The sequence below is a fragment of the Myotis daubentonii genome, chromosome 4, assembly GCF_963259705.1.
Source record: "Myotis daubentonii chromosome 4, mMyoDau2.1, whole genome shotgun sequence".
Classification (NCBI taxonomy): domain Eukaryota; kingdom Metazoa; phylum Chordata; class Mammalia; order Chiroptera; family Vespertilionidae; genus Myotis; species Myotis daubentonii.
The window spans coordinates 108,130,466-108,197,663 of record NC_081843.1 but is presented as its reverse complement, the minus strand read 5'-3'; the positions used below and the strand labels follow the sequence as shown (position 1 = coordinate 108,197,663).

The 67,198-nt window shown below is 44.2% G+C and overlaps 1 protein-coding gene and 1 non-coding gene across 2 annotated transcripts; one reads left to right on the top strand and one right to left on the bottom strand.

Annotated features, from left to right (window-relative positions):
- Positions 1–6,802: 6,802 nt before the first annotated feature.
- MROH2B (maestro heat like repeat family member 2B) lies at positions 6,803–57,684 on the bottom strand. The gene is made up of 42 exons (XM_059691880.1): positions 57,657–57,684; positions 55,799–55,860; positions 54,298–54,408; positions 52,951–53,110; positions 52,197–52,295; positions 48,663–48,817; positions 45,375–45,515; positions 44,904–44,996; positions 44,743–44,812; positions 42,544–42,657; positions 41,590–41,663; positions 40,046–40,168; positions 38,825–38,938; positions 37,398–37,554; positions 36,942–36,982; positions 36,276–36,417; positions 35,647–35,690; positions 32,986–33,093; positions 31,635–31,751; positions 30,556–30,663; positions 29,899–30,051; positions 27,642–27,668; positions 26,817–26,936; positions 26,512–26,591; positions 24,886–25,021; positions 24,696–24,791; positions 24,317–24,406; positions 23,870–23,990; positions 21,905–22,002; positions 19,399–19,551; positions 18,693–18,850; positions 18,072–18,198; positions 17,143–17,330; positions 14,898–15,038; positions 14,411–14,525; positions 13,694–13,840; positions 13,269–13,451; positions 9,371–9,526; positions 8,909–9,043; positions 8,413–8,515; positions 7,365–7,430; positions 6,803–6,939 (listed from the first exon to the last, which is right to left on the bottom strand). Exons 1-42 carry the CDS (start codon positions 57,682–57,684, stop codon positions 6,833–6,835), a joined length of 4,761 nt encoding a protein of 1,586 aa, XP_059547863.1. The 3' UTR covers positions 6,803–6,832.
- Positions 25,654–25,784, top strand: LOC132233983 (small nucleolar RNA SNORA38). Its single transcript, XR_009452820.1, has one exon. It is a non-coding gene; the product is annotated as a small nucleolar RNA SNORA38 (small nucleolar RNA).
- Positions 57,685–67,198: the final 9,514 nt, after the last annotated feature.

Genomic DNA, 67,198 nt, shown 5'->3' with positions numbered 1-67,198 from the left:
TGGGTACCAGATGAACTGTGTGTTCAGGTGTATCTACCTCTCTCTCTGAAGTAGGAGAGGGAAGGGAGGAGAGGCAAGAGAAGAGAAGACAATGAAGAAATGAGAAGAAGAGGAGAGGGTGGGGGGAGATTGGGCCATTCTTAGAATAGTATTAGCAGAACCCAGCACCATAGTTCACTATCTACCAGTCTACTGAGAATTTTCTCCTTGATGGACTAGTTACAGTGTATTCAATACTGTGCCAGGAATAAAATGACCTGTTTCTCTTTCAGAACACCGAGCCAGAAAGCAACCACAGTAGGAGGCAATTTCCGTTAACATCTGAGCAACCAGAGGTACATGCACCACTTTCAATTACCTCGGTCTTTCAGGCATTCTGCACATTTGGGGACAAGAGAGATGATGGCATGATAGGAGTCCCTGCCGCGACGACCGAAGCACCTACAATTTGTCTTTTATTTGTTCTTGTCAGGCAAAGCTCTAGATCTACAGTCAAACCGTCAATCATGTAGGAAGACTGGCTTTTTCAGCCAAGGGTCAAGCAGACCAGATGGAGAGACTCTGGTTTCACAAGGAATGGGCTGAAGGTGAGAGGGTGGGCAGGAGGAGAAAAACAATAAAATGTTCCCTGTGATGGACAGGCTGTGTGCATGGACAAATAGAAAGGGCTGCACTGTTGTCACTGTTATTCCCATGCATCCCTGGGAGAGGAGGTTTGTTCTGAATCTATGGGAGGGGCTTAGGGGCATAACAGACCAATGAGGTTCGAGACAGAGGGGAACGGCTGGAAGAGTAAAGCTTGGGTGATACTGAATGAGTGTCCACTATGTAGCAATCAGCTGGCCAGGTGGGCTGGGAGCAGAAAGGTCAAAGGAATTTTCTGTAATAGTGAAGTGGAGCCTGGCAGGCGTGGTTGATCGTTGACCTATGAACCAGGGGGTCACGGTTTGATTCCCAGTCAGGGCTCCGGGCTTAATCTCCAGTGGGGGGCATGCAAGAAGCAGCCAGTCAATGATTATCTCATCATTTATGTTTCTATCTCTCTCCCCCCTTCCTTCCTCTCTGAAATCAATAATAATATATTTAAAAAAATAATAGTGAGGTGGAATTTTCTCATCAAAGGAAAGTTTTATCAGACATCCTCCAAAGAAAGTGATTAATATGAAAGACTCCGTACTGGTGCAGTGTTAGACCATGTGCAACCCAAATGTGCAAGAGGACAGTATTTAATCAAGAGCCCTAACTGAGCACCAAGAGGAACTCCTGAAATCAGTGTGATGGAAAACTGTGGACAGGCCCATTAACTGGATGACTGCAGCCCTATAGGATTAAATACTTTGCTGTAATGATAAGGCTTGCAAAGGATCTTGAGTCTCTTAAAAGGGCTATGATTGGCCCTGGCCGTTGTGGCTCAGTTGGTTGGGCATCATCCTGTGAACTGAAATGTTGCCTGTTCGATTCCAGGTCAGGGCACATGCCCGGGGTTGTGGGCTCGATCCCCAGTAGGGGGCGTGCAAGAGGCAGCTGATGGGTATTTCACTCACACACTGATGTCTCTCTCACCCTCCTCTCTCTCTAAAAAAAAAACAATAAAAAAAAATCTTAGTGCAGTGATTGGCTGTTTACTATGGACATGGTGCACAGATTCATTGAATGTGAGAGGAAGGCACCTTTGTGGCGATCTGGACGCAAACCTCCTCTAGACTGGCGAGGGTCTCTTGCTCAGTATGCTGCCTGTATATACCCAATAAAATGCCCATGCCCATAGTCACTCGGCTGGGTAGCAGAAGACCTAACCTGAAGATGGCTCTGGTGCCTGCCAGGGGAGTGCTGCCCGCTTCACGATAGTGCCGGCCTCACTCCTTCCCTGTGGATGTCACGTTTGAGCTCTGCCTTCCTGGACAGGGCAGAGTTAATGTGCTGCTAATGAGACAGTCTTTAAATGTTTGGTAGCATTCACCAGTGAAGCCATCTGGTCCTGGACTTTTGTTTGTTGGGAGGTTTTTGATTACCGTTTCAATCTCCTTACTAGTAATCGGTCCTGCCATTTCTTCTTATAATATTTTCTTAGTCCAAAAGCCCATCACCTACTCTCTGATGTACCAGTTTATCTACTCTGTTAGTCACATGCTAACGCACTGATTTGATAATTCCACTACCTTGGTCAAGAACTTCTTTTGGCTTCCCACTGTCTTCTAGATACAGCATAACTCGATGTGTCATTCCATATTTGTGCCCTGCTAGTTAGCCATCTGTATCGCTTAAAAAAACCTTTCTGTGATAGTCATACGGGGCTTCATTCTATCTTCTATAGAATGTTACAGACGGGAAAATGGCCATCCCACGAGTCCTGCCCACAGGCCTGTCCACCTCTGCCGACAGGCCTGGCACAGTCTCATGATCCCAACTCTGAGCAGAGCTCTGAGGGTTGGATGTGGGGTAATTAATGATTTTCTGATGTTCCACTGGGGTCAAGGTAAAGGTAAACTCCAGCTCCCCACTCCTCTCTCTGAAAGTAAAGTCCTGGTTGACCTGTTCTGCAGGCTGATGAGCAATTCCCCAGTCTCTCCATCTCCAAGACAGAGCCTCTTTCTGACCACTGTGCAGGTAAGAAGGTGTTAGAGCACTGGCCAACTTAACCCTCCAGATTTACCGCTGAGAATATTGGGAGGAAGTGGTAGGTAATGCAGAGGGATGGATTTCTTATCTTGTGTTTTTTTTTCTGGGTTTTTTTTTTTTTTTTTTTTTTTTTTTTTGGTGACTCTCAAATGGAAAAAGGAGCTATGAGTCATGGATGTTCATAAAATTGTGTTTTCAAATTTATCTTGCTTTCAGGATAACCACATAATTCAATAAATAAAATCCAGGAAAGTTTGTTCAAAAGGAGCGCAAATACTAAGGATGTTTTGTTGAATAAATAGTTTGACAAAGTAGAGGTAAGAAGCAAATACCATTTCTCAGGCTATGACTTGGTGATTTTACACACACACACACACACACACACACACACACACATTTTGGTAATAAAACCCACTATCGTTTCCTCATGTTGCTCTTGACTCCCCTCCTTGTTTTGTACCGTCCCAGTTTAAGGATACCTGCAATAAATGAGTAAAACAGAGAAATTGCAGGAAGTGCTCACTCCCAGCTGCAGCTGCATAACACTGCTTGACAGAAAGGTGCTCTCTGTCAGGGACCTAGATCAAAGCTCCTGCTTAGCTCCCAGGATGCCCCATACCTGACCGACTATGTGCTGTCCACTCTATACTTAGGTAATATGAAGGATAATGGCGGGATTGAGGACTAAACCAAGTCATAATAAAACGCTATTAGAAAATCGTTGCTGTAATCTCAGAGTATCTTGAGGGCTTCAGAAGAAGTGGCTGGTCTAGTATTTTATCCTTTAAAACTATGGTCACGCAGCGACAGTTCCCATTAAGCAATTCCCCTGGCTTCCGTCTCTGGGAGCCTGTTCTTTCTTCCCATCCGTGATCTTTGCTCTCCTCTTTTCTGGTGAAACTGCCTTCTTGGCAGGGTCAGCCAAGCTCAACGGCCCCGATTTACCAGCAAAACACTGGCTCTCACTGTTGGGTTAAAGGGCAGAGCACTGAGTTGCAAAACAACGTGATTCAGCGCCCTGCCAAGCAGCGCTGGCCCGTTAAGCGGCCTGTGAACATCGCAGTCTCTCAGCCTCTAGTAAACACGAGCTGAGAAATGATTACACGCGCTAACAATAGCGAGGCCGGCCGCAGGAGCGAGGCCGAACAGATTCGGTAATTTCTTCTACAGCACTTGAGCACGTGCTTGCTCTGGAATTCCATTTCCCCGAGACCCTCCAGAAGTCTCTCTCACGTGGGGAATAGGCCTGTTTGGTCCCCGGAGAGGAAGTGCAGAGGCCGAGGGAGGCCCCACAGGGAAGGCAGGCGGTGGGGAGAGGGCTTGTGGCAGTGAAGAGTAGTCGTTGAATTAATAGACATAATTGTTGGGGAGAGCAAATAGATCTAAATTTCTCCTGTCACACAGCCTGACTGTGGCTCCCTCTGTCGGCTGTGAGAGCGAGTTATAAGGCTTTGATGGGGTATTGCGGAGGCTAAGGGGCAGCCAGAGAAAGGAGTGCCTGCTGCTCGGCTGGACTGAATGGAGGGAGGGGCTGCTTCATCGTCAGCCTCCCAAGGTCAGGAACATGGCCCCCTGGGGGTTGCATAATCAGCTGGCTTTCTATACCAGTCACTGAGCTTATGTTGATGTCTGTGATTCTAATGATACGTTCGTTAATATTTTTAATATTTATATTGCATAGTTAACATTTGCTTAACAATGACTCTGGGCCATGTTTCTAACTGCTCTACCTGTACATTAATGCATTTAATCCTCACAATAGCTCCTTGATGAAGATAATTATTACCCTAATTTTACAAATGTTGCAACGGGAGTACAGAGAGGTCACATGATTTCCCCGGGTAACATGGCTCTAAGAGGTGGAGCTGGGATGTGATTTAAAAAAAAAGTCTTGGAAATTTTTGTCAGGGTGAATTTTTCTAAGATTCAGGTTTAGACAGATAAAGGCTCAGTGGCGATGTGTACTTCATGCGGCCATTCTCCTGAATTCCCAGAAATCGATGATGAGGAAGACTCTGCTGGGTGCTAAGAGGGGTGGAGAGGAATCATGGGGATTTATAAAGAGGATTGGTCAGGGTCCCATGTCAGTGAATTTATACATCTGTTCAGGTGGTGCTTAGGTGGCTCGGCCTAAATTCTATTACAACTCTTGGTCCCATGTTCTGAAACTGTCCTGTGCAATATTGTACCTACTAGCTACATATGACCACTTACATTTAATTAAACTTAAAAATGAAAATTCAAAAAGAAAATTCAATTCCTCAGCTGGACAAACCGCATCTCAAGAGCTCAGTTGCCACATGTGGCTCGTGGCCACCACACTGGTCAGTGCAGCACAGAGATCTGTACCTGCAGAAAGCTCGGGGCAGAGCTGCTTCACAAAGCCACTTGACTTGAACTGCCCAAAGAGGTCAACTCAACCCATGTTCCTTGCCTTCTTTCCTTGCTCCGTTTCACATGTTAGGGTTGGGAACAACTTCCGGCTCCATTAAAAACTTAATGAAAGCCATTAGCCAGAAAATGCACCTGTGCAATTATACTCAGACATTTGCATACAACTTCGGTGGGATCATGAGCCCTCCGTGTGACAGTTGCCCACTGGTGCGTAGCAAATCACCTCAAAACCCAGTGGCTCAAGCAACAGAGATTTATTATCTCGTACAGTTTTGTGGTTCAGGAATTCAGGAGGAGGTTAGCTTAGTGATTTTGGCTTGGGGCTGTCATTAGGTTGCAGTAGGGTTGTCAGATTTAGCAAATAAAATACAAGATGCTCAGTTAAATTTGAATTTTAGATAAACCATAAATAATTCTTTAAGTAGGTTCCATGCAATAATTGGGACATACTTTCACTAAAAAAAAAAAATATTGTTTACCTGAAATTCAGATTTAACTGGGCATTCTGTATTTTAGTGCATCATCCCGGCCATGTGTCAGCTGAGGCTTCAATCATCTGAAGACTTTCACTGGGGCTCGGATTTATTCCCAAGATGGAGCGTTGAAATGTCTAGGAAGCTAGCCCTGGGTGTTGGTGGGAGGCGTCCGTACTTTGCTCTGGAACTCTTTCTGGGCTGCTTGGGGGTCCTCATGACATGGCAGCTGGCTTCCCCCAAAGCGAGTGACTCCGGAGAGTGCAACGCCATTGATGGCCTTGCCTAGGAAGTCACACGGCGTCGTTTCTGAACTATTGTATTGATTGCACAGACCATTTTTATTTTTCTACTCCTCGCGGGGGGAGACCACTGAGACCCCAGGAGGCAGGAATCACACTGCCTTGGAGGCTGGCTCCTGTCTTTAGAATTGATACACAGATTTCATAGAATATGCTCCACAAGGGTAGAATTTTTAAATATGTTTTCTTCATAGTTGTAGCCCCCGTGGCTACAAAAACGCCTTAAACATTGTAGGCACTCAATAAATATTGGCTAACTGATTGAATAACTGAACTCTGGCCTAAAATCTCTGACCTAGAAGATTTCTTCGGTCTTTAGAAAGTTTTACAAGAACAAACTTCCTCAAAGCGTCTGCGGATGAAGAGATCAGAATGGAAGTAACAGGAGTGTGTAAAGGGATACTTCCATTGGATAATGTTGCTGATAAATAATCAGGATGGTGGTGGTGCTAAATGAGTACACATGCACACACATACACGTGCATACACACACACACACACACGCACGCACATGCGCACACACACACACAATTTAAGGGGAGGAATGCTCTGGGATGAAAATGGAGAGGAGACCATGAGATTTAACATAATGTCAGAAAGGGTCTTTTGTAGAGAGGTACCGTCAGAGTCCTGACACAGCAATTATTACCCAGAAAGAACAGACAGATTAGAGTTTACTGTCAAGTTGGCTATTAGAAAGAGAAGAGTGTGGGTAGCAATTCACAGGTGGCTAAGACAGAAGGAAAAAGGGTTGTGTGCGGAAATAGCAGGGGCCCTCTTCTTAATGGCGGCGGAATGGTTTCCAGTTGTGTCGTGTTTTGGTATCTGCTGGGATTTGAGTTTCCTGAGAGAGGGCTAACCTGTGGCAAAGCCGTGTGGCTGTGGATTTGCGAGAGTGACTTTTCCCTGGTGGCTTTTCCCTGGTGACCCCGGCAGGAGACCCCACCTGGGCACCGGGTCTTTCCGTAGGATGCTGCAGGCCTGTGAGTTACCAGGAGGAAGACAGCAGTCAGTTATGGGAACAGCAGTTTATTTCCTGATGGTTTATGGAAGGATGTTCATCTCTTTACACCTTCTCAGGAGGGTCTGCAAGGTAGCCTCGGCTGCTCTCTGGACACTGATACAGGGGTCTTGCCGAAGTGCTTGGAGCCCTGAGATGGAGAGAATAGCAGAGTCCAGTGGGGAAGGAAAGTCAAGGCCCAGGATGTGGGGCACTGCGGGCCCCCCACTGAGGGTCAGGCCTAGGTGGGCTCTAGCTCCCAGCTCTCAGTTTACCCTAAAAGGTAGGATTTGGAACCACAAGCTGAGAATGAGTTTTAACACTGAAATGAGGTAAGGGAAGATCCTGACCTTACGATCAATAGCCAACTGGAAAACTATTGGCTAGGATGCCTGGAAAGGGTGGGACTGGGCTTGGCTTATACCCCAGAGATATTCCAGCATCCGGGGAGCAACGGAGACAACAATGGGGCACGAGGGTTTTCAGTGTCTGGGCTGGCATGCAACTTGGAGCAGCATTCGTTACTCTCTCTCTGAGAATACAATACCCTGGGCGGAAACCGGGGCTGGTACTCACGTGTGACCAGTTGTTCTTTGTCTAATAACTCCACATATTGGTTGGTCAGATTGAGAACAATGGCATCTAAAATCAACGGGAGAAAAACATGCTGCTTCATTAGAGAGGAAGAGGCCATGTGAGGGGTCAGGCCAGACTCTGCACCTGGTCAGAGGTTAAATGGTCTGGCTAGTGAATGAACAAACTATACAGCACTCCACGCACCCCAGGATGGTGCGAGGATCATGACTCTTGGGTCTGGAGTGCCGTCACACACTTGATGTGCATTTGAGAAAGCTCGTACTGTGTCCTCCCCGGGGCTGGGCCAGTGGTTGTCAGGGTTTCAAATGTGTGCAAGACATGGTCCCTGTCCTCAAAAAGTTTACAGTGTAGATGTGGGATCATATGCATGATCGAATAAAGAATCCTTACTCTTCAAAGTGGCCACGCTAGTGGGTCTGTTCACTGTGGGCTTGATCAGTTGGAACAGACTTAGAATTACATAATAGAAGGGTTCTCAGAGATTCACCTACATCCTCTTTTATTTTATAGACCAGACAAAGAGGCAACACAGAGAAGTTAAGTGTATTGTCCAGAGTCACACAGCAGAGCCAAGGTCTGCTGGCCCCACACCAACACACTTTGCACTCGCATCCAGCGGCTGTTAAAGCTCTCAGCTTGACTGAGCTTAGGTGTGCTATGGTTTATGTTAAGAAGTGATGCAAAGGAAAACATTTAGGCAGGGGCAGCAGGCTTGAAGCAAAATCTTGGGGAAAAGAAGGAGCAATGACTTGGAACCAAAAGAAGCACAAAGGGCCCAGAATGCAGACTGAGTGTTGGAAAGTCAGGAGATGTAAGTTTTCATTCCCCAAAGAGAACAGGCTCCTTTGAAGGGAGATGTTGCAAGATATAGCACTTTTCTTCCTCCCTCCCTCCCTCCCTCCCTCCCTCCCTCCCTTCCTTCCTTCCTTCCTTCCTTCCTTCCTTCCTTCCTTCCATCCTCCTTCCTAAGCACAACTAGGTGCAAAGAGCAGACACACCTGAGGGGGGAATGTGGAGGTGCCCTCACCTGTGAGTTTGACGGCTGTACTCCTGATCATCTCCCAGTTACTGCTGAAGAAGGTGAATGAATGTGTGTGGAGGATCCACAGGATTTCCTGATTTTTCTTGGCCTAGAAGAGATACGTATTGCAAAGTGGGCAACCAGAAAGAGATCTTTTTCTCAAAATCAGCAACCGAGAGGTCATAAGAAGGAAAAAAATAAAGGCCAGCGAAACTCACACAGCCATTACTTATTCTATTGGAAGATGTCTTATGGCTATTCCAACCTAAATTTAATCGGAAAGGTACTGGGCTTATGGGTCTAATCGACAGGCGTGTTGCAGGAATCTAGAACAGATTCTAGCCAGGACTTGGGAAATAGGGCAGAATACCAAGAATCACTGCCGTCTTTCCAAGACAGTTCTGCGTCTGGCCAGAGATCCCTTGCCCTGTTGTTTGTCTTTCTGGGATTTGCTGGGACTCTTGCCTGTGATTTTTCCAGGCAACATTGACTGCACACTTACCAGTTTCACACAGAATTGCCTATAGAAATCCCTGGCCCTTGGTGGATCCTGACTGTCAAGGAGACGGTCTAATACCCCATAGAGATCCTGGAGGCCCAGGAAAGGAATGGAGACCACCAGGACATCACGGCAAGCCTGAAAGACAAGAGTTTTCTGCGTCACAGTCCATAGTGCTGCACCCCCTCCCAGGAGGAAGACATGTCAACTAGTGTTGGGCAAGGAGCAGTAGAAGTCAGTGACGTGAAGGGCTTCCTAGTCGGTGTTGGCACCTTCCCAGTTTCAAGGATGGAAGAGCAAGCTTGGGAAGAGGTGGCACGAGAGAAGCCAGGGTTGGAGAAGTGGTTTTCAGGTTCAGTTGCAAGTGGGGACTTCAGTTCTGACTCCAGCCCAGCCACTGGGTGTGCGGGCACTTTCAGCCGCAGGAGAGGAGAAGGTCCAGGGGTCTGTGCAGGAGCCACTTACAGCTCCAACCTTGGGATTGGGGTCCCAGAGGTGGAGAAGGAATGAAATCATGCTCTTTTTAATTTCTTCTGCAAAAAAAATCTTCCACCTTCTTCCTGTTAGGGATGCCAGATTCTCAAATAAGGCAATGGCAGTCAGTCTCACATCGTCCTGCTCCTGTGGCGACAGATGCAAGTCATCGGTGAGCCCCCTTTCTGGCCATTTCCAGCCAGAACCCCCTCCTCACCCCCACCCTGCCCGGCCCTATTTCACAAAGGAAGGCTGGAACCCATGCATGGCCACCGACCGGTCACAGCCCCCAGATGTTCCCTTCCCAGCAGCTCGCTAACCCACATGACCAAAGTTTAAATGACTCTGGGTCAAGGGCTTAAGGGACACCACAGAACCGGAGACTTGGTTGCTGCCTCTGAGTGGTTGATGGGGAAATGTGACCACAGGAATGAGAAGCAGGGAGCAGAAGGCCAGGGAGAGTTCCTGTTTATTTTGTATTTACACAGATCAGCCTGACTGCATCAGGAGCCTAGGGTTATGGTGTTTCTAATCTAAACTGTCCAAGGCCCAGGACCCTTCTCCAAGTTCCCAAATACTTTTTCAAGAAAATATTTTTATTGACTTCAGAGAGGAAGGGAGAGGGAGTGAGAGATAGAAACATCAATGATGAGAGACAGTCATTGATTGGCTGCCTCCTGCACACCCCACACTGGGGATTGAGCCCACAACCTGGGCATGTGCCCTGACCAGAAATCGAACCAGTGACCTCCCGGCTCATAGGTCGATGCTCAATCACTGAGCCATGCCGACTGGGTGCAAATACTTTCTAATGAAATTACAGGCAGCTTAGAAATTTGAGCTTTGGGTCTCAAAGAGAGAGGACAAACAAAGAAGTGCTTAGCTCTATTCTTGCATATGTGAGATTCTGGAACTTCTTTGCTTGTTGTCCTGAATGGTAGGCAATGATTTTTTAACTATCATAGGGTGTAGTGGTGGAGAAAGATGCCTTCTATTACCTCAGATACTTTGCCGATATGGTTCAGAGTTCTAACAAACCTGGAGGAATTTTTCAGAGTGCTTTTCTCCAAACCCCAGGTCTAGAAAATTAGATTAAAATACTCATGTAGGGGCAGAGGAATGAAAGAAAAAGTCGTCCTGAGTAGTAGAATAATATTTAGATTAGAAATAAACAAGGGCCAACAAAAAGCATTCCCATGAATACGAGAAAGAAAGAGAAGGTAGAGGAGTTAATTCTGAAGGCAAATTGAATGCATAAGTGGACACACAAACAAAATGCCATGAAAAGGGAACTTAATAAAGATCGTCCAGAAAACATAAAGCTGGTCTGTGTGAAAGGGCTGGCAAAGTTAAGTGAATATACAAGATGTAACTTTGTGTAATAGAAATATTCCTTAAATGTCCTAGGAATGTGGTCAGGATATATTTTCAAAAGGTATTCTTTTAAAAAAGAAAGAAGATTAATTAATAACAGAGTGCCTCAAAAGTAGAGAGATATTTACTTAAAGAAATCTTTTGAATTTTCCAAAATTGATGACCTCATGATAGTTTAAGGAAGGATCAGCTAATTGGGATGATGAAAAAGCATAAAAGAGAAGTAGCACAAGGGTTTTGGGTGCTGGGAGAGACATTGAAGTTTACTGTCCTTGTTCTGAACGGAGAAGACGAGTCACAGAGAGTGAGGTGATTGCTCAGGGTGACAGTGTGGGCAATAGCAGCAAGCTGGGCCTGGAGCTGGGACCACAGCCTTATTTCCTGTTCTACCATTTCATCAAAGTGTCTCCATGTTCTTCAAAGTCCTGTAAAATACTTAAATATTGAAGAAAAGGTGGGGGGGATTTGGAGATCACAAAATTGTATGTTTAATCTGTAGAAACTACAGGGGCAAAGTATCATAAAATACAGCTGAATATGTTTGCAGAAAGAGAGCATTACGGGAGAATAATTTGCATGTCATTGCTATGACCCAAGTTTTACCAAACTTTCATGCAAATGCAATGGAATTGACCCATAGTAGAAATGAGAAAGGTCCAACTTAACCAGCAAGATTTTCGATTGTTTTTCTTCTGCAATAAGATGGAAAAAGATGATCTGGACCACTAATGTCGCAGGTGAATGTGTGACTTTTGGAGGCTCAGATCTAAGAGAATTATGATTGCTGGGTCAACAAACACCCCAGGAAACCTAAGAAACAGATGGGGCTCTGCAGGAGGGAGTTCAGACCTTTGTTGTTAAAGATGGTCAACTGTCTGTGTAATGGAAAAAAGGGCACATTTGTTATTTTACAGAAGATACTGACCTGAGTGGGAGCCAAGTAAACATTTTTGAGAACCAGATGGGAATTAAGAGTAATCCTGACACATTGGAGAAAGTAGTTGGAAATGAACAGAAAGATCCTTGCAAAGGTCAGGCTGAGGCTAGCAGGTAAGTAAACAAGGGACACTGACAAATACGAAACTGGAGAATTACTGACTCGGGCATATATTGCAAGCTAAAACCTGGAGGTCTGTACGGTTAATATCTTGCCAAAGAGTCATGAAGAAAGGGCAAGATTTTTAAAAAAGGAGTGAATGACTAGGACAAGAGGAGATCTGAGGTACTTTTTCTTTAGATAACATTTGATATTTCTCTGGCCTCATTGAAGTACAACACAGTCACTGGCTCGTAAAATACTGCAGGAGCTGAAAAATTAGGTTAAGATGAATAATGAAGGAAACAAAGACTTTCCAGTCTGGAGACTGGAGGTAAATAGGTAATTGAATAAAGCCTTAATGTTTCAGAAGGAGGCAACGAGCAGTCTTCCATCTTCTCTGACAACACAACATGGAAAAAACAGTTTTAGATCATAAAAAAATATCAATTTAAGTTCGATGTGAAATAGATTTTTACACTGATGACAGTGAATACACCAAAAACAAATCATAAAATCAAACTTCCCAGAAGTTATGAAGGAAAACGTCCGTCCCCCTGCCCAGGATGGCTGCCTGGCGTTTTTCCGAGATTCGGGTTATAAGATCAGGGGTTTGAGAAACTTTGCCCTGAACGACCAGACGGTAAATCATTTGAATGTTGCGGGGCATCTGGTTTCTGTAACAACGAATCAACTCGGCAAACGAAGTGGGAAAGCTGCCACAGACATTATGCAACCAGTGAGCGCGCTCCACACAGCCAGTGTGGCTGTGTTCCAGTGAAACCCAATTCACGAAAAGATGCTCTGGGCCAGATTTGGCCCAAGAGCTGGTTCCTACTGACTCCTGGATGAAATCAACCACGTAAGCGTTTTGAGTCTCTGACTCCTGGATGTGGAAAAGACAGTGTTGGAGGCGACAAGGTCATATGGGGGCCCTAGTCTGATACTGAGTATTGTTGTAACTTGCATCCCCCCCCCCCCAAAGCACACTTTGAGATGAGGATTTAGACCTAAGTAATTGATTTAGGTCTTTAGGAGGTGAGCCCAGGAAGCATGATGGGGAGTGGGAATGTGCTAGGGAAGAGACAAAAGCTACAACAGGGAATATTAATGAGTGTGTTACCCTTGTGAGAAAGTGGAGCTCAATCCTGCGGGGTGAGGAAGCTGGGGAGTTTTTCTACAAACTCCTGTTTCTTATCATTTGAGGGTCCTTTCCTAATGTCCAGTCCACCCTGCTCAGACCAATTAGGATCCCCGGGCCAGAGTGTCCCCTTACACAGAGAGACACAGGAAGCTAACAGCCTGCAGAGGAATTGTTCAGGTGACCTTTGTGCAGGTGACCTCTGAGGCAGGTGACCTCTGGGCAGGCCAAAGGATATGGATGGGACACCAACATTGTCTGCTACAAGCACTACCTGAACCTCTTTGTGTTCACTCACTTCTTCTGGGGAGGGAAGATTCCGGAACAGGCTCACTTACGTCTTCAAAGAAGGTTCTTGTTTGCAGCACTATTTCTTTGAAGTAGAAGCTCACGTCTCGGTCTGTGAGCAGTTGCAGGATCTTCCTTAGAGCCTTCAAGCTCTCACAGACGACTTCGGTGCGGGCCAGGTGGTACAGCCCTCTGATGACAGATTCTAACATTAGCTGCTTATGCTTCCGCACCTATTTTGAAACAGAGTCGCTCAATCTCAAAAGCTGTTGTATGTGTATCTGGAATAGGGTAGAAGACCCCAGACAAGGAGACTGAACGTTTGTTAGGGCCACAGGTACTGCAAATCAAGAGCTACAAGTTCAGCAATTTATTGGGATTTGCCCTTAATTTCTTGCAACCAGAAGTGGGTTTGTAAATAAGTATTTCAAACTCTACTTAAATAAAGTATCACCCCCCACAACCCTCCTGTTACCTTTTGAGGGGCTCCAGAAGCTGTATTACCGAGCCCTCGGATGGCCATTTGCCTCAAAGTGGCATTGGAGTCCCAGGCGCTCTGATCCATCAAGATCAGCACGTCACGGAGATTCCAGTGCCTCCAAAGGATCGGCTCCTTCATGAGCTGAAATCAACACACTCCTCCCCTTTAGTTAAGGGAGTGGCTTCCCTTCAGGAGAGTGGCAAAGGCACCAGAACTACAGTTGGAGAGGAGGCCCAGCTGCTCATGGAGCAGAGGGGGAAGGGCCCTTGATGAACAAGCAAGTCTTGCAGAAGCTAAGCTCTAGATGTGAGCAGCTCACAGGTCAAGGTTATGTGGTGATGACAACAGAATGCCCAGTGAAGAAGATGCTTCTAATTACACTAAATGGGAAACCAGGAGTTACTGACAATGCCCCTTCTCTGGACCAGCCAGGACGGCCTTTATCCCAGAGTCTGGGGGACAGTAATATGCCTTTTGGTTTTATCCCTCTCGTATTTGTTCTCCACCCTCCTCTGTCCTGGGAGGTTGGCTTTTGAAGACCAGAGGGAAGGAGGAGGTTGAGGGTGGGCTCTATGTTTTTCTCACTCCTTGCTCAGGTGCCATGTCTCTGGAAGTGGCTGGATTCCTCCACTACCAAAGGTCCCCTTGCAGGTCCCTGAGAGAAATGCCGCAGGGGCCCCACAAGCCTGCTGTGAGGGCAGCTGGCCTTGCCTCAGAGAAGAACGCTGTGCCGGTTATGCGGTAGTTCTCCGAGGAGGAGGTGAGTGATGGGAGGAGCTTCCCCATGATGTCCACCGTGACTCCATGGTGCCACACGGCCATGCTCCTAGAAAACGAAAGCTTCCAGCTGTAGCAAAGGCTTGTTTATTGCTAAACAATGGAGGAAATTTTAGTCTATTTCTCTATCAGGAAAATAAGTCCTCTAAGAAGGGATGTTCAAGGAAAGAGATTGCATACCAAGAGCCCAATGTACTAGTAAATGCAACATGCCTAGAACTGTTCAATGTATCCCTGTTTTTTTGAGGGGGTGGCGAGTTCTGGGCTGATCCTACCATCTCTTCCCAAGCCCCTTTACTCCTTCTTCCTTGTTTCTTCTCCTTGACTGTATATAAGCCCCTGGTGGGTCAACTGCTCTCAGTGAAGTTGCCTGTTCTGAGTTTTCTCCTTTGTATGCTGTTCTTGGACATTGGCAGGTTACCTGGCCAGTGCACACACTCCCATGTGGTGGGTGCTGGGACCGTGGAGCAGTGTCCATAAGTTGTCCCCTTCGTCAGACTCCTTGGCCAGGCCTTCTTTCATGGCTTGGGTTTGCACGCACTTCAGAGTTGTGGTTGAGAGCCTGAGGTGTGGGAGGCCAGTTGGCATCACAAGAGTAAGTCAACCCGTACAGTGCACTGAGATGTCCCGGGTTCACTCTTCCTCTTTCCCACAATGCTCCCTCACTCCTGCATTAATGGATATTGGGCCAGGGAAACACAGGCAGCTTGACCTCATACTTTAGTTTTAGGATCAAAGGGAACATCGAGATGATTTGAGCTGGTAAATAATGCCACACAATCTCGCCAACCTCTCATGAGAAAATGAAGCACTAAAGGATGGAAACTGAAAAAGACCATATTTCACTGATTCTGAAACAGCAGTTCAGAAGTCAGGATGCATCTCGCAATGGCTAGTGTGTGACCATTGGTGCCCAGTGGTTGTTGACCTATGAACCAGGAGGTCATGGTTCAATTCTAGGTCAGGGCACATGCCCAGTTGTGGACTCGATCCCCAGTAGGGGGCATGCAGGAGGCAGCCAATCAATGATTCTCTCTCCCTCTCTCTCTCTGAAATCAAATTAAAAAAATAAAATTATCTACACTAATAAAAGAGAAAAATGGTAATTGGTGTACGACGATACCCTTTTCATTGGCTAATCAGGGCTATATGCAAATTAACTGCCAACTATGATTGGCAGTTAACTGCCAACTAAGATTGGCAGTTAACTGCCAACTAAGATTGGCAGTTAACTGCCAACAAGATGACAGTTAATTTGCATATGTAGGCACAATGCAGGGAGGCGAAAGGGAAAGCAGGAAGAAGCCCCCTGCCACTGACAGTGATCGGAAACCCAGGGGGGAGCTAAGAGCTGGGGGGCAGGGCAAAGGCGGCCCCCCAGCCATGATCGGAGAATCAGGTGCCTTTTCTGCCCTGGCCAGTGATAGCAGGAAGTAGGGGTGGAGCCAGCGATGGGAGCTGGGCACGGTCGAAGCTGGCAGTCCCGGGAGCTAGGGGTCCCTTGCCTGGGCCTAAAGTGGAGCCCACGATCGCGGGGCCGCTGCAGCTGCGGGTCCCCGCTGCCCGAGCCAGATGCCTCAGCCGGACGCCTTAGGCCTGGGCAGGGGCGGAGCCTGCAACTGCGGGGAGCTGGGGGTCCCCTGCCCAGGCCTGACACCTCTGCTGGAGGCCTCAGGCCTGGTCAAGGGGCCGATCCGGTGATTGGTGATCAGAGGGTGATGAGGGTCAACTCCTCTGGCCGAGGCATCAGGCCTGGGCGGGGGGCTGAGCCGGGGGTTGGGGGGATATGATGGTCCCCTTGCCCAGGCCTGAAGCCTGGGTCAGAGGCGTCAGGCTTGGGCGGGGGGTGGAGCAAGAGATCAGAGGGAGATGGGGGTCCCCTGCCCAGGCATGATTCCTGGGCCAGAGGCCTCAGGCCTGGGCGGGGGCCAGAGCCAGTGATCGGGGGGAGATGGGGGTCCCCTGTCCAAGCCTGACACCTCTGGCGGAGGCGTCAGGCCTGGGCAAGGGGCCGATCAGGTGATCAGAGGGTGATGGGGGTCTATGCCTCTGGCTGAGGCATCAGGCCTGGGCAAGGGGCAGAGCCAGCAATCGGAGGGGTCTGGGGGTCCCCTGCCCAGGCCTGATGCCTGGGCCAGAGGCATCAGGCCTGGGCTGGGGGCAGAACCAGTGATGGGGGGAAATGAGCGTCCCCTGCCCAGGCCTGACACCTCTGTCAGAGGCGTCAGGCCTGGGCAAGGGGCTGATCCTGCGATTGGAGGGTGATGGGGGTCAACACCTGAGGGCTCCCAGTATGTGAGAGGGGGCAGGCTGGGCTGAGGGACACTCCCCCCCCCCCCTCCACACCCAGTGCACGAATTTCGTGCACCGGGCCCCTAGTATATACATAATATATACATATATAATATATATGTCTCAACTAAAGGAAACAGAGTGGGACATCTGGGAAGAAGAGAGCTGCTCATTCGTTCTGTGACTGCTCTGGGCAATTCCACTGGGTATGGGCTCGGGGAAGATTTGCTCCATGGCTTAGGGATGGTAGAGCCCTATATCTTCATGGGTAGTTGAGGCTGTGCCAGAAGGCACTGGCCTTGATTTCTGCAGTTCTGGCTCTGCAACCTGCAATCAGGACAGCTCTAGAAGGCCCTCCCTGCCTGGCTACTTGCCTGCAGGGGTCCGCGATCTGCTGCCGCTCCCCTTGCTGCATCACCCGCCGCCTGTAGCTCCAGGCAGCAGTGGGCATCTTCTGGCCCAGGGTGCAGCTGACCAGCTTCAGGAGGAGAGTGAACAGCTGTGGGTACAAGCTGGTCACAGGGGTGCCTATGGATACCACTTCCTGGATAGCACAGGCCACCTGAGGGGAGAAAGGACCCCTGGTCAGACAGGCTCCTTTCTTCCTAAGACACTCGCTCACTGGGCTGATCAGCAAGTTTGTTTCTCCCCAAACGACTGCCTCCTAGGCTGGCCATGCTCATGGCAAAAACACATAGAAAAGGAAGGCTTGGGCCCTCCCTGGTTGAACTCAGTGGATAGAGCGTCAGCCTGTGGACTGAAGAGTCCTGGGTTTGATTCCTGTCAAGGGCACATGCCCAGGTTGTGGCTTGATCCCCAGTAGGGGGGCGTGTAAGAGGCAGCTGATCAGTGATTCTCTCTCATCATTGATGTTTCTATCTCTCTTTCCCTTTCCCTTCCTCTCTGAAATCAATACAAAATGTATAAAAAATTTTAAAAAAAGGAAGGCCTGGTCTGAAAACTTCTCAGCTCAGACTATGTTTCTCTCTCTGGGCTGCCATGTTGGGCGGCTCCACATGGCAGGTGAAATGACATGCGCTCCAGCAGTGGGGTCTTTCAAAAAAAGAGGGGCTCTTCAGCTATCCTGAAGACAAATTTGGAAATGCGGAAACACAGATTTTCTTTGGGCTACTGAGGAATTTGCTTCTGAAAATGGTAGCCACAGACACAATGATTGCTCATTTGTCTGTTATAAACTGGAGTTGATTTAAAATCAGGGCAGGAGAGGAGAAGTGTGACGAACGATACATCATCAAGTTCCAGGTGGGAACAGGCCTGTGGTGGGCAGGGAGGTCCCACTCACTGAGATGGCGTCCATGCCCGCCAGGTCGTCCTCTAACCCGCTGTCCAGTTTGACGGTCAAGGCTCGCAAGAGCTTGCTGCTGGAGGCGGGGTTCTCAGCCAGAGCCCTCCACAGTGTCTTCGTGTCCCTAGGGCAGCAGGGCAGCAAGCGGAGAAGGCACGACTCCGTGGAGTAGGAGCGTGTCCATCGGGTTCACTCTAAAACCACATTATGTCTAGCCAGCATTGCGAGGCAGAGGGACATGTTAGCATGCCTGGGGGCAATAAGGCTGTTACTTAACAACCCCGCATTCTGGCCTTGGGTTACTGAGGTTTGCTAATGTCCACCAAGACAGAAGCCTCTTAAAAAGGTGAATTCTGGGCAACCAAAAAGAGGAGAAATATTCACTTTCTAATATTCATGTATTCCTATGGTGTATTTAAGAAAAAATCTCATCATTGCTCAATGAGTGTATATATATGTATATGTATAAATATACACACACAGCAGGGGAAGCATTCATTTTTAAATTAATGCGATATTTTCAACCTTTGTTCGCTACCTTTCAAACAGTAAGCCCTTCCCCGATGCCCTGCAGGGTGGCCTTTCCTGGGAGGAGGGGCCAGTTCAGTCAGAATCTACCTGTCAAAGGGCAGAGGCTTCTGTAAAAGGTTGGCGACAACTGCCTCCGTGTGAAAGCTGGCTATCTGGGAGATGGCTTCCAGAATGAACTGAAAACTTTCCTCCTTCTGCCTGAGGATTGGCAGGTGATAGTAAATTATGCCCAAGATCTCCAACAGCTACAAAGAAAAAGCCAAAGCCAGCATTACGTCGTTATTTTCCCTCTAGGACGTGAAAGGCTCAGGGTGGATATGGTCAGCCTGTCGGTGGTTGGCGAATTATAAAAGATGTTAAAAATGGTCATCGATTCTACCCATGGCCTTTCTCTTATTCAGGAGAATTGTTGATGCGCTGGGTCTTTTTCCTTAAATCAATTTAGCGAAAGGCTGCTTTTGGCCAGGTGCTGTGCTAAGCTAAGCGCCGTGAGAAATTTACCCGAGGTGAATACGATGCAGAACTCTCTCAAAAGAAAGGGGTGTCTGCTAAAGGCTGTTGGGCATGTACTCAAAGGCTTGTGCGTGAGCCAGTGTACGGCCAATGGTATGCGAGAGGTACACAGGACTGACGGGGGAATCCACGAGTAACTGGCGTCGCTTTGGAGGGACATCTGGTCTGGGTCCCACAGGATATACAGCGATTTCAAAAGGCAAAGCGGAGCCGGTGGGAAAGGCATCTTGCTCAGAAGGGTGAGAATTGTGCTGGGCTGTCAGCCGGGCAGTCAGTGTACCTGATCTTCCACGGCAGCTCCCTGCTCCTTCAGGGCGGCGACCATCCACAGGCCGCAGGCCGTGGCACAGGGGCCGCTGAGGGTCTCCAGACCATCCAGGGTCTCCTCCAGGAACACGATAATCTCTCCACTCGGGATGAGTTTACTCACAACCTGAGGATACGCCGGAGAAACGCACGCTAGCCACCACCTCGCTTCACGCCCGGGCACCCACCACATGCAGTTACTCCTGGTCCTGGGATATTGGAGACCGATGGGCGTGGCAAACAGTGAGCATAAGACTGGGGCCTTAGACACCAGGGAAAATACAAAAATAGGACATAGACATGACCTTTGGCCTCTAAGCAAACTTGCCCTGGAGTTGCCTTTTTTGTCAGTTTACACCATCCCAGGTCTGCTGATGCAATTTTCTCTCCAAACTAAAGTGATATAGTATATTTCATAAGGGAAAAATGACACATAATGCCCACATAGTAATTTATATGATTCGCAGTACTTCACACACATTTCATATAGCATAGAAGTAAGTCTCACATCTGCCAAAGAATAGCTAAGACTTGGGAGTTCAGGAAAATCTATCACTGTATACTCAGTGCCATGCTGAACACCAGGTGCCTCCGTACACATGCAGAGTCTGAACTCTTATGAGCCCTGCATTTTGCTCTTCCCAGTCTCAATATTAAGAGTAGTCAACAAAAGGTCAAGAAAATTAAAACTTTGCAGTTTTGATCTCTACAAGAACTACACAGGAAGTTGGTTGATAGCAGTGCATGAGGGTGAGTGCGTGTGTGAAAAGTGAGCAGCCTGAATGAATTCCAGGAGCATTAGCTAGGGCTTTAACTAACCACGTGGTCATAATCATGAATCTGTAGGTATGAGCACATTCCTCTTCGTAACCAGCTTCCCCTCTATTACATGGCCTGGTGATGTTTGGTAGGACCATCCTTGAGAAGAAAAAGTTCCTTTTTCATGAACAGTGTGTCTCCCAGTTTGAGTTATCATGGTTCCCACATCAGAGGTCTAGACTAGCCTGTTCTATGTAGCACCTAATGCTTGCTTGGGGTCCAAGCTCAATGGCCATCTTTTTCCTTTCTTCTTCTTCTTCTCCCTTTTTTTTTTTTTTAAATCACATTGTGACGGGTGTTGGTTTACAAAGAAAGGAAGGAAGGAAGGAAACTCATGTTTTTGAGTGCCTATCATGCTTCAGACATTCTTAGCCATGTGACATATGTACCCCCCAAGTCCCCATTTTGCTTTTCTCCCATATTCTGATCACTTTCTTGTTGTCACCACTTCTGCCTCCTTAGTCCAAGTCTCCTAATCTCACACCTAGATTCTTGTAGTTTCCTCCAAAGTTTTTCACAACTGGCACAATTTCACTCTTGCCAGCCTATGTTCTAATCTAAACATAGCAGCCAGATGACCCTTCAGAAACATACATTCAGTCATGTTCCCCCTCACAGAACCATCACTAGTCCATAAAAGATTTTTGCAAATGAGGTAAAGGTGTTCTGTCCTCTATTCTGATGGACTTTGTTGCACCCTTCACTGACACCTGGGGCTAATTGCCATAATACATACAACTCTACAATGTCTACTTTAGGAGTGATGCCACCTCACATGGGGGAGGGGGGGGTGTGCACTTGTGTGTTTTTCATAACTGGCACAATAGTAGGTAGTGGGCCCGACTCTTCTGCTCAAAACCCTCTGCTGGCTTTACATTTCAATCGCAGTAAAAGCCAAGGTCCTTAACAAGGCCTGCAAGGTTCCTGAATCAGCCCCGGACTATCTCTCAGATCTATCTATGTCTTTCTCCAGGGCAGGGCATTTGCACTTGCTGTTTTCCCTCTGCCTGGAATGTTCTTTCCAGATGTCTGCATGCTTCCCTCTTTCAGGATGACCTTCTCTAAGGGATTACCCTTTCTTTACTGAACTTTATTTTTCTCAGTGATCACTACCTGACCTGATATTTATTTGCCGGACTCCATCTACTGGGATGCAAGCTCAATGACGGCAGGCATTTTGTCTTTTTCTGTTCTTAGAGCTTGGACCAAGTCTGGCATATGGTAGGTGCCCAGGGCATGTTAGGTGAGTAAATGAATGATTGCATAAATGAATGAATTGATCAACCAGTCCTCACAACATCTCTGAGAGGTAGGTTAGGTCATTATTTTGAAGTTGAGGATTCTGAGCTTTGAGCAGTGCACACAGAGCATACCTGATCAACTCTATAGCCCTCATTCCTTCTACGCCATCCACTGCCTCCCTCAGCCTGGAGAGGGCCGCTTGATTAACAAGTTTTCCCAGAGCATGAAATGAGCAGTAGTAGGCCTCAGCTATACACATGTCAACCCAGAGTTCATAAATGACAGGACAAAGGTCTTTCATTCTACTTGGAGGGCTATGCCTCTGCCCTCTTTGGTAGTGAGCTGTACACAGCTTACTCATTTGAAAGTCAATCTGGAATCGTCTTTACATCCCTTGGCCAGTCCTCCATATCTATTACCTTTGCTATTTTAGAAGAAATCTTGAGCTGGACCTGCACGTCATCAGATTGCAGGCCTTCCTGCAATCCCTGCAGTCTTTCCACTTCCAGGTGAGCACCTAAAACCAACCACAGGAGACACAGGTAGGAGGTCAAAGACTTGATAGATGTGGCAGAGGCTGGTTAGATTGTGTTGAGACACGAATTCAGCTGCTGGACACTTTCAACAAATACACTCCCTGATGAGACAGTGAGCATAAGAACAGACACAAATTGAGTAGTTTCTACCTGCCAGGCACCATGTTAAATACTCGCATACAGTGATCTCATTTGTTACTCAGAAAGGTCATCTGAGGTAGGCTCTCCTGCTATTGTCCCCATCTTGCAGATGAGAAAGCTGAGGCAGAGATATGAAGCCACTTGGCCACATGACGGTGAGTAAAAATAGGGAAGTCAGAACTTGTGTGCCCTGGTCTGTCTGACACTCTGACACTGAAGCCCAGGCTCTTACTACCCTACCATGCTGCTGACTCCGTTGGACTTCCATTCCGTGGTGAGCTGCTGTAGGAGGAATGGGAAGCGAGTGCAATGGGAACGTCAGCACTGAGTAGGTGCTTGTTGATCTCAGTTTATAGAAGTAGACCGAAATAGTAATAATTTCCTGTTTGCTGTTTGAATGAATGGTAGTTGTGGAAACACACACGTGAATGATTCTGTGGAAGGCCACCCGGCCCAGCAAAACTCACACAGACTTTGGAGTCACGCAGATCTGGGGTCCAAGCTGCTGGTACATTTTTAACCCCGGATCCCTCATCTCAAAACTGACTGAGCAGCATCCATGAGTATCAAGTGGGTATTTAATTTAGTATCACACTCGTTACTTGTGTCTAGTAGGTGTTTAATTAATACCCACGTTCTTTCTCTCTACCATGCTCATTTGATCACTCAAGAAAGAGAGTTAAAGTGAATAACAGATTATGGGATTTCTTCTTAACAAAGAGTGTTTGAAGACCTGAACTTTGCAAGTTTCAGGGAAATAAAGGGGGCTGGAGGAAGAATAGGTAGAACAATTATAGAATTCAAATTCCTTTCTTCCTTTGCACATTTCTTTGATTACTGAAATGGTTCCTCACTTCCTTAGTTCATTTTTTTTCTGGCTTGGTAAGAGCATATATACTTAATGAATTATCCTCCCACGTTCCAAGGGACTTTCATATCTATTCTGTTTCTGCTGGGTTTTTTTCTTTTTGACTGACTATGTCCTCACCCATCCCTTCCCACCAAATCCCAGCTTTTGACTTGTAATATCTCTGCGTCTCCAGCATCAGAACAGTGCTTGGCACCTGGGAAAGCGTTGGGGAAATAGTTCCTGAGTGCCTGCGAGAGTGAAGAGTGAACTAAAGGTGGATGGCACTGAACTGAGACCAGTGCGCCTAGCCTCCCTGGCCTACACACAGCTGAGCACACCCACTGCGGGGCTGTGCTCCGTGAAACACCTGCCGATGTAGCTTGGACAGGGGTCCTGATTGCTGGGCTCCGCCCGACAATGGGGTTTTAAATTCCTTACATTGACTGACACTGCCAGTTATTTACATGCACTCAGAGAGCGGACCAAGGGCCTGAGATGCCAACTGGGAAACCTTCCCCAAATTCTCTCCTAGAGAAAAAGAATGAAGGTATCACTTCCTCCTGGGAGACCATGTGATGGCTACTCTCAAACATTCCACCCACTTTCATGGCTCCTTAAGATGCTTTGGCGCCATTATCTTTATTTCTAAAAAAGAATAATAGAACCACAGAGGAAGAAAGACCCAAGAAGCAAATTCTGTGACATAATTAGGGTATTAGAACTCAGAAATGGCTGAACTGAGGGAGTGAGGGAAAGAGAGAGGGAGAAAGAGAGAAGGAGGAGCAGAGAAACAGATGTACAAGGAGGAAAACTGGGAAGAAAGCAAGTATCTTTCTCTCCATTTGTCTTTCGCTCACCTTGTATATAGAACAGAGCAATGACCGAGCTGGCTGCGGCCTGGCGGATGGAGGGCAGGGTGTCACAGGAGTGCGGGGCCAGGAGGCCGAGCAGCGAGCTGATTTTAAAGTTCTCCGGTGCCTGCAGGACAAAGGGGCCCCCAAGGTGATGGGGTGGCTGGATAATGCTTCCAGACATTCCCAACACTGGAGAGAGAGAGTAAGTCCCTTAGATTCCTCCCTGCTGGTCCTTAGAATGAAAGGGGATCTTGGACTTACCCTCTCAGCGCGGTGGAAAGTAAGCAAGCAGCACACACACAACCGCGTGGCTGGTCCTGTGGGCTTGCCACCCCGGAAAGCACTCCGTTGGGGACTGGAGACCGTTTCGGGGAGGTTTGGGCTTCAGGGGCCTCGGAGATCCCTGCTGTTAGCAAGCAATGAAACCTACTCATTCCAGGGGGGACTCACCTCCACGTCGTTGGTCAGCACTTTGGCGGTGATCTGGAAGGCTCTTTCTCTTTCCCACTCCTTTTGTGAAACAAGCCACATTCGGAGAAGCTGTTGGTCAAAGGATAAGCATCCTTTCCATAGTGTCCTGCTGATCCATGCATTCGCATTCTCTCTCTCTCCCCCTCCCCGACCAGCCGCTGCTGCGACAGGTGCTGACCACCCTGCGCACTATTGCTGAGCGGACAGGATAACAGAACCACGGAATGGGCCCTCCACTTGGGGTTGAGTGGGTCGGGCTGGACGTCCCCCTGCAAGGAGGAGGAGGTCCAGGTTGAGAGGTGCACCGGCGCACAGATTAGGGGGCCTGGGGATCAGTCTGAGCAGTGGCCCTACTCACATTAAACATTTCCTGGCAGTCTTCGGCTCGCACATTGTCCCACATCATGGTCCGCAGCAGCTTTCCTAGAGCATCCATGGACCGTTCATAGAGAAACTGAAATCCAAGGTGAGTGGGAGGTGAGGCTGAGGTGAGAGGGCAAGGAGGCCCCACTGGGCTCTTCCTTCCACCCGGGCCTCACCCCACATACAACGATGTGCTCCTTGTCCTTGTCTGTCTCGCCCTCATTTCTGAGACTTTCCAGAGGCGGAAGGGGCAGCAGCCTCCGGATGTTCTCTTCCAGAATGTTCAGATTGTCATTCAGTGAGAGCCGAGGTTTCAGTTTACTGGAGTGAGAGCCACGTGAATGCATGTTAAAATGATCATATAATTGAATATATTGGATTAAATAAGAACATGATGAAAATCAACTGAACTTGTTTCTTTGTACTCTTAAAAGTGGCTACTAGAAAATTTTAAATGATACATGTGACTTGCATTGTATTTCTACTTCACAACACTGTTCTAGACCTACTCAGTTCTTACTCATGTTCAAGGTTTATGTGTGTGAGCTGTCTTCAGATTTCCCTCCTTTCTGTAAACATGGCAACCTGTGCCTTCCCTTCTCTCGCCTCTTCCCACACATTTGAGACATCCCATAGGCTTGCTTTGTATCAGCTTTCCCGGGAGGCTAAAACCCTTCCAGGGCAAGGCCACATTTTGTTGATTGCTGTCCTTTTTGAACCCAGCTCAGTGCCCGACGCAAGGATGACACTTAATCATGTTTATTAAATCAAATTGTCAACTTTTATCATTGGAAGTTCAGAGAACACTTTTTGCATAAAGGTGTTCACCAAAATATTATTTATAGTTCTTAAAAACAGGCCACAATCAAAAATAGCAAGAGGAGGTTGGTGAAGTAATATAAGGCACATCTAAATAATAAGGTATTAGGAGGCCATTAAAAATGACTTCTGTACCCTCCTACAAAGGCGTGTCTGTGGTTCCCTGTCTTTGGACACAGAAGAACTGGGGGCAAAGAAATGTGGGCTTGGAGAAATCTGGAGCCAGCTTGCTCCCTGCAGCCTCAAGATCAACCACCCCACATAGAAGAAAAAAAAAGAAAAAAAAAAGATTTTTGTTACCTCAACATAATAAAAGCCGTATATAAAAAGCCTGCAGGTAACATCATACTCAAGGGTGAAAAACTGAAAACTTTCCCTCTAAGATCTGGAGCGAATAGGATGCTGGCTCCTATTTAACAGAGTACTAGAAGTCTTAGCCAGGGCCCTTAGGCAAATGAATAAATAAATAATAATAAAATAATAAAATAAAATAAAAATAGGGGTGATTTTGTTGTTTTTAAAAACTTTCTATGGTTTCCAAGTTTTAACAGTGAACTTGAATTTCTTATACTGCCGGGGGGGGGGGGGGAATGCTATTTTAAAAATTTGCTTGACATTATTTTCTTCTCCAGGCTTATTGTTACTAACCAACTAGAATTGATTAAGGCTTGCACAATTTTTTAATGGGAAAATTAAAGTTTTTCTACAGGTCAAGATCTAGGAAGAAAAATGTCATTTTGCACAAAATTTCAGTCTTCATATATCAACACATCCGACTCCTCTAAGCAGCCCTTGTCTCCATTAGGCATCAAGTGACCAATCTGTCAGTTTTGCAACTCAGGGGAGAGAAAAGGGCCCTGTTTGAAATAACTCACTGAGGAACTGTGTTCGTTTTGGGGAGGGTGCCCTGGAGTCTGCACTGATCGATAGGTCAGAAGGAGGACATGGGGGAGGAACCATTTTTTCAATGAGAACAGCACAAATTTCTCTACCTGAGGTATCTGATGGCGATTAAGGCTTTCCACCGAACAGGGGTAGCTAAGGAATCCAGGGGCTCGTCCCTGATGAAGTCCTGCCACAAACAAGGAGGTGAAATGTTTCAGAAAAGATCAAGGGAGTTTCCCTTCAGCACGGACGCAGCTGCAACCTCACTGGACCCGTGGGTGCCCTCGGGCAGAAATACAGCCGAGGTCTGCTCCTTGGGACTGGGCAGTTTTACCCACTTTTAGGAAGACAGCCCCACAACCTTGGTCATGGACTTCTCAGGGCCTTGCCTGAGCCCTCTCTGCTCACTCACCAGCATGTAACCGAGCAGCAACTCCTTGTAGGAAAACTTGAACCCCTGATCCTCAGCATCTTGGACAGCGATGCCAATCTCCGTGATACTTCTTGTGAAACTCATCTGCAGATCCATGTCCTAAAGCAAAACGATTCAAGGTACAAGCAGGGGTCTTAGGCAGCTCTCCTGGTTCTATAAACGTGTGACCTGGGGTTGAACGTGTACCCAGAAGGAGAGAGACTCTCCGCTCCTTTTGCCGTGTCTACCTCAGGACATGCAGGGAAATGGAAAAACAGGTCAACTTCCACTTCCGCCCCTGACCCCCACCTGACCCATACATGGAAGTTCCTCTAAAGTAATGGCTTTCAAACTTCTTTGACCATAAATCACAGTAGGAAACAGTTTACAACTCCACCCATTATTTACACACACAATATCTACACCTATCATCTATCTATCTATCATCTATCATCATCATCTATCTGAAATAAAAGTTTTAGGATAGTTATTACTATATGCAATGTATTTCTCATTAATTTAAGTACAAAAATGTTGCTGGTTGTGATTTATTAAATGAATTTCATGATCTACTGGTGGGTCACAACCCACAGTTCTAATGACCCTGCTGTAGTTTGCAGCCCAACTTCCAAACCATTTGTAACCAAATACGGCAACTTGCTCTGTCCTAGATTAGGCTCTGGGATCCTGGCTTCAGAACTGGGTTGGTTAGTTATGTATTGGGATCCTTTCCTCTGGAATCAAATCCAGAGGACACCTATGCTTACTGCACTTCCAGGGAGCATGATTTGTGTTCAAATATGTAAGTTCAAATATATCACATACCTTGTTCATCACAGACATGCCCAGAACCTGAAAATTCAAAGGCAAAAGCAGGTACTAGAGCAGCAGCGAGAGAGTTCCGGCGCCCCAACAAGAAGCCCCGCCCCTCAACCTGGTCTTGCCAAAGCGCCCACTTCCTCCCCCATTTTTCAAAGCGAGGCCTGGTACACTGGCAGGAACTGTCCCTCGGGTGAGCTAGGACTATGCTACAGAGGTTTCGGGCTTCTCAGTTGGAAGAGGCTGTCCTAGACTTGGGCGGGAAAATAGGGGAAGGCACATGGCAGGAAGAGCCGTGAAAACTCCTGAAAGGACGGGTACAGGCGATAGGGCAGCTCACCTTGGAGCCGGATACAGTCAGCTCTGCTCTAATGCTTGCGTTGAAAATGCAAACTGGTTCCCATGCGGTGGGTACGGGAGGGAGTAGTTGTAGGTGCTGGGCTTTGTGTTTGCTTCCTCGGTGTATTGGGCTATGGGCACCCCCCATCCAAATCTGGCATTGCAACGGTCCATCAGATTTCAGATAACTTTTCTTTGCCACCATGCCAGGATATTTCATAACTGTCATAATTGACTTCAGGTGTTTTTCCAAGGAAAAAATTTATTTAAAAATATATTTAAAAATAGATAGCTGTTTTTTAAAAATGTGCCATTGATGGATTTTTTGAGTGTTGTGCCCATCAGCCCATTATCCTCATCATCTCTGAGGTTTTTCTTATACTAGTCAGTGTGTATGGTGTGTTATGGCAAAATTGATTGTACCTTGAAAATGTACAGTCATCATTATCTAAAACATCTTTAATTCCTTTCCTTTCATTTTTAACAAAATTTTCCTCATTGATGGACTAAAAACTAATGTAACATAAAATGTTTTTTTTTTGTTATGTTTTCTGTTCTTGTCATTGTGTATCAAATTTTGGGTCCGTCAGAACCATCTTTTGGGGATCATGTTATACATACAGGTTTAATGATCTATCCCAGAAGACCGTGGTCCACTAGGGATCTCTATTTACAACAGGTTCTCTGTTCTCATGCAAGAGAGAAAGGTCGGTGGCCTTTCAAATACCCCTGAGTTGTGAGAATAATGAGGTGTGAGAATCTTGACCCTGTATGCCCTTCCACTGGCATCTGCTTACATCTACATATCATGAGCTCCCCATGGTTCCATGCTTGCCACACTCACACATGCATAAATGTCAGCCAGGCGGTTTGTGGAGGGCACAGAAGAGGAGATAAAGGAGCATAAGGTACAATCCCTAACATCAAGGTACTAACAATCTAATGGGAAAAGCAGATGGATACATAGTCAATGGAAGCCCCCCAAATCTGGCTGTGAATAAGAATCATTCATAAAACTTTTAAAATACAGATGCCAACCTCTACCCAGACTGACTGAACCCACCTGCCTGGAAAATGGGTCTGGGAAGCTACTTTATTTTATTTATTTATTTATTTATTTATTTATTTATTTATTTTTTATTGCTTAAAGTATTACAAAGGGTATTACATATGTGTCCATGGGAAGCTACTTTAAACTTGATCCCTAGGTGACTATTAGGTGGCAACTTGGGACTAGTCAGCAAAAGGACCGAATTGACAATATGCAGAAAGCACTTTATGAAAGATACAAAAAATGCTTTGGAGGCAGAAACAATAGGATGAATTCTAACTCAGTTCGGCGGCTCTGCATTAGAAGTAGAACACTCTTGGCATGTTTGAGGAGCACCAGGGGCGGTTGGGTGGCTGGGATGAATGTGGAGGGGAGAACAGTACAGCACGAGGTGGATGGGTAGTTGATGGGTGACATATTTTATTCACTTAAAGGTACACCTGTGGCATTTATTTGTGAGCACCGTTTTATGTGGTCTACAAATATTACCATATAAAAGTTTAAACAACTATTATTAGTAATACTTCAGAGGCTATTAAATGGAACTGATAAGCCAGCTGCCCTGAAGTAGAATGGGAGTAATTGTTTGAAGTTCAAAAATAGGCGAGACCACTATGGGTATTACTGATCTGGGAGGCATCACGGGAGTGGTATGACATGAATGTCCCAAGATCATAGGAAAGAGGTAATTTACCTGGCCCTGTTTCACAATAAACTTTTCTGTTCCCACACATTCTCATCTTCCAAACATATCAGACCCTACCTTGCTTTGACCTGTTCCTTTGAGCACGAAGATTCCTAGGGACTGCTCCCCCCCCCGCAAAGTTTGGGAACCCCAGCCTGGAAATTAAGTCAGCCTGTCAGGGTCGTTACCTGACAGCACTGGCCATAGAGAAACAGGACTTGGGATACAATGTCTTGATCAAGCCTGGTGAGGAGCTGACCCTTGGGAGCATGAAGGGCCACGGCCCCATAGACCACCATGACATCAGTCTTGCTCAGGCTCCTTTTCCCACAAAAAAGACCCTGAAGACAAGGAGAAATATGAAAAATCTGACTGAAGGAGTTTCCTTTCTCTCATGTCTTTTCCTAATCCTACGGATGACTAGAGAGGCTAAGAAACGAGCCTGGGATGATTAAAATCTGACTAAAATGGGTACTCTTGTTTGTCCAAATTTAAACACCCTGGATTGTGCTGTGGATATATCAGGCTTTACTAGAGTTACCTGTGAGAGGCTTGTGCTAATGTTTACTTATTAAATTTATCTCCATCAGCGGAAGCAGGTTATTCACAATGGAAACTGTCTATGAGGCCCGAACAGCTGGTAGGGACAAACCTAGGCACACACAGCGCTCCTTGGGGCCTTCTGGGTCAGCATTAGTGACAGAAAATAGAGTAGTGTTGTTATCTAGCTGGTCATTCTACAGGGCCTGCTGTCCCACAGTCCTGACCTGGGCTAAAGACTTGGGGATAGGAGCAAGTATAATATGACCAAAAGCTGTGGAGAAGACTGTGTGTGTTCTTTTTACCTTACATCGATTCATGAAACGCTTTTCCCGATCTTGGAATGTTTTCAGAACTTTTAAGACAACATCCAAGTGGTTCTCGGCACAGTATCCTAAAATAGATGTTATTCCCTAAAATCAGAAAAGATATCTTTGGAGTTTAGCCATTCACTTATTCAATAAATATTTATTGAGCATCAATTATATATCTGGCACTTTTCTAGGTCCTGGACATGTAAAAGGATACAGACAAAACTTCTTGTCCTTGTGGATTTCACAACCAAGTGAAGTGAACTAGATAAACACAAATTCAGTTAATGTAACTATATAGTATTTTGATGGCAATACGTGCTACAGAGAAAAGAGAAACAGAAAAGGGGATATGTTCATTGACTTTAGAGAGGAAAAGCGAGAGAGAGAGAGAGAGAGAGAGAAACATCAATCAGTTGCCTCTCATATTCATCCCAACTGGGGACTTATCCCATACCCTTAGCATGTGCCCTGACTGACCTGGTGGTATGTGGACATTTAATATGGGAGAAAGAAACCTAAACACCATGGAATTTCTGAGAGGAGAGTATATAACACAACCAAATAATTATTTTATACTAGGTGGTCTTATTAACCTGGGGATTTTTTTTTTTTTAAATACACATCCTCTTGTTCTTCCACATTCATATATGCTCTCCGGCATAGGCTAGGGTAGGGAATAGGTCAAAGTGCTTTGCAAAAGCTCTCCAGGTTATACTGATATTCTCTCTAGGTTGAAAACCATTGGTATATAACATTAATTTCACCTTGTAAACTCAATGGTTTTGATGTTTATGATCATACTCAAGTTATAAAGCCTATGTCAAAATATAGCGAAGCTACTCTTGTTAAGTAAAAATGATTAAAACTCATTTTTTAAGATTTTTACAAACCTGGTTAAATAATGAAACACTGATATTTAAACAGGGTAGTGCCATTTTCCTGAAAAATTCTTTTGGGCTACTTTGACTGTATTCCTGGATAATTCTGGATAAGTAAGACATTATCATAAGACTGCCAGATGGAATTAACTGTCATTGTCATAAGAGGAAATTGAGAGAAAGGGCTCTCACCTGTCGTTGATCCCCAAGTTGGTTGGGAGCAATCAGAAATTCCTTAATCTGTGAGCTTACAAAGTTTGTATCTTGGCAGGATGCTAAGGTGGTTCCCAAGGCCTTCCAAAGGAATTTCTGCAAAAGAAAGGACAAGCCAAAGAATGTTAAGCAAGACTCGGAGGACTTAATATACTTTATCCCAGGGCACCCTCATAACACCACAACCCTCAGAGGTGGCTGTCAACTCTGTTTCATCAGCCAGTGTATTGAGACTCCAGGCAGGGAAAGTAATTTGCCTACAGCTGCATAAGTAGCAAGTAGCAGAAAGTGGGTTCATACAACGAGGAGGGTTAGGTAAAGGCCAGTTGGAGACAGAGGAATGGAAGAAGACGCCTTTGAGCATTCTTTTAGCTTCAAGTTTTTAAAACTGTAGTAGATTCTTTTCTGACAGCCAGCCTCACACAACTGGCCCAGTGGAAACTAAGACGCAAGCTACGTGCTAAGTGCTAGGGCGGGGCTGCAATCGGCCTTCCAGGAGTCATTGTCTCCCTTCTCTAGAACAGAACCTCTGGATTTCAGTCAGGAGCATGTCTATCTTGAAGACAGTATGCTCCACATTGTTCTCAGACAGCTGTGGCCCTGTAACATGTGGTCAAATGCGAGGTGAAGAGAAGGTAGCATTTCTCTAACGAGTCCTCCCTCTTTTTATTTTATTTTTTCCCCCTCTGTACTTCTCTATTTATTTTACTTTTAAAAATTCTTTATTGTTTAAAGTATTACATATGAATCCTTTCCCCCCCATTGACCTCTCCCTGCTCATTCCCACCCCCCAGCACACACTGACTGTGTTCATGGGTTATGCTTATATGCATGTATAGCATGTATACAAGTCCTTTGGTAGATCTCTCACATACATCCCCCGCCCTGCTTCCCCCCCCCCCCCCGCCCCTGCCCACCGCCTTCCCTCTGAGGTTGGATAGGCTGTTCAATGCTTCTATGTCTCTGGATCTATTTTAGTTCATTAGTTTATGTTGTTCATTATATTCCACATCCCTCTTTCTTTTTTTTTTTTTTTTTAAATGTTGATTACAGAGAGGAAGGGAGAGGGAAAGATAGAAACATCAATGGTGAGAGAGAATCATTGGTTGGCTGCCTCCTGCATGCCCTCTACTGAGGATTAAGCCTGCAACCCGGGCATGTGCCCTGACTGGGAATCAAACCATGACCCCCTGGTTCATAGGTCGATGCTCAACCGTTGAAACACACAGTCTGGGCTGGCCGCTTTGTGGTTGCAGTACAGATGAATTGGAGCCTGAGCAGCCATTTCACATTATAAGGTAGAGCTAAGGCCCCTTAACTGGACACCAACCTTCTCAATGGAGGTGTTGTTGTAACTGCTCATTTGCTGACTGAAATCCAGACTCAGCTGAATGGTCCAGGCTATGTCACTGATCTCCCATAAAGACTCTTTGAGCAACTGTGGTAGGAAGTAGAAGTCAGATATAGCTGTGACTATTTAGTGTGCTTTCTTGATACTTAGTACCTTATTTTTCAAAAGTATAAATATATATTAAATGGGATTATTCCATTTCCCATATAAAAATGAGTTACTTTAGGACTTTGTATCTTGTTTTATTTTAAAAGCCATATTCTCTTATGTTCTGAATTTCCATTAGGAACAAATCACACAGAATGTGGTAGTCACTATAGGTAAGTGCTTTTTCCTTTCTTTTTCTTTGTAAGTAAAAATTGCTTAAAGACTTAAAAGAAAGTAATCTATTCTGAAACTTAATTGAAGTTAACATTTTTCAAGGTGTGAATAGATTTATAAAAACTCCACAATGCTAGTTTGCTTTAGTATATACTAAAAAAAAAAAAGGACATTTTTGGAGCAAAGAAATGAATATCTTTACGAACTAATTACATATACAGGCACTTTTTGCTAACTTCAACTCTAGTAACTAAACATTCCTAGCTTCACCAATTGTTCTGAGCCAAGGCCATGACCAGCCATCTGAACCCATGTTTTTCTTCATTGAACAATGCATACAAAGGTGTTTTTGTCTTTTTGGAGGACAGCATCCATTGCATTTTCTGAAAACCATTATTCTCTACTTTAAGCTTAGAGAAGGACACAATGTCAAAGCCAATGAAAAACTCTGTATGCATTTTCTTAATAGGAACTCATTCAGTGAGTGGGTCCTTTGAAGGGGAAAATGAAACAGCCTTGGAAATTTGAGGGAAGAAGGCACGTGCAAACAGTTTTGGAAGGAGGCTAGAAGCATACTCAGGACTGCAAGAGGGAAAGAAACTGTCCAAGGCGTCTCTCTAGAGAGAAAACCTTCCTTCCTGGTAAGAACAGTTACTGTGAAATGGTAGCAGGAGAACATAAGGTAGGAATTTTGATGGGGTGGGGGAGATAAAAGAAACAGGAGTAAGGAGAAGAGGTGGATGCTAGAATTAAGGACCAGGAAAGTGGACAGTGGCTCTCACATCTCATATTGGGTAAGAATCACTGTGGGAGTCTTTAAAAGGCATCAATTCTCAAGTACCTTTTGGAAGGGGTGATGATGGGAGGTGGAGGTGCTTGGGAGAAGTGACTGAAAATTGACATTTTAAAAAATATATTTTTATTGATTTCAGAGAGGAAGGGAGAGGGAGAGAGAGATAGAAACATCAATGATGAGAGAGGATCATTGATTGGCTGCCTCCTGCATGCCCCACACTAGGGATCAAGCCTGCAACCCAGGCATGTGCCCTTGACCGGGAATCGAACCTGGGACCTTTCAGTCTGCAGGCCAACACTCTATTCACTGAGCCAAGCCAGCTAGGGCTGAAAATTGACATTTTAAAAGGAGCCGTATGTCAGTTACCAAGTAGTCACGGCATGTAAAGTCCAGCATAGGGCATTTGGTCAATAATATTGCAATAACTATGAATGATGTCAGGTGGGTCCTGGAAATATCCGGAGAGGCACTCTGTAAAGTGTATGATTGTCTAACCACGGTGCTGTTCACCTGAAAGAACACACACACAAAAAATACTGAAAGTAAACTGTAATTGAAAAAATATTCCAAAAAAATAAAAAATTAAGGAAACTGTATGTAATTGCCCTGTAGGCACTTTGTAAACTGAAATCCTGCTCGATTCAAAGCTCCCTGCTCATGGTCGCCTTGACCTTCTGCAGGCTCCTGACACCAAAACCCTCCCTGGAAAGCCAATGCACAACTCCTGGCTGAAATTGACAATTTGCGGAATTTGGCATCATTTGGAGCGCGAAAGAAGAGGGTTTTTTTCTGAAAAAGGGGCACCATGTGGCCCGTTGGTTGTTAGAAATCAGGAAAAAGACAGTGAGAAGCAGATAGAGAAGAAAGTGGAATTGTATGTAGAAGTGGAAATTACGCTAGTCTCAGTTTCTTTCTTATTTTTTTTTAAAAAATATATTTTTATTGATTTCAGAGAGAGGAAGGGAGAAGGAGAGAGAGACGGAAACATCCATGATGAGAAACATTGATTGGCTGCCTCCTGCACACCCACTACTGGGGATCAAGCCTGCAGCCTGGGCATGTGACCTAACTGGGAATCGAACCATGACCACATGGATTAATGCTCAACCACTGAACCACGCCTGCTGGGATCGGTTTCTTTATATGATGGTAAAAGAATGCAATTGCAAGAAGAGAGAGAGAGAGAGAGAGAGAGAGAGAGAGAGAGAGAGAGAGAGAGAGAGAGAGAGAAACAACCCTGAAAATTGGAGAAGATTTAAGAAAGACCCAGAGAAAAATATTTTAAGTACAATATTCAAAACTGTCTTAAACTCTTAAATTGAAGACTAAAGATTGTTGCTCAGATTATGGTGATTTAAAGACGGTAATTCTTAAGTGATTACTTCTAACATCCTAGTCCTTTTCCTAAGAAAAGGAAATGATGATTACTGCCCTATGGAAGCCAGTTCTTTTTGGTCAAGATGGGTAACTTCAGCTGATTCTTTCACCCCATCGTCCACAATTAATCTAGCCGCCACCCTTACCTGAAGCAGCATGGCTTCCCATAGCGCGATGCTAGCATTCTTTCCTAAAAAAAGAAAGGATGCAATAACTGCCCCAGAAATGGAGACTCAGTTTCTCCCTTGCAAGGTCCCCAGTGGATGCTGCAGTTCCATGTCGAGCTTTGTCTTTGCACAGGGGGATTATTTCAGATGAACTTTAACATGCTGCCAACTTTCAAGTGCTAGTCAGGTGGGCAGAGGGTCTTCAATCCATGACGAAATCTAGGCTTTCTGCCAATTTCAACAGTAACTACTGAAATGACCAGATTTCAATATTTCAACATGGAGGAATAATAACTTTTTAGAACAATACCAAAACAGAGTTTCTCTAAGACCAGAGGAAGACCAGGGCAGAAGTAAAAGTTCCCGGGAAGGATGTTGCCCACTTGGTCAGCAACAAGTGTTTCTAGCACAAGTGTTTCTAGCACAAATGTTTTGTACAGAAATAGAACATGAGCAATCAAGGAAAAAATACGGGTGTCTCCTTGTATATCAAGTTCATTGCTTTTACTGCCTAAAATGAACAACCATGGCTTTAGACAGAGAAGTGGAGCCTCATTTCTCTGTGTTTTTTGCCTCCTCAGATCAAGACCGGGTCCCCCTCCCTGTACCTTCCAGAGGCTGCAGGAGCTCAGGTAGGCGTGCTTTCCACAGGTTTATCAACTTGGGGTGAATTATCTCGGGCAGTAGCTTCAGAAGTCCTATTGCACCAACCCCACTTAATTTCCCTAGACTGGCGAGCATAGATATCACCTGTGAGACAGAAGAGAAAATGCTGGTCAACTCAGGGGTATTTGAAAGGCCATCGACCTTTTCCTTTTTACGATTGTCCTGGATTCCCTTGATTCCTGCATTAGCTAATCTTTTGGTAAATCCTACCAGTCTGTTCTCACCGATTCTAGAGCAGAAATCAATGAAAGGTACCGACACTGTAGACATATTTGTTAGTTAAATAAGGGCATGTGGAATGAGTGCTTGAGTAAATGATACATATGCAATCTAAGTAACAGATGTGCAAGTTGTTCCAATGGCACTTATGGATCGGATTCACTCTATGATTATTTTAAAATCAAAAAGTTTAACAAGCATTTCAGAGTGAGAAGATAATGTAGCCAATTATAGTTTCACGAGTGCCATTAGTACAGCAGAACATTTATTATGCCTTTAGTGTTTCTTTTGGTTGGGAGTCTATATAATGTTTATTAGCATTTGCTTGGACCTGAGTCGCCGATATTGGCTTCCACTTATGCCACATTGGTTTTTCCAAACTCACTCACCAGAAGTCTGGCCAGGAGCTGTTGTGGTGAAGGAAGTCTCACTATAAAGAGAAAGCAAGGTTCATTATTGCTGCAGGGGCTAGCAAATTCCAGATTGGGGCTGGGTATATCATCAAAGCCCTATAGTCTTTCTGGAAATGAGTCTCAGATAAGAAAAATGTTTTACCTTTTAAAAAATATGTTTTTATTGAGTTTTAGAGAGAGAGGAAAATTTTGAGAGAGACAGAGAGGAAGATTCTGAGAGAGGGAGAGAGAGAGGGAAAGAGAAATATTAATGTGAGAGAGAAACATTGCTTGGCTGCTTCCTGCACGCCCACCACTGGGGATCCAGCCTGCAACCCAGGCATGTGCCCTGACTGGGAATGGAACCGGCAACCTTTTGGTGCCTGGGACGATGCTCAACCAACCAACTGAGCCACACCGGCCGGGGCTCGCTTTGTTTTTGAATGTACAAACCAACTCCTGTAGAAATGACAAGGGCTGTTGACTCCGAGGCATTCTTCTTCTTTCTCTCCTCTGCCATAATCAGGCTTCGGATGATGTTGAACAGGGAGTCCAGCGTCCCCGTGTATTCGGCAGGTATCACAAAAGTCAGGATGCGTGGCCATAGCACCTGTGGGAAACAGGCCAAGATGCAGGGTGGCTTATTCTTTTCCATAAATTTCTCCTTGGTTCTTGCTGATTTAGAAAAATTTCCCCCCTCTTATTATTTTGCTCTACAGGACAAGTCAAGATGAAATCATTGAACAAGACCTCTGCACAGCACATTCACCTTCAGCTGCTGGTTGCCGTGAGTGTTGGTCGGCGTCTCTCTGTGGGGTTGTCGCTGGAATTGGGGCCGGTCGGTGGATTCTTCAATGTGAGGAAGTGTTGTGGGTGTCGCATCCCTGGGCTCCCCACTCAAGTGCTCCCTCTGACCCTCTTAAACTGGTCTTTGATGGACTCCTGGGTGCACCAGGTATTTTCTGGCCATGAAATCCTGACTTTTGTGATCATTCAGCTCATGGAAAATACAGATTCCAAGGCGCCTGCCCTGAAGTTCAGATTCTATTAGGCTTCAAGGGAGGCCTGAGAATGTGTGCTTTGACTAGCTCCCCAGATGAATGTTTAGCGGCCACTGCATTGGACCACCATTCACTACATAACAGCTTATCTAGGCATGTTAGGGGAAGAAGAGAAATGATATATTAAGGTGCTGATAAACGGCCATTTGCTATCCAGATAGAAGACATTATTTTATGAATGAATTCGATACCTGTCTTTGCGGAACTACTATGTGCTGTGCACTGGGCTCACAATCACCTTGCTCTAGTCCAGCGGTTCTCAACCTGTGGGTCGTGACCCCTTTGGTGGTTGAACAACCCTTTCACAGGGGTCGCCTAAGACCATCCTGCATATCAGATATTTACATTACGATTCATAACAGTAGCAACATACAGTTATGAAGTAGCAACAAAAATAATTTTATGGTTGGGTCACAACATGAGGAACTGTATTTAAAGGGCTAGAAGGTTGAGAACCAATGCTCTAGTCCAGTGATGGCGAACCTTTTGAGCTCGGCGTGTCAGCATTTTGAAAAACCCTAACTTAACTCTGGTGCCGTGTCACATATAGAAATTTTTTGATATTTGCAACCATAGTAAAACAAAGACTTCTATTTTTGATATTTATTTTATATATTTAAATGCCATTTAACAAAGAAAAATCAACCAAAAAAATGAGTTCGCGTGTCACCTCTGACACGTGTGTCATAGGTTCGCCATCACTGCCAGAGCTTCAGGAAGCTGATGACACATGGGGGCACATCCGCTCTTCACTTTGAAATGGGCAGAGCTTTAGAAAGGCGATCGAAGTAACTGTTGGTGGCGACAAAGACCCCTTACCTGAGGCATCCCAATGACCAGTGGGTCCAGCCTTTTTAAGACCTCGAGGCTTGTTGCTCGGACAGATTTCTCTCCCGCTTCGTCCTCATGGGAGGTAGGTTTCGCTGGTTTCTCCTTCAAGAAACATGAAACGGGCGACGTGTTCAGGATCCCTGCCGTGGGCCCCTCTGACGGCACGGGTTGAGTGCTCAGACTCGGGTGGAGGACGCAGCCACTCAACCTAAGGGGCTCATGGAGCCTGGCTGGCTCGGTCTTCAGCATCTAATCCCTGTTTTAAAATGCTTCCTGGAGGAATGGGTTGGGAAAAACACCCCTGACTGAAGCAGAAAAGCAAAAATTGTGAGGACCCATGAGGTGCAGATATTCCTCCTCCTCCTCCTCCTCCTCCTCCTCCTCCTCCTCCTCCCTCCTCCTCCTCCTCCTCCTCCTCCTCCTCCTCCTCCTCCTCCTCCTCCTCCTCCTCCACTTTCTCCTCCTTCTTCTTCTTCTTCTTCTTCTTCTTCTTCTTCTTCTTCTTCTTCTTCTTCTTCTTCTTCTTCTTCTTCTTCTTCTTCTTCTTTTCTCTCTCTCTCTCTCTCTCTCTCTCTCTCTCTCTCTCTCTCTCTCTCCTTTGTAATTTTCTCTGGGACAAAAAATTTCAAATATAATGCTTTCTAGTGGACTTCAGTTTTAGTTGTGACGAACTTGCTAAGACCTCTGAGATCTTTTTTACAGCAGCAAGTACTCCATTGTGCCCAGGAGAGGGGAGGCTGGGGGAAGGTCAATGGGGGAAAAAAGGAGACATATGTACTACTATTTGTAATACTTTAAACAATAAAAAAATTTTAAAAAAAGTTCTCTGAGATCTTACACATGTGCTTTCCCCGCTGTTCATGCAGATGAAGGCAACTCCAGGGCAGCAAGTATAGTTGTGTCTGATGTTCTCTAAACAACTCCTTTGCTCTGCCTCTCTCCACACCACCCCCGGGCCCTGGAGGCCAGGTTGCCCCCTCCTTAGGGAACACTGTGATTTAATTACTTGTTTCAGATAAGTCAGAAGTGAGGTCAGTGAAAGGGAACTGATAACCCTAGAGGCTGAGAAACGTATCACTAGAAGCGACGAGAGTGAAACATAGCTTCTTAATCAGGTACTGAGTCAAACCCCAGGCATTTCTTCCAAAACCCAGTTGAGTCAACCGAACTTGTTACAAGGCGGCGCTCAAAACCGCACCCTCTCCCTACCAGATTCCTGGTGGAGATTACAAACTGGGAGAAGACATATTCGATGAGTGGCCAGCCTTCCTGCGCTTCGATGTAGCATTTCTCACACATGCTTTGGATGAGGAGGAGGGTAGAATTTCTTACCTAGAGTCAGAAAAACGCATTTGCAACACTTCACTATGTTGGGCAGAATGGAAAGTTAGCTTCTCTTATTCTTTAACCTTCATGGATCATTTAGTGGAAATCTTTTTTATTTATTTTTTTTAAAAGGGGGTATAAAGTGAGCAATGTTACTATAATTTAACCAAAATCCGTTCTTCCTAGCTCCCAAGACATACGCTTTATTTTGATACATTATAGAATATTGGTAACTTGGGGCTAAAACACTGCCTCGCTTTAAAAATCCTCAATAAAAGATAGCACATTAAAGTCAAGTTCCACAATCCCTCATCCAATTGGAAACTCAAAAAACTCAGAAAAGTGAGATTTTATTTTTTTAATTTGGTGCCAACTCATTAGCAGCAAACCCCAAACTGAACTGTTTTAAAGCTATTTGTAGTCTTTACTTTACGTACGGTGGCTGTCTACACATTTTCCTGCAGAAATATTAATGGGTTTGACTATATGGGCTATTGTCATGGTAATGTTTTTCTAAAATCTGAAAATTCTGAATCCTGAAATATGTCTGGCATCAGAGACGGGAATGGGGGATTATGAACCCGTGTTACAAGTTTTCAGTAATTTGGTTCCCTTAGTTTATTGGATCGCTTTCCTGGAGGATGGAGAACTCAGATCTAATTCCTTAGTGAACGGGTCTTTTAATGGAGGTTGGGAGGAAAAGAATGATTTGGAACAGGGAGGCAGAGCTACATGGTGGCAATTAGCAAAAAGGTCACCCACTAGTCTCCCCAAGTGAAGAAAAAGGGGGTTCATCTTCTTTCTGTTTTTGCCTTCCTTAAAGTTTCTGTGTTCTTTTATTCTACCCTAAAATCTAGTAATTCTTTAATTGGCCTGGCCAATTACTAGGTCAGGTTTTTCCATATAACCACTCCATTTTTGCATAACTTTTATTTTGAACACAGTCACAGTCAATCAAAGATTCTTAGGGGAATTTTCTTCATTGGTTTCTATGTAGGGCTCTAATCCAAATCAAATATGATTTTCATACAAAAATTATAATTGATAATTTTTAAACATTTGTGTCAGCATAGGTTCTACATCTTTCCTAACATGAACTACTTGGATGAAATAATCTGGAAATATTGAGCAACCTATTTAGTGCAAGACTTGCTCTAGGTACTCCCTGCTTGGAAAACAGGATGTCTGTGCACAGAACAATGCTCAGGGGATATTATTTTTTGGAGGAAGATACATTATAACTATTTTTAGAACTGTATCTTAATTTGGTTTATCTTTTAGTGGAAAAATAGAGTTCTTTAAAAAATAGAATTGATCAAAGTTCTTTATAAAGAAATCTCATAAGTAAAACCTTAAACAGTCAAAACTGTTTTGTTTACTCCTAAAACTACCACCAACCGAATAAAAGTCCCCATTAATTCTCTTACTTTTATACTGAGGTCACCCATGACAACTTTGACTGTTCTTTCGATTGAAGTGATGTGACTCCTCAAGTTGGGCTCTGAAAGACAGAGGTGGCATTGAGGGCATGATTTAGTAGGAGTATAGTATGTTCTAGGATTGATGAAAACCCACTGTGGTACGTATTTGTAAAGTCTCTTGTCCTTAGCATGTTATGTTATTCAGTTCCCTCCTATCTCTTCTTCTCACTCTTTAAAGATGTTGATTGCTTTCTTTGCTTCCTATTATATTTGGTTTCATCTTGTTTAAAATTAAGTTAGAGTCCAAAGTGAATTCAATCCATCAGGCCCAATGGATCAGCTTTAAATTTTGTGAAACTATTTCATATTTCTTGTTTGACTTTTCAACAAATCCCAATGATAACTGAATTTTAAAAACTACTATGATGTAGTGCAGAGATAATTATCATATTTTATAAATCCAAGATACCATTACCTTTATGAGGCACCATTATTTTATATTGCATTAAAAAAACGATAGTGGCTGATTATCATTTAAAATGCTGTCAATTATAAGATATGTTACAATATCATGAAAATATGTGCTTCTTGGAATTAAAAAATATGATAATTGATTAAATTCTGCTCTTTTCTAAATGGACTAATCTCTAGAATACTATGCATTCTTCTTACCCACGCTTGTTTATTGGGCGACTTAAACAGTTTACTAGATCTTCTAAATTAAATTCCCAAGTATTCTACTCATCCTTCTCAACTCATTAAATATAATAAAAGAAGAGAGGTAACTGAAAATGCCTGTTTAAAAATAATAGATTGTAGACATCGAGGAGGACAGAGCTTCACTTGAATATAATGTTCTATAAATATCCCAAAGATGTAGGATAGGATTAGAACAGGCATCGGGCTCAATTTTCTTCCTGGTACAAAAGAAACTACTCTGGCTTCATCCCTATTACTTACCTTCAGCTTTGACAACCAATCGTAACAAAATCAAGATCCCCCTTCGAGTGACTTCATTATTACTTCTTATTTGTTCATCAAAAAATTCCATCAGGTCTGCAGGATTGGAATGGGCTGCAGGTTTAAGAAATACTGGCATCACAAGAACTCATTTTCTTTCTTTCCTTTTTTAAAAAAATATATTTTTTATTGATTTCAGGGAGGAAGAGAGAGACAGAAACATCAGTGATGAGAGAGAATCATTGACTGGCTGCCTCCTGCACGCCCCACACTGAGGGTTGAGTGCACAACTCAGACATATGCCCTGACAGGGAATCGAACCATGATTTCCTGGTTCATAGGTAAATGCTCAACCACTGAGCCACGCCATCCAGGCACAAGTGAAATATTTGTGATTGGGAAGAGGGGAATTCTGTGAGGATTGTCAAAGTCACTGTTAGGTTGGTAGTTAGATTTTATGATGTTCTTGCTTCTATGGTATCACAGAAATAATGAAGCAGCTTGATTACTAAGAGAGCTGTCTTGACCTGGGCCCATTCCTGCTCCGATCTGTGAATGTGACTTTATTTTGAAAAATAGGTTCTTTGCAGATGAAATCAAGTTAAACTTCATTGGCAGAAGTTATTAGGGTGGGCCCTAGTTGAATGTGGCTGATGCCTTTATAAGAAAAGGAGAAGAGACACGGAGACACCAGAACACCTTGTGAACTCAGAGGCAGAGGTAGGAGTGATGCTCACCAGCTTTGGAGATAAAGAGAAACATGGTGAGTGCAGGAAGCAGGGAACATTGAAGAAAGGCCTGGTTAGGGTAAAGCAGTTTGGGTTTGAAATTGTCAGAGATAAAGTGAAAGTTAATTAGGTTGGGGCATAGAGCAGAGAGGAGTATAGAAACAGAAAATCAGAAGAAAACTCGGACATAATAAAAAGGTATCAAAAGTAGTAGAAATGACATGTTTTGGGTAGAGTGGAGGTATGGGAGGTACAGGTTATTCTTGTCTTTTGTCTTCAGGGACTATGTTGGAAGGAACACAGTTTTGTATCCTGACCCTGAGACCTTGGTGCCTCCTCTAACCAGGAGATGGCTGAGATCGTGATGTGAGAGCAAGAAGAAAAGGAGAAGAGTGAAGGAGGGAGAGAGACAGGAATAGATATTAAGAGATGACCAGCGGAAAAAAAGCATGACTTTCGGTTTGACACAGTTTGAAATAATCTCAAATATCAAGAGGTTACCAACTCACCTAGGTTCGCTTCTAAATAAACCCATGCGTATATGGTCAATTAATTTTTGACAAAGTAGCCAAGATTATTCAGTAGGAAAAGGATAGTCTTGTCAGTAAATAGTGCTGGGAAAACTGGACAGCCACATGCAAAAACAAAAAAAATGGAGCTGGATCTCTACTTTACACCATACAAAAATACAATAGAAATGGGATGAAGATTTGAAGGTAATATCTGAAACCATGAAACTCCTTGAAGAAAACATAGGGACCAAGCTCCTTGACATGAGTCTTGGCAATAAGTTTTTATTTATTTTATTAATTTTTAAGCAGTAAACTCTATTATTATTATCATCATCATTTATTTAAAGAGGGAGAGAGAGAGAGAGAGAAACATCAATCAGTTGCTCCCATACATGCCCTGACTGGGGATCGAACCTGAAACCTGGGTGTGTACCCTGACAGGAATCAAACCCATGACCCTTCAGTGCATGGGATGACGCTCCAACCAACTGAACCACCTGGCCAGAGTTTAGCAATGAGTTTTTAGATTTGACACCAAAGACAGAGGCAACAGAACAAAAAACGAACAAATGCGACTACATTAAGCTAAAATGTTTCAGCTCAGCATAGGAAACCATCAACAAAATGAAAAGGCCATGTATGAAATGGGGGGGGGGGAAACCCCACAATTGCCAATGATATATTCAATAAGGGATTAAGGTCCAAAATATACCTGGGACTTTTCTGGTTTTAGAACTGAAAGTTTTATCTCTTGGGAGCATTTGTCACCCTATATATTATGCTCTTTGGGGGAACAGGTAAGATAGGGAAAGACCCAGAATACTGTGAGCTGAAGAAACATGTTGTGCGTGTCTGTGTGAAAGTAACTAATGCGACAGGTTGCACACCCTTCATCATCGCCATCATCATCATCACTTGGAGACATTTTGATTAAAAACCCTCTGGCTGCTTGGTCCTACCTAGAATGAGGAAACAGCTTGAAGCTTCCATTTCATTTTCCTTCTCTGGAGGCTCTGGAACTCTGCACACCTGAACGAGGGGGAAGAAGCAGGTGGTAGATGTTAAGAACAGAAAACCGGTGCAAACCAAACAATCCGTCTGGACAGCATGCTCTGCTTACCTGGTGGAGCAGATTGACGAAGATGCTTCTCTTCAAGTCCTTGGGAAGGGCGACCTCATACAGGGCGGCCGCAGTCAGTATTTGCTTCAGGCTCTAGAATCAAAGGTTGGTTGGAGGCTGCCCATGAAGCAACAAACACAGGATGTGGAAGGCAAATCATGTTTTGTGAGGAGAACAAATCCATAACTTTCCTGCAGTGACCAGGTTTTTTGTGTGCATGTTTTTGTTTGTTTGTTTGTTTGTTTTTTGGTGATTTTGGCCCTTTTTCCTTGTTCACTGCTTCATCAGCTTGAAAAGTAAGTGTGTAATCCCTTTCTGAAGTTTCCATATCCAGCTATGCCAACTTCTTGCTATCATATTTCTCAGCTGCCAGACAGGTATTCAGGTTCCCTGGGGCCTCCTGAGCCTTGTATGCTCCAGGATGGTTGCCAGTGGACTCTCTGAATCCGCTCTTTAGGGTGTGATTCTTACCTGGGTGACATGGAAATCAATCTCTTTGTCACTATACTGGTTCAGGAGCCAGGGTACCTGGCCCAGGGCATATTCACGGAGGTCTTCCCGATGGAGCAGCAGGCTCACTGAGGGGCCATGGGCCTTCACGATGGACAAAGTCTGCAGAGGCAGCAAAGAAATAGCACTGATAGTTCTTCATTACGCTTTTTGTACATTTCTTAGAACACCATGAGATTTAGATCTCCTGCCCCAAAACTTCCTCATTGCTTTCAGTCAAGACATATTTCTTAAAAACTTTAAAAAAAATGTTTAGGTTAAGAGCATTGTATGAGGCAGTTATATTTTTATTTGTATTTATATCTATACCTGTATCTACATTGATTCTCATTTCAATACCTGACCCTCTTATTTATTTAACCTCTCTCTAATAGTCACTTTCTTTCACTGTGTTAATAAGTTTAAAATTTCCCTCATATTAAAAAAGTCCTTTGATTTCACATTACTTTGACCAACTATCATTCTCACCCAGTTCTTTCTCTTTTCTTACACTTAGAGCAAAGCTTTTTGAAGAAGTTTATTTTTTCGATTTCCTCTTCCTTCCTTCCATTTATCTCTCAATCCACTAAATCTGGCTTCCATTGACATAAATGAACACATATGAAATATAAATGTAATATGTATTGATTATAAAAGTTCAGAAATTCCTCAAGTTATGATGAAGAAAACATTGCACCCATAATACTCATAGATAATCACAGCTTGGTGTATTTTTAATATGGTCTTTATTTGACCTTTAAAACCTTTTTCTATGGATTTAAAATTTTTAAAAATTAACATTTTTTAAACATATAGTTTTACATTCTGCCTTTTCTACCACACTATTATATTATGAACAGTTTTCTATTAGCTAAATTTTTCTGAATGAAAACCACTTCAAAATTTAATGGCTAATAACAACCACTATTATTTTCACTCAAGATGGTGTATCAGCTAAGATGGTTCTTTCAGCAGATTTCTGTGAACTGAATCCCTTTCAAGAGTTTTCTTGCTTGGGCACTATGCCAATGGAGTCTAGATTTCTCTTTGCTTCAATCCCTTCTTTCTTAGATTGTAAGATCTCATTCCACTTGGTTCTCCCACTTCTTCAGTAGCACATTCTCAGTTCTTCATTGTGAGTCCTTCTTCCTTTGCTTTCCCTTAAAAAAATCTATTTCTCCCACCTCAAACTCTATTTTTGGCACTTTTCCACTCTAGGTACTCTTTTTTAAAATTTTATTTTTCAATTATCATTTGAATTCAACACTATTTTGTATTAGTTTCGGGTGTACAGCACAGTGGATAGACATTCATTCTAGGTTCTAAAGTGTTCCCTCTGATAATTCAATATGTACCCTTCTATCCACAACCATTTATTCAATTGTCATGTATATAAAGCTGATATCTAAATCTGTGTATCTAGTTTTTGCTTTTTGTCTTAACATCGACCCTGAATATTCCCAAACCCACTACTATCTCCACTTGGATGTCCCATAGGCATTCAAGTCAAAATGTCTAAAATTAAACACATTGTTCTTACTGCCCTAAATGTGTTTGTTATTTTTCTTGTTTTTCTCATCTTGATTAATGGCCCAAGATCATTCAAGTTGGTAAGAACCATCCCAGATGCCTTCTTTTCCCTCTTTATAAACACCTAATTGATGCCAAGTCCTGTAGACCCTATTTTTCAGCATGTGACTCCTTAGATCTGTATACCGACACTACATCTACCGATCCATTAGCATTCATGACCTGGAATGTTTCTATAGCCTCCCAATAGTCTTGTCCTATTCCATCCCTATACCCCATCCATCTTTAGCACTGATAGTAGGATGACTTCTCTGGCATTCAAATTCTTGTTTAAAATCTTTAAAGGTGTCTCATTTCTCAAAAAAAAAAAAAAAAAAAAAAAAAAAGTCCAAGTTCCTGAATAGTATTCAAGGCTCTTCATTGTGTGGCTAACAGTGGTTCTCAACCTTCGGGCCCTTTAAATACAGTTCCTCATGTTGTGAAACAACCATTAAATTATTTTTGTTGCTACTTCATAACTGTCATGTTGCTACTGTTATGAATCGTCATGTAAATATCTGATATGCAGGATGGTCTTAGGCGACCCCTGTGAAAGGGTCGTGGCGACCCACAGGTTGAGAACTGCTGGGCTAACACCTTTCCAGTTTCATTTCTTCCTGCTTCTCTATCCCCTTCCCGCTGTCTGTCCCCTTTGCCTTCTCCCACCAGATTCACTCAAGTATGCATGGAATCCCATCCCCGACCTATGCTCCAGTAGGTTTTATTCCCTCTTTAGGGCATGGACCTTCTCTGTGTTAAATGACTTCAGAGGTTAAAAGTTCAGTCTCAATGCCACAGCCTTTCTGGTGCTCATCACTGGAGTTGGGTGCTTCTCTCTCTCTCTGCTCCCTTATCACTTTATGAACCTTCTTGTCGCTTGCCTGACTCTCGTGGGAAGTTAGGAAAGTAGTCATCAAATTTGTATTGAATTCTGTTTTTCAGGTGTCTTAAAGGAAAAACTTCTGTAGGATATTTTTAAAAATGCCGTGTTTGCTAATGATTTAAGTCACCCAGCATGTTAAAAAATAAATGCCTTAATAGCTCAAACTACAGAAAAGAAACTAAACTCCAGAAGGTAGCTACATGTTAAATCTTTTATAATAGAGCAATAGGGTATTAGCTAGCATATAATTTAGCCCACTTTTAAAAAAACTACAGCAATTAAGCAAGATAAGAATGGGATTATATATATGCACTGTGTGATCTATTCTCTACAAAGAATTACAGTATTTTGAAGCAGCCAAGCAAATTCTTTAGATGTTATTTCAATGTGATATCCACATACACAGGAAATTTCTGGGGACTGTTGGTTTTCAGAACCAGGGACTCAGCCCAAATATGGGTTATGGTATTTGAGACATGAAATAGCTAACATGCTATATATTCTTTTCATTTTATCTTGTCTATGGGGATTCTGGTCTGTTTAATATCTCTGTATCCCCAGCACGCAGAACAGTGTCTGGTGTGTCCTGCTGACTCAATATATATTAGTTTAAAGTCAGAATGAATAAATATGGATTTGAAATAGGAAAAAAAAAAGGTTTGATAGGTTGATAGTGGGGCCATTAAGAAAATCAAGTGAATAACAAACACATTTGGGGCACACAACCCATAGCTTTAAAAAAAAATTGAGATGACCAATCATGTGAAAAGAGGAAGTTCAGCCAGCATGGAGGAGAGCCAGTCTGGGGCTCCACTCACTTGTATGGGTGAGGTCATGGGTGCCCACTTCTCCATGATAAACCGGAACAGCATGAAGATCTTGTCAGATAGTCGCTTGGCGTCCAGTCTGGGATAGGGGAAATCTCTCCAGTGGTTGACGTACTTGTAAATGGCCTTGCTGAACTTCTCAAGGGCTGCATTTTAAAAACAACCACAGACTGAGAAAAATATAATGGACCACAAAATAATTGAAGAGTACTGATGATTAGCAAATATAATCTCTATTAGCAAATGTAATCTCTCTCTATAAAAGCCTAATATGAAAATTTTCCCCTCTGGAATTCGGCTGCTCACTATGACGTGTGCTGACCACCAGGGGGCAGCACGGAACACAGCAGGTGTCAGTGACACGGCACTGGCAGTGGGCAGCAGTGGAGGCTCTGCCAACCCCGATGGGCCCCAATGAGAGCCGGACCACAGTGGGATGGTGGAGCAGGTGAAGGGGTGGTGCCAGGCCACAGTGGGGTGCCAGGTGGGACTGGGGATGTGAGAGGGGCTGCGAGCCTGGGGGCATGAGCTGGGGCCCAATCCCCACAGGCCACCCCAAGGGACCCCACCCATGCACGAGTTCATGCACTGGGCCTCTAGTTGTTTCTATAAAATCTTATGATTATACCAAATAAACATATAAAAAGTGTCCAGCCACACTGGTAAAATGTGAGTTAAAACCATAATGAGATACTATTATATATCACACATAATGGCTAAAATCTAAGACAATATCCAGTGTTGACAAGACTAAGGTACTGCTGGTATTTTCACATACTGCTGGTGGGAGTATGAACTGATACAGATACTTTGAAAAACTATTTGACACTATCTACCATGGTTGACTATGTGATCTTGGTGACCCAGAAATTCCACTTCTAGGTATGTAATCCTCCAATTTAATAATGATGTAATATGCAAATTGCATGTCACTTTGCAACAAAGATGGCGGCGCCCACAGCCAATAAGGAGGGAATGTGCAAACTAATGTGACAAAGATGGCGGCAGCCAGGCTGGGACGCTTGAGACGCCATGGCGATGATGCAGGTGTTCCGCCCCGCCCCGGCCGCTTCAGGCCTCTGGACAGAGCACAAAGGTGGAAGGCGGCTCCAGTCCAGAGCAAAGGCAGTGCCGGCAGCCAGGGGAAGGAAGGCCTATTCTTGCATGAATCTTCATGCATCGGGCCTCTAGTAATTAGATATGCATACATATAGGTAATAGAAACTCTACGAGAATGTTCATACGAGGGTGTGTTTCTTTTTTTGCTGGGGGGTGGGGGGGGGGTGTCAGAGCCTCAAACAGAAAACAGTCCAAATATCTGCCAACGGTTAGAATGGAAAATTAAATTGTAGTGTAGATATGTAATTGTATATAGAAATAAAAATAGACTACAGCTACACAAAATGACATGTATGAATCTCACAAATGGGCAAAACTAATTTATGATATTAGAAGTCAAGATTGTGAGAGAATGGAGAGGAAGATGATTGGGGAAAAAGACAAAAAGGACATCTGGGGTGTTAATAATGTCCTACTTCTTGACGTGAGTGATGGTCAAATGGATATGGTCATTTTGTTACAGCTCATCGACTTCTGATTTGTATGCTTTCCTGTGTGTCTGTTTTACCTGAATAAAATTTAAAAAGACCTTGGGCCTACAAAAATGTCCATTTGGGCCACTAACCCATATGAATTTGTATCAAGTGCATGAAATAATATTATTTTTTCCTTTAGCCCTCATTCTACCCCTTTCATTGATGATAAAGAAAAATCATAGTTTACTCTCTCAAGGGTATTCCCGATGCAAAGAAAACTATAGTAAAGATGCCAAGTATCTTAGCTTTACAGCTGGCCACTTATTGGCTCATTCACATTCCCTCTGAACTCTTTATGATAATCTCCCACTACACTTTATCATAATCTTTTGTGCATGCATTTGTTTGTGCTTGTGTGTGTATGTGTCTCACGCTGGCCTATAAGTAACATGAGAGAAGGCCTGATGTTTTGTCTGTTGATGGTATTCGACACAATGGATACAGGGTCTACTTATTTGCTGATTGACTGAGTGAATAGATGGGTGGATGGATGGCTATTGAACTTTATACCTTTTCTTTGGGGGCAGTCAGGCAGAAGTTGCTCTAGGACCAACGAGCACTAAATGACTTGATAACACAAAGACAGAGAATTCCCTTATTCATTGCCATTATGATTTCTGATTTTAGTTTCTCTTACTTACTTGGTTGCTAATTTTGCAAGTAGAGGTGCCAAAGTTTATTTGCAGAACACGGTATTAGCTGTCATAGTAGGCAGGGATAGCAAAAAGTATTGAGAAGTCCTTGAGTCAGGCTGTTATAATTCAAATAATGGCTCTGCCACATACTAGCTGTACGACCTCAGGCAAGCTGCCTACCCTCCCAAAACCTTAATTTTCTCACTTTCAAAATGGAGGAAAATGTTATCTACTTAATGGAATTACTGTGAAGGTTAAATGAAATACCCAAGGCAGTGCCCAGGCACATAGTCAATTTTCAGTATATGTCAGATATAAATATTACCTTCTCCCACACCTGAGACCTATATGTTCATGCTGACCAGTGTCACCCCAATTAATTTAATGAATATTAAAATAAATAAAAACAACAATGACAAAAATTACCTTCATTGAGGACAGAACAAGAGGAAAAGGGCAAAATAGAGTAAAATAGTCTTGGCTGATAGGTAAAGAAGACATTCCTGACAGTATGGCTTTTAAATAATACAATATAATAATATTGGAGATGTTGGGGTGGAGGAATCTTTATTTGATGTTTTTTGGGGTGAAACTGAGATTGAGTGAAGGGCGGAGGCACCTGATGGCTCTGTGGCAGGTCGGAGTTAAGAGTCTAGGCTTCTAGAACCATCCTGAAAGCCTCTCACTGTGCTGTAAGTGCTTTCCCCTAGAAATTCTGGGGCATGTTGCTCTTTGTAGACCCTTGATTACTGTGGATGAATTTTAGCTTGAAAGTGTGTGTGTGTGTGTGTGGGGGGGATTTATGACCATAATTTGTTTACCTATTTTACTTGATTTTGTGATTGCTTATATTTGATTAGATTGTTTACTTATCACTATTACGATATTGCATTACAAAGAGATGCTAAAATTCAGCCAACTGGTAAGAGCTGGTAAGCCCTCATTATCCTTGTAGAGAAATAGTGATCTAATTAAAGAGGAGGCTAGTAGAAGTGGAGGCCATACAGCGCAGTGGAAAGAGTATAGATTGGGTGGTTACATAGACCTGGGCTTGGATGCCGCCCCTGCACCTCATCGACTGGGTCGCCACCTTGGGATGATTGCCTAACTTCCATGGCTCTCACATTCTTGTCTGTTAAAGGGCCTGGCCTAATAAGCACTTACTTTGCAGAACTGTCATGAGGATGGAGAGAGAGAACTCTCTGCCGGGGCCCTCCCTATGGTGGGCACTCGATAAATGGCAGGTGTTGGAGAAGACAAGACTGGTCTTAAAGGGGAAAGCACAGGGTACCCACCGATGCAGAACGCTCCCTTCATGCTTTCCTCCTCGGCCAGCCTGAGCATGGTTTGCATGGTGAGCAGGGTCATCATCATGAAGGGAATGCTCTGGGACGCTGCCGTGGGGCAAGAGGAGAAAGGCATTATCTTCTCACACTGGGGAGGCCCGCTACGCCTCCCTCCTCATATCAGCACTGTCCACACAAGCGTCCCAGGCTGCCACGGGCAGGCGCAGGAGGCTGGAGGAGGATGCTCTCCATCCCGCCCCACCACCATCCAGGTCGTAGTTAGAGGATTAAGGAATGGCACTAGCTATCTGGCCACCTATGTTTAGTAGCAATTTCTTATTTGGATAATGATTTCATGAATGCTCATCCCTTCCATCAGAACTGACCTATATCCCCAGGGCCTAGCACAGATAATAGGTGCTCAATAAGTATCTGTTAAATAAAGTGGTGTAGACAACAATCTTAAGAAACCCATCCTGCCTATAAGTGTCCATTGGTTTGCAGAATACGCCATGTGGAAAATGTGCTTCTGCAAACACAACGCTGGATGAAAGGGAAGGTGAGGGTGGGTGATAATCCAGCCACATTCAGAGCTGCACGGACCGACCAATGGCAGTCGGCAGGCTCATCTCTGCCTGTAACGTACACAGCACCCAAATCCCTGGAGATGCTCTCCCTTCTGCTGTTTGCTCCCACTGGGGTTTTCAACAGTTAGTCAGGGGGGCTGTTTCCCAGGAAAACGTGGAGACTGTTCCCTTCATACCATAGCTGGTTGCCAGCTCGGCCAGGGCAAGCACAACGAATTCATTGGGCAGCTCCAGGATCCTGAAGTTACTTTGTAATTCATACATGACAGAGTTGAAATCATGTGCAGCAAGAGACACCAAAACCTCGCCAGCCAGCATTCTGATTTCTCTGAGGACCTGAGGAAGAAAAGGAAAGCAGCAACAATGAGCAGAGAAAGTGCAGAGTGAATCTGCAGAGGGGAAATAGAATACATAACATTTCCCTGGCTTTGGGAGAGAGGGAGAAGAGGTTGTTTATAAACCCAGGGCGAAAGCCACAGGGTAGGTGCCAGTAGCAGGGAAAGAGGAGGTGATTTTAGTTCACTTTCAAGCTAGGTTTTCACAGAAATCTTGTAAACTTGGGGTCCATACATATTTTCTTGCTGGTGGATCAGGCACCAGAAACATAGGATTTACGTTTTCTGTCTGAGTGATATGAATTATTGTGTTGAATTACTGGGGTGGAAACGCCATGAGGAGAGGAAACTGGGACTAAGAGGCCAGAGCTTTGTGTCTTAGCACTGTCCTGATCTAACAATATCTTTGATATTGGAGATATTTAGAGAGTCTTCTGCTTTTGAGAATGGTGAACTAGGCAATTTTTTTTCCTTTTTATTGAATTTATTGGGGTGACACTGGTTAACAAAATTATACTGGTTGAGGTGCACAGTTCTACAGCCCATCATCTGTACACTGTATTGTGTGTTTACCACCCAAGTCAAGTCTCCTTTCATCGCATTTATCCTCTCTATATGAAGTAGGTAAATTTTATCAAACCTACTCCTGAGAAGTTGCCTAAAAAAATCTCAAGCTCTAAAAGTAATCATAGATTGTTAGTTCCCTTGGCAGGTAAACAAATAAAAATCCTTTCTGGAAGAAAATACCATTATCCTATGGCTCAACATAATTTCTTCAAATAATTTTCAGATTCAATGCTTATGTACATAGATAAGTAGGCACACAAAGAAATAAAAATATATACGGGAGCCCAAGGACACTGGATTCTAGTCATTTGTTCTGTTAATACATAGTTTGTCACTTTGGAAAAAACACCTCTCTAAACATCAACTACCTCATATAAAAGTGTGTTGGGTAATATTCCCTCTAAAGTCTTTCTTAGTTTTGCCTGAGTTTCCTCATCTGTGAGAGGGTAAATAACAGACACTGATACTGTAGACAGGTTACCACGAAGAACAAATAAAAGGGATGTGCAGTCCTGGCAGCGATGTACAAAAAGCTTATAGACGTCTGCATGGGTGCAGCGAGGCCACTTAGAGACCTGTTGCTGGCGGCGACATGGACTCATCGTCAACAATCAAACTTACGTTGTTGTCTCTCATGTCCTTAGAAGCATAATAAATCAACTTTTGGACAATGGCATTATCCAAGATGTCAGCATTCTGAATGACAGAAGTGAGATGACTGTAAATGTCTTCCTGTGAACGTACAAGGGATACACAGAAATTTGAGTTGCAGAACTAAAGGAATCTCATGAAATGCAAATGAATGACACCGTTAAACTACACAATGCATCACTAGGGATGTTATGTATCTTCACTGGGGCTTCCTGAACATGATCCCCGTCTTCAGGAATCGAAGGCTTTTAGGTAGACCCAAGTTCATTCTAAAAACTGTTTTAATTAACATGACTACATTTCTATGGCAAAATCTAACTGAAGGCAGGGGTCGGCTACCTGATGACCAAAGTCTCTTGGAAATCTTTCCTGTAGGGCACTCAGGGGAATGGAAATGCCCATCAACCTCATTGTTGCTCTTATCACCAGGGCATGACTAGTGTTAAGGAACAAATGTGACTCCCAAAGAGGCCACTAGGCTACAAAACTTGTTCCTAAGGGAGATTTCTAGGCTCTTGCTTCATTCATGTCTTTGTGGGGAGAAAGTTGTGATTTTTTTTTTTTTTAAATAGAGCTACAGACTCTGGGAATTGTATGGCTTGACCAGATGCAGTGCATGAAGGCTCTTCCACATCACCTGGGTGGCCCCATGGCCTCTGGAAGATGGGAGACTGGTGTTCTGAAATCTTCCACAGCCTCAAGCATGTTACCTCGAGGTACTGCCCCCACATTTAAAAGTGAAAGAACCCTCTTTGCATACAGACTCTTACATATTGTCAGGGCTGAGAACCACTGGATTAAGAGGTGAAGAAAAGGGTGTTGCCCTTCCCAGGGAGGCTGCATTGAATAATTACTAGGGCCATTAATTACTTTGGAGTCAGACAGGCTTGTGTTTGGATGTCGTCCTGCTGTTCTCATGCAACTCATGTCACTTCTCTGTGCTTCCCTTTTCTCAGTTGTCAAATGAAAATCTCAATAAAGACCTTATAAAGTTATGAGGAGGGAATATAATATGATGCACTATTGTTTGGAAAGCAGTACAGTTATTTTATAAAAGGTTAATGAAGTCAGAATAGCCTTCAGAGGAAAAAACCTCTAATTGTGAATTGGCATTACAGGTGATTAGGGCAGGTGTTTTGAGATTTTCAGGGGCGCCTCAAATTCTACAGCTGTAATCTACACGGTTGTGAGTCCAACATCCCCCACTTTCCACATATTCCTGCAAAAGGTTACAGAAAGGGGCAGTCTTTGGCAAACTTCTAGAACTGGATACTCTGATTCCTTAAATGCCAAATAGAATTGGTTAGACATTGTAATGATTGTCATTGTAAGTGTATTTCCTGAAAAGTTGATTACCACATAAGAAGCCCGAGAGAAAAGAGGAGGGCTAGGCAAAGAAGGGCATATGTGAAATGTAATAAACAGACTAGAAGAGGTCAATGGGAAAGAGATTTTTCTCTCTCCTCCTTACCTTGCTGATATTATCGTCCTTGCTCAGCATGTCGATGGTGAGATTGATATATCCAAAAGTCTCTACAATGCATGGAGAAAGAATTAAGTGTGTGCTAAAATGCCTTCCTGTTAATCACAATCAATAGTCCCCCAAAGATTTCACTTTCTCACTTTCTCCCTCTTCTCTCTTTCTCTCCCCACCCCCTCTCTCGCTCTCCCTCTCTTCTCCTTAACTGTCAGCTCTCGGTTGGCAGAAACTATGTCTTATTATTCATATTTCTTGTACTTGACACACTTGAAACGAGCCGATGCTGAGTATTTCCCCCCCAAAACCTAAATTAAGTGTGGAGGGAAAGATAAAAGATGCTAAGTTCCTATGTATCCCTCCAGTCCCATAGGCATCACCTGTAGCCCCTCTCGCAGGCTCAGCTCCCAGAGTGCATGAGCTGAATCCCCTACAGCTGATGTGAGCACGAGAAGGCAATGGCGTGATGCAGTTCTCTTCCCTCAGCCCATCTTCTCGCTCCCTTCCCACCCCCTCTCCCCTCTGGGCCCTATTAGGTCCCCTTATGGTCCCATGCTCATGGAACCTCGCTCTTTTCTGACAATAATCTAAAAGTTTTTGACTTGCACTCTCCAGCAATATTTGTATTTGAAGAAAGCTCTCTGGAAAACTAAAAAATAAAGATAATAAAATAATAATAATGAAAACCGAGTCAAAGAAAACGCGCCCTTTTAGGCCACAGGGCAAGTTGGTAGACGAGATGCTTTTGGAAGTGGTGAGTTTCCACAAGCCTCCAACTCCGACAGAGCCCCTTAGCAGTCTCTTTGGGCAACGCAGAAAGGCAGCCACACTTGAAAATTAGGGAAAATATTTCCACAGGATTCTTCCAGTATTTAAAACCAAACAGTGTGGACCAGAATAAAAGGGGGAGTAACCTCCCGGGGTCATCTGATCATACAATTTAAAATGGGCAGGTCCCACCTCAAGCCTATAACTTTTTAGTAAAACGTGTTTTGTTTTTTCCTTTAGTAAAAGGTTTCTCTTTGCTTTAAGCAAGCCCTGTTCATTGTTTCTGTACTTGCAGGTTAACACACCTTTGAAATATGACATAACCACCCTCAGCATGGAACAGAGGGAAGGTGGGGGTGGTGGGTGGAAGATGATCAGCCGCAGAACCTGTCTGCATATATGCATACCCCATGGACACAGGCAATAGGGTGGTGAAGGTAGGCCCTAGGGTGGAGGGCTGGGGGTGGGCTAGAAGGGTTCAATGGGGGAAGGAGAGGGACATTTGTAATACTTTCAACAATAAAGATTTTTTTTAAAAAAAAATCACCACCCTCAAGAGAGCACCTAATCTTTAGCCTGTAATCCAACCCCGCCTTGCTTCCTCCCACCTCCGAGTAATCTTCCTTACGTGCCCTCCTTAATCTCAAAAGCAGAAAAGCCGCCGTGAGGCTTATTCCGCCGAGCATTTGAGAGCTTGCTCCAGCATATGGCATCAGTTTGGCTCAAAGGAACTTTTATAAAATTTATGTACACGTTTGGGTGTTTCTTACAGCGACAAAAAGCAATTGTCTTTCTTCGTATTGTAGCCACCTTCTCTTCAGGTAGACTACGCATTTTCAAAGAAGATAAGCCACAGTCATCTCTCAGGCTCCAGGCCTATCATCGGTGGTTTACAACGAAGGCGGTTTTATTGTTTTGGAATTGAGGGAGAGTAGAGAGAAGCAATCTTACTTCAGCATAGCTTTTCAGAGAACCTTTAAGGTACATAACCTCCCAGCATGACACATTCCACCCTCAGCCCCACGTATGCACATGGTCACACAGACACATCACCCCTAACTCCTCAGAAGACCCTGATGCTTACCTACAATTTCCACCGGGCCCTGGGACATCCTGCCGCTATTTCAGGCTAAGAGATAGCACCTAAGTATCAGAAACAGTGAGGCTAACGGGTCCAAGGAGCAGAGTGGCAGGTTTCTCATTCAAGGTTCACATCGGGCTCCCTACATGCAAGGCCCTCCCTGACTTGACTGGCAAACTGATCTGGAAGCTCCCAGCGACGGGCTGCTGTTGAGGAGGATGCTGCGTTCTACCACCACGACATTTTCTTGCTTCTGACCTCCTGCGGACCAACAAGATGGCAGCATCTCCCCGAATGGTGTCCCTTTGGTGGAGACCAGTGCCCGAGAAGGAAGAAATTAGAAGCTGGAACTCAAACCATTTTTGTAGACCAAAGGAGCTCCTCTCCCTAAAGTTGGGTCCATGGATCACAAATCCGGGAACGGTTTTCAGGGGTCACTTTACAGGCTTGGTGTTGGTAAGGCCTGTGTGGTGGTCTTGGTGATGGTTCTACTTGGTGAGTCACTCACTCCTCCTGGGCATGCTCAGTGGACTGGAATCCCTGCCAGGGGCAGTTGAGTGGAATGTCCAACTGACAGCAGCGAGCAAAGAGCCTTCTCTGCCTCCTTCCTCCTCTCCCTGCCCCACCCCCTTCATGGACTTGACCTCATTCCAGGCTCAGGCTTTTTCTCTTGACTCCATTCTTCCTTCTGGTTTTCTTTTTTGTTAATCCTCATCCCAGGATATTTTTCCCATTGATTTTTAGAGAGAATGGAAGGGGGAGAGAGGAGGAAAGAGAGAAAGAGAGAGAGAGAGAGAGAGAGAGAGAGAGAGATGAGAGAGAGAGAGAGAGAGCTGGGGGAGAGAGAGAGAGACTGAAGAGAGAGAGAGAAACGTCAATGTGATAGAGCCACATTGATTGGTTTCCTGCTGCACTCGCCCCCCGACTGGGACAGGGATGGAACCTACAACCCAAGTACATGCCCTTGACCAGGAATCAAGCCCATGACCCTTCAGTTCATGGGCTGGTGCTCTAACCACTGAACAACCAGCCAGGGCATCTTTTCTGATTTTCAAATCATTTTTTTAAATACAGATCTCTTGGCTATAATGATTTCAATTTTACTAGTATGGGCCTAAATCTGGTTCCCATGCTCCCCTAACCCTAACTCTATATGACCACAATTTCAAAGGTGTGTCCAGATGGTATGTTAATGTGGTAGATGTTAGAGAGAGTGGAAGGGGTCTCAGCAGTCTACAGGTCTGGATGGAAAAGGGGCTGAGGGGAGGGGCTCAGCACAGTTCTCAGCTTCTGCTGCTTCTCTGGCTAACTTCTATTCATTAGTGACATTTAGCTCAGATTCAAAGGTAAAATGCTTCCAACTAAATCTTTGAATGCATCTTTCTTTTCATAGATAGGTATTCTGCACTGTATTTATTGTAGAAGGCCTCAGCAAGCTGGGTGAAGAACAAGCTCAGTTTCCCAATTCAGCATCACCATTTTCTGATCTGTCCACAAGTAGCAGGACTCACGTGGTATCCTTATTTAAAACTAGAGTCCCTCAGCCCAGCTGGCATCCTCTCGCAATCCGGGACTGCTGGCTTCTAATCACTTGTCTGCCTGCCTGATTGCCCCTAACCACTCTGCCTGCCTGCCTGATCGCCCATAACTGCCTCTGCCTCAGGCCTGCCAGCACCACGGCTTCATCTGGAAGGACATCCGGAATGATGTCCGGAAGGTCCTTCTGCTGTCTGGTCTAATTAGCATATTATGCTTTTATTATTATAGACCAGAGGCCCGGTGCATGAAATTCATGCACGGGGGGGGGGGTGTCTCTCAGCCTGGCCTGCGCCTTCTCTCAGTCTGGGAGCCCCCAGGGTATGTCCGACTAACAGCTTAGGCCCATTCCCTGGGGGTAGCGGGCCTAAACCAGCAGTCGGACATCCTTAGTGCTGCTGCAGAGGTAGGAGGGGCTCCTGCCACCACCGCTGCGCTCACCAGCCATGAGCCCAGCTTCTGGCTGAGTGGCACTCCCCCTGTCGGAGCGCACTGACCACCAGGGGGCAGCTCCTGCATTGAGCAGGATCTGGCTGAAACCGGCTCTCCAACATCCCCCAAGGGGTCCCGGATTGTGAGAGGGTGCAGGCTAGGCCAAGGGACCCCACTGATGCATGATCAGGGCCTGGGAGGGATGCAGGAGGTTGGCCAGCTGGGGAGGGACCCCGGGAGGGCTCCAGGGTGTGTCTGGCCCATCTTGCTCAGTCCTGATAAGCTGGACCCCAGCAGCAAGCTCACCTAACCTACCGGTTGGAGCGTCTGCCCCCTGGTGGGCAGTGCACGTCATAGTGAGCGGTTGAGTGGCCTTAGCATATCATTACATATTGCACTTTGATTGGTTGAGTGGACAACCGGACGACCGGATACTTAGCATATTAGGCTTTTATTATATAGGATGTCCCTTCCCAGGCCTGCTGCAGACCTAGTTCATTAGAATGAGAGGCAGAAATCTGTACTTTCAATGAGTGCCCCTGGTGATTCTTAGGATTGCTGAAGCGTGAGAAGCACTGGCCAAGATCCTTGACCAATCACCAGTTACTTGAAAGGTGTTCATTGGATTGGGCAAGAACACAGCTGCTCATCCTGAGCCCCATGACTCACCTACCCATTGGAGAAGGGCCGAGAATCGGCTGGGTCAGAAAGGCATTGAGTGATGATGATAATAATTAAAGCATAATATGTAAATTGACCAAATGGCAGAACAGCGGAACGACCATCCAGACGACCTTCCGGACGAAGCCAGGGCTGCAAGGGCCGAGGCAGCCGGGGCTGCGAAGGCCTCCTCTTGCATGAATTTTGTGCATCGGGCCTCTAGTAGGGAAATAAAAAACGTTGGAAATTACTTACACTTAAAGAACAATATGCAATAGAATCAGTAGTAAGAAAGGTGGTCATTTAGGTACTGTTATAATCAATTTCTTACTCTTTTTATAAGTGGTGGCAAATAATGTTTGTGACTGTCTATACTAAAGAATTCCTTGATTTCACAGCAATTGGAAACGTTAGGAGATTACTGATTTTTTTACTATTTATTTTCCAAGAGTTGGACAATTATATGGTGCTCAGCTATATTGTTATGATAAAATATATATTTAAAACGCCCCCCTGCCCCCAGAGCAGAATTTATGTATGAAATAAAAGGAAAAAGAAAAAAACAATATGGAATCTGGAGTTCAGAAACTTGAATTGCATTGAAGTACAGCTTCAAACTAGTTGTATTACTCTGGAAAAATCGACCTCCCTGGACTGAGTTTGCTTCTCAGTTGTAAAAGTCTGAAGTTCAGATTAGTTGACCTAAGAATTGTTATTTCCTGCCTAAAGCAACTTTGTTTTCATTTTCTTGGCAATGCGGAATCACTTGTAATGTTGTTTTTAATGCCTAAGCAGCACACTTTAAATCATTTTTTTTTGTACTGGACCTTTTGTGGATAGGAGATTTCCTATACTTTTCCCCAGGAGTAAGGTTGGGGCAGTCATTGGGGCCAACCTCATATTTTCTCCACTCTTAGAGATCAATATCCTGAATTAACTGGTGTTCAGTGTCTGAACACTGTCATTTTTTTATACCGTGTCAGTTGTTTTAGTTATTTTGTGTGGAAGGATGAATCCAATCCCTGTTGTTTCATATTTGCCAGGAGCAGGAGCCTGCAACATTGTTATGTATATATTGATGTTGTTTCTGTCTTGTGAACTTCTGCCACCTAGTTTGCTGCCAGGAACACTAGTGTATAAGTCAGAAATGTGTTTGCTTGCAAAATAGAAGCAAAACAACAAAAACAACAAATCCCAAACCCCAAACCCAGAAAACACTTTTAACATGGCTTAAACATAGTGTTTTACTCTTCTTATATAAAATCCCATCTGGAGACAGGCAGCCGGAGCTAAAGCAGCTGTTGTGGAATTGCTGTTCTCTTTTTTGGCTTTGCTATCTTTGGAGTGTGGTTTTGACCTCCTAGTTGAAAGAAGATTGTCATACCATCATGTAGACCTCACGCTTGCATTCCAGGAAGAAAGAAGGTAGAAAAGTACAAAGTTTTCCCCATGTGTGGTATTGGCATTCTTAATTTTGGAGAAGACAGGCACAGTGAATTTCATGCACATTTCATGGGATGGGAACAAGAGCAACATAAGAATGTGATCACGTGGCTGCTCTTCACTGCAGTGGATTCTGGGAAAACACGTATTTTAGCTTCTATGCCTCTCAGTAGAGGGAGTATGGAAGAAAGGTGTTATGAGGATCTTTTGAGTGGATAGTCTAGTGTCTTCCAGAGCAATAATGCTGTTATGTTCCAACATTATGGATTGTCATAAGCCTAGATATGACCAGAGATCTGTGGGGACCAGACATGGTCACTTAGTTCCTATGCTTGATCACATTTTCCTTCTGTGTTTCTCAGTTGGCCTTGTATGAATCATCAATAGTGAATAAGAGTAAAGGCAAGACTATAAAATTAGATTAGAGTTTAAAAGATCAATTCAAATGGAGACTATACCTCATAGCACTGTCCTAAGTTGTTAGGTTTACTCAATTCTGACTTATTATTTTATTTAACTCAAGCTCTCAAAATTAATTTTTCATCTCTCACTTAGGCTTTTATGCCTCTTGATCACATACATAAACCAAGCTATCCAAGTGTATATGTGCACACACAGGCACACATATGAATTTTGATGCTGCTGAGTTGATAAAATTCATGAGAATACATTTTCTTCGTTTTAAAAATTCCAGTGTAATAATTCACAGGGAGTGTTGTGATTTGGTTAAATGATTAAACAGATGCTTTGGCATGAAAAGCAAGATCTCAAGGGATAGGCTTTAAGCATATTAATCATCTTTTCTGTGTCTTTTAAAGGTTGGGCATGGTAAGCTTCAAGGCTTTTGTTTTTCTATTTGAGGACTAGAGGCCTGGTGCACAAAATTCGTTCACTGAGTGGGGGGGGGGGGGCAGAGGGATCCCTCAGCCCGGCTTGCATCCTCTCACAGTCCGGAATCCCTCTTGCATTCCAGGACCCCTCGCTCCTTACCTCCCGCCTGCTCGCTGCTCCTTAGCGCTGCCATGGAGGTGGGAGAGGCTCCTGCCACTGCTGTTGCGTTCGCCAGCTGTGAGCCCGGCTTCTGGCTGAGCAGCTCTGCCCCTGTGGGAGCTCACTGATCATCAGGGGGCAGCTTCTGAATTGAGTGTCTGCCCCCTGGTGGTCAGTGCACATCATAACGACCAGTCATTCTGCTGCTCGGTTGATTTGCATATTAGGGTTTTTATTATATAAGATTGTAAGTGTAAGGAGAGAGTTGACTTGCTTGAGAAAACAGGAGTTTGCGAAAAAATGTGGTGAAATGGGAAATTTTGATGAGTGGTGGTTGAAGAAAGACTTTGGAAGAGAAGAGAATGTCTAAATGAAATTTTATTTTGTAAAATATGGCAAATATCAAACATTTACAAGAGTAGAGATGGTGCCCTAACTGGTTTGGCTCAGTGGATAGAGCGTTGGCCTGTGGACTGGAGGGTCCCAGGTTCGATTACAATCAAGGGCATGTACCTTGGTTGCGGGCACATCCCCAGTAGGGGAGGCAGCTGATCGATGTTTCTCTCTCATTGATGTTTCTAACTCTCTATTCCTCTCCCTTCCTCTCTGTAAAAAATCAAATATATATATGGTTGTATAATAAATGCTCATATATCAATAATTATGAAGTCATAGTCCATCTTCTTTCATGTACGTCTTCTTTTGTTTCCCCCATTTATGGATTGTTTTGAAGTAAATCCAAGACATTATATAATTTCATTCACAAATATATTAGAATATTTCTCTAAAAGTTAAAAATTCGAAAGAGTCCTTGAAACCCTCACCAGTTTGGCTCAATGGATTGAGCATTGGCCCTCAGACTAAAGGGTTTGATTCTGGTTGATCCACAGCCTTGGTTGGGGTGTGTGTGGGAGGCAACCAATCAATGTGTCTCTCACAGTGATACTTCTCTCTATCTCTCCCCCCACCCTTCCATTCTTTCTAAAAATCAATGAAAAAAATCCTTGGGTGAGGATTAACAATAACAGAAAAAAAGTGCTGGAAGAAAACATAAGCATAATACCATTATTATACTTTAAAAATTTAACAGTAATTTCTTAATATCATCAAATATTTAGTCAGTTCAGTTTCCTCATAGTATCATTATATTTTTAAAGAATACATTTGTTTGAATACAATCCAATTGTGATCCATCAATTGCAATTAGTCATATGTCTCTCTCAAGCTATGGATTTTAATTGTGATTTAAAATATTTGATATCTATGTAAAGAATGATGTAAATTCTCCCTGTTTCCAATAAACAGTCAATAAAATCTGCATAGTTTACTTGTGCTGTTTGGAATATATTTATTTTTGGTGGAATGAAACAAATACGAAATCGCTTACTGGCAAGAGATCAGCTATAGATTGGAGGTTCCTGTGAAATCCTCCTCAGGTCCAATTAACTTGCTAGAGCAGCTCACAGAACTCAGAGAAACATCTGTCCTACTGGCTTAGCAGTTTATTATAAAAAGGTGTAACCCAGGAACAACAGGTGGAAGAGATGCATCAGGCAAGGGATGAGGAAAGGGGAAGGGCCTAGACACACCCACCACTCTCCCTAGTCTCCACGTGCACCATCTGGAAGCTCTGTGAACCTGCTATTTTGGGTTTTTATGGAGGCTGCATGACACAGGCATGGATGACTAAATCCTTGACCATTGGTGATTGAGCTCAATCTCCAGCCCTCTCCCCTTCTCTCAGATGAAGGTTAGAGGCTAGGACTGAAAGTCCCAATTCCTTAGTCACATAGTCAGGTCCACTGGCAAACAGCCTCCATTCTTTAGAGTTTTCCAAAAGTCACCTTATTAACTTAGCAGAAGACATATTTATCACTCTCAACACTGAAGGACATTATGAGTGTTTTGGAAGCTGTGAGCCAATAACCCTGGATGAAGACCAACTTTATACATAAATATCTCACAATATTGCATATTTCATGTCTTTAAGGTTAACATGAACAAAATGTACCACTGCTTACTGTGGCTCAACACATGGGCTATCTATCTATCTATATATATAAAGCTAATGTGCAAATTGTCCCCATGGGAGTTCAACTGGGAGACCAGGAGTTCTATCGCTTGCTATGACATTTACTGACCAACAGGGGGTGGCACGGAACAAAGGAAGGCCCCAGCCAGCAGCCTGAAGCTGGGGAAGGAAGGCCCCGGCCAGCAGCTGGAAAGCCCCAATCAGCTCTGATCTCTGGCCAGGCCTAGGGATCCTACTCATGCATGCATTTCATGCACCCGGCCTCTAGAATCAGAATAATTGTTTTCCCTATTTACAAAACACTGGTGTAGTAGAAAAGAATAATATTAAGGAAACAAAGAGAAAATAAACTTCAAGACAGCAATACCATCCAATTTCAGCTATAAACACCTGCCCTATAAAGACAAACATATACAATATATGAAGGAATACTTTTGAGAAGTGTGTGTGTGTGTGTGTGTGTGTGTGTGTGTGTGTGTGTCTGCATATGTATTTGCATTGCAAATTGGCCAAGTATCTCACAAGTTACAGTATTTAGAAAGGTTGTGGTTCTGAAGTTGGCATTCAAATATTTCCCTTGCCTGTCAAGAAGTGTCACCTTTAAGATTTATTCACTGAGTAGCATATGCACATCTAAATTTAGACAGTTTTATTTAAGTGACTGAATTAGCAATTCTCACAGGGGCCATTCTGCTGTGGGTGGTCTTCTTCCACGGAGTCGTGAGGAAAGCACTTCGGGGACTCACGCATAGGAGGATGTGAGCAACACTGGCAAGATTTATTGGGGCGAAAACAAAGGACTGCCCCCAGGTGCCCGATGTCTCACCCAAGACCAGGTGGCTCAGCTCCGACTGGCTGCAGAAGTTCAAGCTCTGGGGCCTCCGACCTGCACCCTCACCTGTCAGATCCAGGAGGGCCAGGACCCAGAGCGGCAGACTTCTGTGCCTCGTTTCCCTATCAGTAAGTCGCCAAGGCCTGATGGTGCCTGGGGCGGAGAGAGAAAGTGTGCACACACGAACCTCAGGCTTTGTCAAGCTTGGATTATATCACCTTGCATATATTTCATCTCATCAAAGCCCCACAGGTAAAGGAGGGCAGCGATTCGTGACTGCATTATATTGTTGAGCCGACCAAGGCTTCCCCTGACCTGGCAACTTGCTGACGTCTCCTGACATCAGGAATGAGTCCCTTTCCTGTTTTCCTGTTGAAGCAGCAGATGCTCGGTGTGTGCTGGAAAATGGAATCATTGAGTTTTTTAAAATGTTGTTATTTGGCTAAATAGGATCAGGGCACTTCTGGGCTTTCAGGCAGAGATGAGAGTTGAGTGAATGTCGTGAGGAGGCAGCAGTGCAGAGAGGGGGCAACTAGCTCAGGAGGCAGGGCTATTGGTGGGATTTTGTACGAGTAATAGTCATAAGACTGTAATAATAAAATAAAAAAGATTAGCATGCACAACAAAAATCCCTAACAATAAAAACCATGGATCTCTAAAATATCCCGGATAACATGTAATCCCGAAAGCACTACTTTATTTTGGGCCTTTCTCTCCTGTCAGGGAAAACCTGCTCCTTTTAACTGAGACTCAGCACCTTGGCAGAGCAATGGTGATTTCCCAGCATCCTCCTCAATTGCTGTGGAGCACTGACTGTCGGGATGATTTTAATGAGGTCGATTATCATTTCAGCAGCTCCACAAGACTTCTGTGACAGAAGAAGAGAATATGGCTCGGGACAATCATATCCCTGAGCTATTATTTATTATTTATACAGACTACAAAGTTTTTTGGGGGGAGGCATAGAAAACTAGACTAGAGTAAAAATTAATTGCTACATCAATAGAGCACTCCTAATTTCTGGGTGGCATATTCTTAAGGAATCCCTTAGGTTTCCCCTCAAAATCAAAGACACACAGAGAACTAGAGCTGGTGCCTGCGTGTGAGAGGAGAAGCATTCTGTGTTTGTCTTCATGTCCCGTTGCCTACATACTGCCCTGCACTCTGCATGGTCTTTAATTGCACTTGCGATCGGTAATCATGCTTCTATTTGTGTGACGATGTGATTGACGTCTGTCTTCTCTCCATGAAGACAAAAGACCATGTGTGCTTTGCCATCCATGTGTATCCCCCATGCCCAGCAAAGTGCATCGGCATGCTGTCTTTCAATAAATACGTCATCTAAACCACCAATGAACAAATACAAGTCACTGGCCGGAGTATCCTTTGTGAAATCCACCCCTTTCATTTCAGAATGAAGTTTACTCCATGTCAATCCTGTGCTAATCAAGGAAAAGGCTAGATTTAATCCTCTGACCAAAAATTATGATCCTGTTTTTTTTTTTTAATTTTATTTTTATTGTTGAAAGTATTACAGATGTCCACTTTTTCTCCCCATTGGCCCTATCTACCCCCTTCCCAGGTATGATCCTGTTTTAAATTTATTTATTTATCTTTCTT

Bases quoted from the DNA above. Each gene is read 5' to 3' on its own strand.
- MROH2B (XM_059691880.1), bottom strand. From the start codon at position 57,684: ATGTCCCAGGGCCCGGTGGAAATTGTAG. The intron at 26,592-26,816 runs GTGAGTGAGCAG...TGTTTGTGGCAG, and splicing joins TGCTGCTCGGTTACATGCTG to GACTTCATCAGGGACGAGCC. The intron at 23,991-24,316 runs GTGAGTCCCCCC...TTTGTCCTGCAG, and splicing joins TGCTGACCAACGACGTGGAG to GCACCGGAGAACTTTAAAAT.